General features: G+C 45.4%; 2 protein-coding genes across 2 annotated transcripts; both read right to left on the reverse strand.

Moving 5' to 3' along the window:
* Nucleotides 1-19,440: 19,440 nt before the first annotated feature.
* LOC143386489 (palmitoyltransferase ZDHHC19-like) lies at nt 19,441-22,259 on the reverse strand. The gene is made up of 5 exons (XM_077107996.1): nt 22,129-22,259; nt 21,659-21,780; nt 20,973-21,112; nt 20,044-20,216; nt 19,441-19,594 (listed from the first exon to the last, which is right to left on the reverse strand). Exons 1-5 carry the CDS (start codon nt 22,257-22,259, stop codon nt 19,441-19,443), a joined length of 720 nt encoding a protein of 239 aa, XP_076964111.1.
* A 17-nt stretch (nt 22,260-22,276) lies between these two features.
* Nucleotides 22,277-47,719, reverse strand: LOC143386905 (palmitoyltransferase ZDHHC19-like). Its single transcript, XM_077107997.1, has 6 exons — nt 47,589-47,719; nt 47,119-47,240; nt 46,433-46,572; nt 45,503-45,675; nt 44,945-45,052; nt 22,277-22,322 (listed from the first exon to the last, which is right to left on the reverse strand). The coding sequence occupies exons 1-6, from the start codon at nt 47,717-47,719 to the stop codon at nt 22,277-22,279; spliced, it is 720 nt and encodes a 239-aa protein (XP_076964112.1).
* Nucleotides 47,720-71,795: the final 24,076 nt, after the last annotated feature.

The raw sequence follows: 71,795 nt of genomic DNA on the forward strand, positions 1-71,795 counted from the left end.
GTACTAGAATCATAACTACCAGGTCTATTGAGCTTTGGAGCAGACCATGCTAGCCTTAGGGTTTCTCTTTTTGTTTTGTATTTTTCATTAGATATATATGACAGCACCATGCATTTTAATTCATTGTACACAACTGCAGCACAAATTTACATTTCTATGGTTGTACCTGATGTAGCGTTCACACCATATGTGCATTCATACATGTACCTAGGGTAATGATGTCCATCTCATTCCACCATCTTTCCTACCCCCATGCCCCCTCCTCACCTCTGCCTCCCCTTTGCCCCATCAAAGTTCCTCCATTTTTCCTTATCAGAGAGAACATTCAGCCTTTGGATTTTTGGGATTGGCTTACTTGATTTAGCATGATATTCTCTAACTCCATTCATTACATGTCGTAATTTTATTCTCTTTTAATGCTGAGTAATATTCCATTAGGTATATATACCACAGTTTCTCTATCCATTCATCTATTGACGGGCATCCAGGCTGTTTCCACAGTTTAGCAATTGTGAATTGAGCTGCTATACACATTGATGTGACTGTGTCCCTGTAATATGCTGATTTTAAGTCATTTAGGTATAGACCTAAGAGAGGGATAGCTGGGTCAAATGGTGGTTCTATTCCAAGTTTTCTAAGGAATCTCCATACTGCTTTCCAGATTGGGTTGCACCAATTTGCAGTCCCACCAGCAGTGTATGAGTGTACCTTTTCCCCTTCTACATCAGCATATATCGTGGTCTGTCTTCAGCACACAGGGCACTTTGTGGCACAACCACTGTTCTATGTGGTTTACATGAATTAACCCACAATTCCTTGTTTTACAGATAGGGAAATTGAGTGACCAGGTGCTAAGTGCTACCCAAGGTCTCCCTGCTGGACAGTTGTAGAGCTGTGATTTGGACTTATGAGGTCTGGCTCCAGAGTCCTTGCCACCAACCACCAAGCAAGTGACTCCAGGAGGAGTTGCAGTCAGGGGGCTGTGTAGAAAGGGAATGAAGTTGGAGCATGGTATCAGTGCCTGAGATGGGTGGTGGCAATAATGGAAAGGAGCCCTGATTGGTGAATCCCAGAGGGCAGACCACATTTAGGTCCCTTGAGAATAGTGATCCTGGACATGGAGGTCCATTGTGAAAAGAGCCACCATTCTCCAGAACAGAAACCTACTCTCCAAGTACAAGGATTTCACCAGAGCCTTGTCCCTCAAGGGGGAAGGCGTTTCTCCTACTCCAGGCTCTTATCTCCTGCAAGGTGCTAGTGGTGGTGGAAAAGTAGGAAACACCAGTGAAAGTCACACCCCAGCAATACAGGCTCACTCAACACCATGATCTAATCATAGACCACAGAATCCTTCCTTCCTCTCTACTGTGCCACTATACCAAAAAGCCTCCGCACAACTTTAGAGAATTAGAGATGAAAGAGTTGAAGACACAAATTCTTTCTGGCAAGAAATGAAAATAAGCACATTATAGGAATCTGAAAGTTTCTGGCCTCTTTGGCAACAGAAAACACTAAACATGACTGAACTTCTAGACAGATGAGCACAAAATCTCACCAAATAAATGGCCTATTTACCTCAGTTCCTATTATTCAGTACACTGTCTAGCTTTCAGTCAAAAATAAGGGGTCCTTGAAGAGGCTAATATCAAGGCAAAAAGGATGCAATGATGATTTCTTTTTACTTTTTATTAAGTTGCTAAGGCTAGCCTTCAACTTGTGATAGTCTTGTCTCAGCCTCCTGAATTTAGGCATGTGCCACTGTCCTGGCACAGAACTTTTTAAAATAAAATCAACCCCACAGCATTGTCATCTGATAATATTAAAAAGGTAACAAAAACTATATGAAAAAAATGTTTCCCCCAAATATATATATATATATATATATATATATATATATATATATATATATATATATATATATATATATATATATATTTAGTTGTAGTTGGACCAAATGTCTTTATTTATTTTTATGTGGTAGTGAGGATCAAACCCAGTGCCTCACATGTGTGATTCGGGTGCTCTACCACTGAGCTACAGTCCCAGCCTTTCAGTTATCATTTCTAGTTGGAGGCACTTTTTGACAGAATAATATTATCTCATTTTCTGGGTGGGGGGGTACTGGGGATTGAACTCATGACACTTGACCACTGAGCCCATATCCCCAGACCTATTTGGTATTTTATTTTAGAGACAGGGTCTCACTGAGTTGCTTAGCACCTTGATTTTACTGAGGCTGGCTTTGAATCTGAGATCCTCCTGTCTTAGCCTCCCAAGCTGCAGGGATTACAGGCAGGCGCCACTGTACCCAGCCCAATATTATCTTCTTTTAGTATGATCCAACCCAGTTGTTTTCTTGAATGTTTTAAAATAAATCTGTTCTCATCATCTGATACAATGCTCATGTACTCATCAAAACCAATGATACAGCTCTTATCATTATATTCATTTGCTCATAGAACCACCCCTGAAATTGGCACCTATTTTGCAAGCATCTGAAGAAGAGGGTGATGGGCTGCACCATTGCCTTCTGTGCTTTTGGCCCGACCATACCCGTGGTGGAATCTCTGACAGACCACTCTCACTGCATGCTACTACCTCAGAAAGCCACTTGTGAGTAAATATATTTCTGCAGAATCTCTTAACGACGGCTACATAAAAATCTATAACAAATTATTATAATTTATATTATAATTTATTTAATTCTCTGTAGTAATTTCAAGCTTTACACGTTACCTTTACACTGTGGTGACCTTCCTTCTATCTAACAAACATCTTTGTGTACCGAACCACTTGTTTCTTTAAAGGATTTGGGAGATCCCTGTGCTGTGGATCAAACCCAGAGCCTCACATGAGCTAGGCAATTGCTCCATCACTGAATGACACCGTTGGACCAGAATGGAGAGATTTTACTGGGAAATTTTATTCAAGCTCTGATAGTACCTAATGAAATGTTGCTTTTTGACAAAATAATGGGTTTCTAGAAAATGATTATTTGTACCCACCAGATACACTTATGATGCCAGCCATCTGATTTACAGATTTTCTCTGGGGTTGTTGATAAGAAAATACATTGCTTTTTTTTCCCCCAAGTAAAAAATTGCAATCTATTTATTTATTTTTATTAGTAAAATTTTACATAATACTGGGATTCATTATACCATTTCCTTGCATGCACATAATTTGATCAGTCTCATGTTCCAGCTAACATATTCTTTTTTTTTTTGTACTGGGAATTGGACCCAGGGGTGCTTAGCCACTGAGCAACATCCCCAGCATGTTTTTGTATTTTATTTAGAGATAGAGTCTCACTGAGTTTCTTAAGGCCTCACTAAGTTGCTAAGGCTGGCTTTGAACCCACAGTTCTCCTGCCTCATCCTCCAAAGCCACTTGGATCACAGGTGCCACCACACCTGTCTAACATATTCTTTTGGAGTGAGGGGAGGTGGTATCTTGAACTTTTCTTTTGTTTTAAATGCTGGGAATTGAACCCAGGGCCTCATGCAAGCAACCAATTTATCACTGAGGTACATCCCCAGCCCTTGAGCATTATTTTTAATAGGTCTATCTTTTGGACACGACCTAATGGCTGGGTATCATGAGAAATCCAGTATTTTATGTGTCTGGAACTTTAAGTATATTTTCACTCAAAATTCCTGTAGGACAGGAGTTTCGCAGAGTAATGAACTGGCTCTGGTCATATTCAACAAGATGAGACAACCAGCAAATATGGGAAAGACCTAAGATTGAAATTCAGATTTATAGTACACCAGGATTCAATATCTGGGTTATGTGGCTTCTCTGCAAGAGGAAGAAGAAAGTTTTTTTTTTTTTTTTTTTTTTTTTTTTTAATACCAAGTATTTTGAGCCAGGTATAGTGGCACGTGCCTGTAATCCTAGCAGCCGGGGAGACTGAGACAGGAGAACGAGAGTTCAAAGCCAGCCTCAGCAAAAGCAAGGCACTAAACAACTCAGTGAGATCCTGTCTCTAAATAAAAACACAAAATAGGGCTGGGGATGTGGCTCAGTGGTTGAATGCCCTTGGGTTCAATCCCCGGTACTAAAAAATAAATAAATATTTTATTGTATGTTGCTGCCAGTGTATATAAAATAATTACCATTGTGAAATAGAAATTCATGAAAATTCAAAGAGGTAGATGTTGAGGATTGACAAAAGTAGAAGATTGTATTTTGGTACATGTGTTACAGGGAAATTTTTTGTACAGGCTTCAAATTAAGCTCTCTTGAATATTCACTGGTTCTTGAGCAGTGGGTTTGGGAAACCTCAGAAAGATGACTACAAAAAGGAATAGACTTTCTGGGGTCTGAAGGAACTTGTACATGAAGATACTCCAGTCAGTAGGGGATCATGGTGAGCATTCTGCAGACAAAATTTTTTCAAGTCAGCAACTGCCTGGGAAACCTTCATGTGGTTGAGTCCGGCCTCCAGCCAGAGCTGATGAACCACCTTCTTCATAGTGTCAACGCTGGAGGAACAAGACATGGTGCATTCGAGGGCCAGGTGACTCTTCTGTCAGAGAGTCCACAGGTCACCGTCAGCTGGGCCAGATGACTGGGCAGCGTGCAGCAGAGAAGATTCTTTTTTTGAGGGGGTCTGTGGATTGAACTCAGGGCACTTGACCGCAGAGTCACATTCCCAGCCCTTTTTTGTATTTTCTTTAGACACAGGGTCTCACGAGTTGCTTAGCACCTCGCCATTGCTGAGGCTGGCTTTGAACTCACGATCCTCCTGTCTCAGACTCCCGAGCCACTGGGATTACTGGCTGTGCACCACTGCGATTGGCTAGAAAAGAGATTCTTATAGAAAAAGAGATGAATAATTGCCAGGAATTAAGGGCTGATTCTTTTTTTTTTTTTAATTGTTCTATTCTACATGACAGTAGAATGCATTTTGACACAACATGTATAAATAGAGTATTACTTCTCATTCACCTGGTTAAGGGCTGATTCTTTATCTGAAAACCCAGAAAGAGAAGCATGTCTCTTGGGAGCATGCAAGCAGTCATTCCAGTGTAGCTGAAGTCTGGGAAAGCCCAAGACTAACTTCATGGAGACCCCATACTTCTGACACAGAAGGCAAAAGATAACCCAGTATCTTTGATAAGGGCCTAAGAGTAAATGGGAAGTCTCAACTGGTTCTAAGGATGAGTCACTGTCTATGGGGACACATTCCCCACTGAGCTAACAGAAGGAAACTCAGTTCCTTGTATCTAAATAGCATGTTTTAAGTTTCCATTTTCTTGTGAATTCAATGAACAAATATTTGTTCAGCTCCTATGTTAGCCTGGGAACTCCATGAAATACTTATTTTCTGTACCCCATTGTCCAGGTTCTTGTAGCTGTCTGGCCAGCTACATGAGGACTGTGATGGTCACTTTTTTCTTCTTCTGAAACTACACCCTTATATTTCCTCCTTTACCAGTAACCGCCGCCCCCCCCCACCCAGCCCATCTCCCTTTTAGTATCAATGTGAATGACATTTGTCTTTCTTCACAGTGCAATATCTAATTCCCCTCTTCTATTACCACCATATTCTTTTTTGAAATTTTTCTTATTGTGTGAAGGCTTTATTGGAACAATTCTTAGTATGTGTCTTCCATTGCAGCCTCCCATCTTGGGAGTTGAAGACCCTTCTTTTATCTCCTTTGGGTTAATTATTTCAAACAGGTAATTTAGACCATTGAAGTCCCAGGAATTTGAATCCTGGATCAGAAGGGATGCTGGAGGTGGGGCTAATGGCAATTCTAGGGACAGATTATTCATGAACCTGTGGATTTGTGCCAGCTCCCTGGAACTGCCTTGATTCTGCAATCTGCCACAATCCAGATAACTGCCTTAATTCTATGAACTCCTGATACCCTTCCAGGAATTTCTCTATTTGCTTTGTATAACTAGAGTTGGTCCCTGTTCTATGCAAATCACAGCTGGAACTGATGCAGTAAAGCTTAAATTCATTCAACTGAATATGCAATAAATTTTATTGAACACCTATCCTGTCCCAGTCAGTCTCAGTGTCTGCCAAAGTGATTATCCAAACTGATTTGTGGTAATATGTCCAAGGAAAAGATTGGAATTCAGTTTGTTGATCAGCTTTGTGTCACTGACAAAATACTTAAGATATACAACTAGAAAAGAGAAAATATTTATATTTGGGTTATAGTTTCAGAGGTTTCATTCTATGATTAGCTGATTCTGTTGCTTTTAGGCCTATAGTGAGGCAGAACATCACTGAGGGAGCATGTGGTAGACCAAAGCTATTGACCTCGTGGTGCCTAGGAAGCAAAGGAGAATTTGCTTTTATAACAAAGCCTCTAACTCAAAACCCAGTAAACTCTGAACCATAAATGAATGAATGCATTGTTGAAGTCAGAGTCCTTGTGATTTAATCTGTTCTCAAAGACCCCCATCTTTGAACACTGCTGCATTGGGGACCAACTCTTCAACACTTGAGCTTTAGGGGTCATCTAAGAATACCCAGAATTAGCAGAATTAAACCCTAAGCTGATATTTCTTTTTTTAAAAAAAAATGTTTATTTCTTAGTTTTAGGTGGACACAATATCTTCATTTTACACTTATGTGGTGCTGAAGATGGAACCCAGTGCCTTCTGCATGCTAGGCGAGCACTTTACCACTGAGCCACAACCCCAGCCCTCTAAGCTGATATTTCTTGAGAAACATCCCCACATTTCTATGTCAAGCTAGTTACTAGAAATCTTCAACAGCTGCAAATCATCAAAGAGAGACATTTCTCCCCTGCCAGATAACTTAAATTACCCTTTGATAGAGGCTATAACTAGGCAATTTATACCAAATAGAGTAGGAGGAAACCCAGGTTATTGGCCAAGGTATTTCAAGCCAAGTGAGTCTTATAGCATCTCTCAACTATTATCAGTAATGTGAGTAATGACAGATTAGCTATAAAGATACTTTGCAAACACAGAGGAGCCTGGCAATTGAAGTTCTAGAAATGGATAGTTTTCTTTGATATTCAGAAGTTGTCAGACTACCTGGTTTTTGTTTGAAACTTACTAAGAATTCATTACATATAGGATATTCCTAATTCCTCAAAATTCCCCAGCAACCGCCTCCAAATCCCACCCAGTTTCTTTCTTTCTTTTTTTAAAGAGAGAGAGAGAGAGAGAGAGAGAGAGAGAGAGAGAGAGAATTTTTTGATATTTATTTTATAGTTTTTTTTTTTGAGCGGACAAAACATCTTTAATTTGTATGTGGTGCTGAGGATCGAACCCAGGGCACCGAGCATGCCAGGTGAGCACGCTACTACTTGAGCCACATCCACAGCCCCTCTTCCTTTCTTTCTTTTTTTTAAGTTGTTGATGGAGACAATATTTTTGTTTATGAATTTATTTTTTAATGTGGTGCTGAGGATCAAATCCAGTGCCTCACACGGGTGAGGCAAGCGCTCTACCACTGAGCTTCAGCCCCAGGCCCCCACCCAGTTTCTTAAACAAAAATTCTTGCTATGGTCTGAATGTTTGTATTCCTACTTCCAACCCTCAAATTCATACGTTGAATTTCTAAGCCTCCAAGGGGATGGCATCAGGAAGTGGGACCTATGGGAGATGATGAAGTCATGAGGGCAGAGCCCTATATTCCTGTATACAGTGCATGCCTATTGCCAGAGATTACTATCTTTAAAAATGGGATAGTGTTCTTCAAAATAAGCCAAGGACGCTTATCTGCCCCTTTCAGTAAGTGAGGACACAGCAGGAAGTTATTTATGAATCAGGAAAGCTGGTACCATGACCTTACATTTTCCAGTCCCCAGAACTGTGAGGATTAATTTGTTATTTTTTATTTTAGCATCCCAGGAATACTAAGGTAGTTCATAAACAAATAAGTAGACTCTTTGCTCTGAGAATGATGAAACAGAACCCATGTGGGGAACAAACTCTTATCTAGTTATGTTTGTTTATACTAAACAAAATAGTAGGGGAGATATAGGTATTCACTGTTTTAAGTGTAACCAGAAATGGTGGTGGTTGTTTTTTTTTTTTTCCTTGGTTGTTTGGACACCATGGATTGAGCCCAAGGGCACTTAATCATTGAGTATATCATACATCCCCAGCCTTTTTTTTTATTTTTCATTTTGAGACAGGGCCTTGCTAAATTGCTGAGGTGGCTTTGAACTTGTTATCTTCCTGTCTCAGCCTACTGAACTGCTGGGATTACTGGTATGCACCTTCATACCCAATCCCAGGATTGTATGAAATGTGTGTTAAGTCACATAGACAAAGAAAGTACTGTCATGAAGGAAGAAGGGACTTATACTACTGATCCCTACAAACAGAAGGCACTGCAGGCTGTGAATGGGGAGCACACAGGGAAATACCAGGTCAGTCAGAAAACAAGGTCAGAGCCTTTATTGTGGTTTTTAAGGGAAGGACTGGGTAAAGGAGCATAAGTTTTGAATTGTTTGGTTTGGCTAACTCCAACAGGCTGCAGCGTTTAGGAATGTCTCCTGCAATCTGGTACCTGGCCCTGGGGCAATTAGGTAAAGGGAACATTAAGAGCTTGCTAAAAGAAGAGGTTAGAAGTATAGCCCCCACCCCCAGTGGTTGGTATGCATATAAGAGGTGTGCCTTAGGCAGTTGTTTACTGTCTTTAGGAAATGGATAACCCCAAAGAAGCAGTCCCTTATTTAAAAACTACAACAATAACAACAAAAAGCAGAATATAAAGGTATGATTAATACATTCACAGACAGTCCTACTTGTTTTGGCACTTTTCATCTTTTTTACTAACTCTTTAAGTGTCCATCTCCCTTTCTAGGTCTGTGAACAATGAGCACGGGGTCACATCTTTCTCTTGTCACTGGTGGGTATTCAGCATATGCCTCTAAATTAATGAGCCAGTGTGTGTGTTTAGGCAAAATTGAGGGTAGGTATAGTCAGCCAAAAGAAAACAAGCAATCAAATAATAAAAACTGTGAGTCAGCTAGGCAAGAGAGTCAGCTTCTGTCCTGCTGCCCACTTTGGCTCTTCAGATACCACTGGGGCAAAAAGAAAGCCTCCCCCCACCCCTTTTGCAGCCTTCCCCCCATACCTGTATTCTCTCCAAAACTGCAAGAAAGGGAGTAGGTACGAATGAATAGGGAGACAGCCAGAGCTATCTTCTCAGTATTCCCTCCCCAAACCCCAAACCTGCACTCCTTTCTCGGCCCTTTCCCCATTTGCTTGGTCCTATGAAATTCTAGCTTGGTCTCTGTGTTTTCTTTAGACAAAAGAGACAAGCTTGAGGACAGGCAAGCAGTGGGAGTCACTGTGTTAAAATCTTGACAGGCTCTTGGCTCATGTCCTTGTAAAATGAGGGAAATACATAAACTCAGGGAAAACTGAGCTTACAATTGTGCAGCTCCACCCTGTCTCCACCTCAGTCCTGTCCCTGACTATGGCCCTTCTACATATGTTGGACCTCCAACTCAAGGAGGGGCTTCTCACTCTTGAGACAGATGGCATTCTCCCTTAAATGTGTATCTACTTTCTAAATAAACCTTTGTCTCTGCCTTTGCCAGACTCATGCTGAAATTCTTTGCTGCCCTTCTTGGAAGAGATCTCTTCTCCATGACAGTCAGTTACTGAATTAGGCATGGTCCTGGCCACCCGCCTCCCATAGATGGCATGCCAATCACTGAACCTGTCACAGGAGAAGATATTTCTCTGAAGAATGGTCTGAGAAGTTTCCAGAGAAAGGGAGAACTTGACTCAGGGCCAGCAGCGTTCTTGCAGACATGACAGAAAAGAATTTTACCATGCACCAGTCAAAGGCAGAGACAGAGTTTTATTTGTGAAGTCGATACATATTCAAGGAAGAATGGGGGCTTATCTTAAGAGAGAGACCCCTTTGGGGAAAAGCAGGCTATCTCCAGAGAGACAGACAGCAACCTGTTGGTATGGGGTGTTAGTATTTGCAGAGGGAGGATAGCTAGGGTCTGGTCTAGAGGTGGAGGCAGGGTAGAGCTACACAATTTTACACCCTCCTTTGCACATTGCCCTCAAAGTTGCAAGTGTTGGAGGGAGCCTTTCACATTTAGCGGTTTATGGCGCTGCTTTTGACACTTAGTATGTCTCTCTGTCTTCCCAAATTACTATCTCAAAATGACCAGTTTTGCAAACGAGAAAAGGTTTATTTAGGAGGCAGCCAAGCCAGAAGACAGATCAAGTCTCAGATCTCTCCCCCATAAGGTTTAGGGATATTTATGATAACGAAGCAGGGAGGTCGAAGGTACGGGGAGAGGTGATTGGAAGTAAGGAAAATTGAAGTAATCAGTGGTCTGTACACGTGGAATCAAATTTCATTGTCTTCATAGGACACATATTCAGAAAGTGTTGTTGGTGGGGACAAAAGGACAGTGCAAGTAATAAATAATGGGTCAGATCAGAAAGATGGAGGCTGGTTTGAAAGGAAAAGTAATAAAATGTTAATACCTCTAGAGCACTTCCCCTTTTCCACCTGTTGCCAAGGTTACCAGCCTCCAGGGATTATTCCTCCCTGCAGGGAGTTGTAGGGGCTGTTAATGAATGCCTCCTAGGCTGCTCCCTTCTTGCCAGGACCCCTGATCCACTTCCTTCTGGCCCTTGGATCACTCCATCTTTTAGGTCAAGTAAGCAGGTTGTGAGGAAGTGAAGGCATGAGAACAAAGGAATTCTAAAGTGTGTAAAAGGGGCAGGACACCCCCACTTCCTCAGACAACCAGCTCCTCTGCCCCAGGGGTCCTAGCCTTGCCTCACCCTCAGCCACTTGCAGGCCTTCTTGGGTGGGGCCCTCAGGGCAGAGCAGGACAGGGCTGAGCCAGAGGCAGCAGGAGCACTATGGGCACAGTGCAGGGTTGGAGAGGGGTTCAAACTGGCCGCCTTTTCAGTAGACAGCCCTGTGCTGAACTTCACTGCCAGCTCTAAGTTTGCCTAGAGAGTGGGGCCCTGTGGTCACTGTCCAAGCCCTTCCCCTGCTGGAATGGCCCTGGAAGCAGGAATGAGAGTGGTCCCCTGGGAACCAGAGAAAGCCATCAGGCTGATGCCACCAGGTTATCTTGGGCAAACTCTTCCCTCTGCAGGACCTAAGAGCCCCATCTGCAAAACTGGAGGTGGCAGACAGCTGGATGAGGTATCCCGGAGTCCCTACCCTCCCTAAAGACTTAAGAGTCTGTGACCCTCAGTGTGATATCTATGATTACCTTGAGGACTCCAAGTTTTAGCAAAGGGAAGACAGATTCTCCTGTGGCACATTAGTTGGCGGCAGAGCTGGGTGACTAGGTTGAGTCTCATCCTATATGCCCTGACTTCCCAAGAGGCCCATGAGGAAAGGTCTGGAGATGCTAGGCTCTCCATCCCAGGTTCTGAGAAACTGATGTGACTCCATTTTTGAGAAATCAGCTTCTACCTCAAGGCCTGTCCAGAGGGAGGGGGCATGACTCTTGTCCTTGGAAAAACCCACAGAAGGTTCTTAGGCACATACCCACCCTGCTGAGTTGTTTAACAAAAGGGATCTGTGGTGCTAGGTGACCCTGACTCAGTTAAGCTAGGTGAGGACCCATAGCAACCCCCTAGCAACCACCAATCAGCAGGAGACAGGAAAAATATCTGAAATGTCAGGTGACCTCCCAGTAGTTTCCGTGATGTATAACATGATTAGGCAACCCTGCAGTTTGGCATAGAGACTCTTGCAACCCTTCCGGGCCTAAACCAATCAGTTCAAATATATCCATCATTTGAATTCACCAACTACCCTTACCCAACGTGTTCCGGCCAGTGAATGTGCTCATCAATGTTAAGAATTGTTGTTTGATTTTCGCGCGGTATAAAATGATTTTCTGTGTGATGTTGTGATGCATAGTGTATCCCCCCAAAACCTATAAATTCTCACTAACTAAGGGTTGGGACTCACTACTCAGGACCGCTGAATTGCAAACGGTTGAGAGTCCAGGCGCGAGCCTGCAATAAAGACTCTTGTGTAATTGCATCAGATTCGGCTCCTGGAGGTCTATTGGGGTCCCACGAATCTGGCATTACGGTTCTAGGAGCTTGTGGGCACCTGGTAGCCCTGCAGGCGTGGGGGCCATTTCTTGGCTCTGGCCCAGGGATGGCAGAGTTTCCTGGGTAGGTGGACAGTGGGCCCCATAACTGGTCCCCTATAACACCCCTTGCCTTATCCATGGGCCAAGGATTGGGTGGGGCATGTCTGAGAATCAAGGGCACATTCAGCAGAAATGAGAAGGGGGCAAAAAGGGAAGGGGGTGCAGCCCAGTTGGGTCCTCTCAACTTGGCAAGGAGGCACAAGACTGGCCCAAGGCTTAGGGTAGAGGGTATGGTGGAGGACGTCAAAGGAAGGAATGTTCTATGTCCCACTTAATGCTCAAGAAGCAATGAGCCTGATCCAAGGGTCTTTCTTAAGGAAATCCTAGGAATCCTAGGCTGGGGGCAGGGGGCGGACACACCTAAAATCTTCATCCCAGAGCAGGAAGTCTTTGCCTTTGGAAAGGCCATGTCCTCTTTTGAGAATCTGAGGGAAATTACATCCTTTTCTAGTGGGGAAACTGAGGACCAGATTGTCAAGGAGATGTGTCACATCTAGCTTAGGACTTAAAAGGCCCTTGCCTGAGACTGAGTGAGGCCCTGTATACCTGAAGGCAGGGAGCCAATGAGTGCAGACCTGAACCAGGCAGGATGGCAGGGGGATAGGCAGGATGGCAGGGGGACAGCCAGCGGGGCTGGAGGAGGCAGCATGAACTCCTCAGAGACTGGGGCCTGGCCTTCTGGGCCCCGCTTGGAGCTGGACTCCCTCCAGCACTCCCCCACCCAGGCAGTTCCATGATGCACATCCAGGACTTGGCCCAGGCTCCTGGACCACCTCTCTCCTCCCTCACTCAGATCCAGTTTATTGGGAGGGCTGTCCTTTGGGAATGAGCTTGGGAGCCTCTGGCTTCCCCACTCGGCCTTTCCCCCTGTTGGTCAGCAGGGTTGAGACATCCCTACTGCACACACAGATTCACAGGCACTAAAACCTGGGCACAGGGACTCCTCCCCTCTTTCTCTGCCATGTGCCCATGAACTTGGGCTTCCCAGACAGAGGAAGTGAGCAGGAATAAGATTTGAGAAAAGCCTTAAGCCCCAAAAGGACTTGAGCCCAGGGAGATAGATATTGGGACAGGGAAAGGGGATGAGAAGTGTTGGAGTTCAAGCCAGGGCAGGGGGGTGGGGCTGGGCCTGGGCTTCCCAGGAGAGGTTGAGGAGGGAAGGAAGAGGGAAGAGCAGTCTTGTCGTGGGACTTTGTGGTCTGGAGACTTGGAGACACATCCTGCATCATAGGTCACCCACCTCCTAAAGTTGGTCAGAAAGGATAAGGGGCTGGGCGAACACACCCCCGAGGATGAACTCATACCAAACATGTGCATACTCTCTCTCTCTCTCTCTCTCTCTCTCTCTCTCTCTCTCTCTCTCTCACACACACACACACACACACACACACACACACACACACCCTAGGGACATGCATCTGACCCCTTGGGTGACATCCTTTTGCCTCCACCTTTATCACACAAGATGGTTTCACCCAGATACAAGTATGGAAAGAAGCAGTATAGTTTGTCTGTCCTGATGCTTCATGTGGCAAGATGATATGGGGTCCTTGATACAAATTCAGAGAGCCCCACAACCACTAATAGTACTCTGGAAATTCTGACATGGTTGGGTCGCCCAACTAGTGGAGAAAATAACCATAAATCATTCCAGCTGCATCCATTGCTTGCCTGCTGTGCACTAGATGAAACACCTCACCTCCTCCTCCAACAACCTACTACGAAAGTGATATTATGCCCAGTCCCAAGATCACACTCTGGAGACTAACAGACACACGGTTTGATGTGCCCCCTGCCCAACACTCTGGGGCCTGCAGACTCAAAATTCCTGAGCCTACCCCAGGGACAGGACCAGAACCAGCACCTGATGCACCCCAGGGGGAAGGGACCAGGGTGGGACACAGTTGCAGGAGAGATGCAGGATGAATGCCCCCACCCTCCCACATCTGGGGAGGAGGCGCCCAGGAGGGGGCTCCAGACTGACTCAGGCTGGCTCACCTCCCACTAGAGGGCTGGGCCAGACTTGGTTTTCAAATTCCTGGGCAGCTGGCACCCCCTGTAGTCAGACAGGGATGCTGCAGGACAGGGCTTGCTCCATCCCTAGTGCTAGCTGGGGGTTTTCTCTCCTCCCATCTCCAGCCCTTGCCAGGAAGCCAGCCAGGTCAGTCACTGTGATTATTACTGTTGCCACATTTTAAGGATGAGAGAAATGACAAGTGTCTTGCTCAAGGTCAATGAGCTAGACAATGTTGGCTCCCTAGCTTGGGTTCTCAGAGAGCAAGGATCTTTCCCTTCCAAGAGGGCTTTGTTCCAACCCCTCAGAGCCTCCCTACATCCCCAGGAAACACCGCTTCTCTAAACCTAGAACAAACAGACAGAGCAGCCATAGGAAGAAGTAAAAACTATTTACAAATGTACAACAGGAATGGAAGTCTTAGCACTCCCAATAGGGGAGTGATTGAGGGCTCAGCTACGAGAGGCCTCCACATGGAGGCTCAAAAGATGAAGTTCAGATGTCCTGGTATCCAGCAGTGTGAATGGGTGAGTGAGAGGCTCGTGGATGGGAGGCCAAGTCTTCTCTGTGGGCTTTTTGCTGCGGCATCGGGCTGATGGAAATCTAAACACATAAGTCAATACATGGGTGTTCTTTCTAGCTTCTACCCTGCAGTTCACAGTCATGGCTATGGGCCCCAGGAGACAGGACAAAGGAGAGGGCTGGTACCCCAAGTAATGCAAGGGCCCTTGGTGGGCACCCTGGGTTTTCTAAACTACTGCACTCCTAATGCTCCACTTCATATATTTCACATGGGATTTCAAGTACAAATTTCCATAAAAAAAAAAAGAGCCAGGCACAGTGGCACATGACTATAATTCTAGTGGCCTTGAAGGCTGAGGCAGGAGGATCACAAGTTCAAAGCCAGCCTCAGCAAAAGTGAGGCACTAAGTAACTTAGTGAGAACCTGTCTCTAAATAAAATACAAAATAGGGCTGGGGATGTGGCTCAGGGGTCGAGTGCCCTGAGTTCAATTCCCTGTCCCCCTCCCCCCCAAAAAAGAATCTCCTTTAAAACATAAATTACTAGTCTCAGTCCTCATTAATAACTGAGGAAACTGAGGCCTAGAAAGGTAAGGGACTGGCCAAGGCAAACTAGCAAATTAGTGGTGCACTCTTTTCTCTTTGTCTATTCAGCAACACCTGGGAGTACTCTGAAACCTGGAACCCGCACACTCAGGTTCATATTTCCGTTCCTTAAGCTCCATGTGCTTCAGCTTCAGGGCCAGCCCAACCTCAGGAGCCTCCCCCAACACATGTGTGACCCACAGACATCCTTCTCCCAATGCACACCCACTATTCCTCACCTCCTGTAAAGCTGCAGCCTCGCCACTCCCTGGGGGGCCCTGCCCATGTGTTGGAGATGTGGGCCCAGGGAGCTCTGTGGGACGGTGTTGACGGGAATATTGTGGCGAGAACCGTGTGTGCACTGGGTCCCCTTGCTCAGGGTCCCTCTCCGTGCCTTCCACCTGCTGCATCCAAGTAGCTGCAGACATGTACCTGGGGCGTGATAGACCAAATGCAGGGAGTCACTACCCACCTTGGCCTGGTCCCCCTGACCACCCTCACCCTCAGCTTGGAAAGCACAGAGCCCAGGGTTCCCAGCCAGGAGTCTCATCCAGGCTGCATTTCCCCTCTACTCCATTTCTTAGGGCAAGAACCTAGAAGGGCAATGAATAGGGACGTTCCCAGAGGCTCCCAGAGTGCCCTGGAGAAAACCCCAAAGGAAAGGACAATGGGTGACAGGGCCTGGGAGCTGGGGTCAGGGACCAAAGAAGAAAACCCAGCTTTATCTCACCCCACTCCCACCAGCCCCAGAGATCCACCACTTGAGCCTTCAGTTTACCAACTCACTTGGGTCCCACTGGCATACAAATGGTCAAATACCAGTTGTTGGCACAGCCCTGGTCGAAGGGGTTGTTGTTCCGGAGTGATTTGCCCTGGAGGGAGATGGGGATGGGAAGAGGAGCTCAGAATCAGCAGGACTGGGCAAGGCCATCTCCCAGTGACTCCTCCTAAGTCAGTCAGCTTAGCCAGGGCTCAGCCCAGGCCTGGAGCAAGATTCTAAGGGCAGGGGAGCCCAAGAGTGACCCAGGGCCTCCTGCCTTCCTATGCTCCTAGGAAGAGTGACCTCCCTTGACCCACTTGTGAGCAGCTCCCCGCAGACAGTGCTGACACTGCACTCCTTTCTCCTGCCTTCTCAGGGCTCCTCATCATCCTGTGCCTCCCTGTGCAAGATCCTTGTTCTGTCTCCATTGGCCACACCTGTCCTCTTACCTCATCCTTCCACACACCCCCCTTTTTAAAAAAAATATTTTTTAGTTGTTGATAGACCTTATTATTATTTTTTTTTAATTTGTATGGGTTGCTGAGGATCAAACTCAGTGCCTCACACATGCTAGGCAAGTTCTCTGCCACTGAGCTACAACCCCAGCCCCTTTCAGATACCTTTTAAACTCTTCCTTGTGCTGCTCAATTGCTCCAAAGACAATGTCACCACCCCACTCCCACTTCATTTCCCCACCTCTCATTTTTTTTTTTCTAAAATTATGCCTTAACTGAATTTCACTATCTGGGAGGACAGGGGCAGTGGGGAGGCCCCATCATAGTTTCCTAGTCAAAAATCACATGGCCCAGGAAAATCTGGGCTGAAGGCCTTCAGTACACAAAGCAGTAAAGGTCAAGCTCAAAGTAAAGGCAGACCACAGGGCTGATGAATAAGGGCCAAGCACAGAGTCTCAGGTGGGAGGAATACCAGATATGGCAGTGGTGGGCTGGGGACTAAAAGGATGGGAGGTGATGAGCAGGTAGGCTCCTCTGTTCACTGTCTCGGGGTCTGCAGCGTCCCCTCCCCGACTGATGCTGCCCACCAGTCTTACTGAAAGAGCCTTTAGTCAAGAGATTGCCATACTAAAGGAATCCCAGGGCAGAGACGCCCACCCCTATCATTCCTATTCAACACTAAAAAGAAAAAGCAATAAAGATACACAGATTGGAAAGAAGGTAATGAAACTGTTCTTCACAGATGACAATTTTCTATGTAGAATGTACAACAGCCACAAAATGCTGAGGGAGAACTCAGTGGTTGAGCACCCCGGATTCAACCCCTAGTCCTAGAAAAACAACACTAAGGACTCCTGCTCTTGGGAAGATGCTATGAAGAAAATGGAATGACAAGTCACAGATTGCAAGAAGAGATGTGCAAAACCTAGATCTGAATCTGATGTAGAAAACTATTAAAACTCAATAAGAAAACAACCGTTTTTTCAAATGGGCAAAAGATTGGAGGAAACGCTTTTGGGGGGAGTGGGTACCACGGATTGAATATAGGGACACTCAACCACTGAGCCACATCTCCAGTCCATTTTTTTTTTGTATTTTATTAGAGACAGGGTCTCACAGAGTTGCTTAGTTCCTCGCTTTGCTGAGGCTGGCTTTGAACTCGGAATCCTCCTGTCTCAGCCTCCCAAGCTGCTGGGATTACAGGTGTGCGCCACTGTGCCCTGCCAGGAGTAAACATTTTACCAAAGACCCACTGAAGGCCAAACAGACATGAAAATAGGCTCAACATCATTACTCATTAGGAAAACACAACCTGGAACCTTAATGAAATACTACGACTCATTTAATAAGACAGGTTTGATTAAAAGACAAAACAAAATAACAAAGGACAGTGTGAGGGGCTGGGGTTGTGGCTCAGTGGTACAATGCTTGCCTAGTGTGTGTGAGGCACTGAATTCGATTCTTAGCACTGCATATAAATAAATAAAAGGTCAACTGATACCTAAAATATATTTGAAAAAAAAAAGTGTGAAATGTTGGTGAGGATGTGAAGCAACTGGAATTCCCAACATTGCTGGTAGAATTTAGAAACCTTACAGTTGTTTTGGAAGACAAATTTGGCAATTTCCTACAAAGTTCCACACGTGTTTACCTTATGACTCAGCAATGCCACCCTTAAGAATTTATTCAACAAAAATGAAAACTTATGTTCACATGCCTGTGCATCAATGTTTGGGGCAGCTTTATTTATAACTACCCCAAACTAGCTAGGCATAGTGGCCCACACCTATAATCCCAGAGGCTTGGGAGCCTGAAGCAAGAGGATGGCAAGTTCAAAGTCAGCCTCAGCAACTTAGTGATGCGCTAAGCAACTTAGTGAGACCCTGTCTCAAAATTAAAAAAAAAAAAAATTTAAACATAATTTGAGGGGTGCTAGGAATGTGCCTCAGTGATTAAACACCCCCCGGTTCAATTTCTAGTATGAAACAAACAAAAGAAAACAAACAAAAATACTGGCAAAAACTAGATATAATGTAAAAAATCCTTCGTTTGATGAATGTATAAACAATCTATAGGGCATCCATACGCTTCTACACAGCAATAAAAGAAATAAAATACTGATATGAGCGACAACATGGATGAATCTCAAATACATTGTCCTAAATAAATAAAGCCAGAGAAAAGAAGGCAATGACTCCATTTACATGTGATCCTGGAAAAAAAGAAAAACCAGAAGGACATAGGGAGAGAGACTGACAACAACAGGTGAATGAAAGGATATTCTGGAGTAAAGAAACTGCCTAAACTTGATCATGCTGGAGAATGCAGGACAGTATCCAGTTGTCAAAATCCCGTATCCTAGACTAAAAGGGTGAATTTTGCAGTTTTAATTTATTCCTCAATAAATGAGTTTTTGTTGTTTTTTTTTTTTTTTTTTAAATCCCACCATGGCTCCCAGGTTTCCACTTCATCAAAACTAAATTTCACGCTCAACTTTTAGGGGCTTTTTAATCTTGACTCCTCCTTATAAATTATCTGGCACCTTGGGTTTGATTTAGAATCGTTCCTTCCTCATTTCCTTAACATCCTACATTCGGGTTTCTCTGCCTTTTTGCAAAGGTGTGCCTCTCACAGACAACACCCTCCTGTCTTCCACCTTTGCAAAATCACACCTAGGACAGGAAGAGTGGCACGTCCTCCTCTACAATGCTGGCCTCGCCAAACTCAGTTTCTTGCAGGCTGCTACACCACTCAGGACCGACCCCCGTCTTAAGCGTTTCCCTAGGTGTCTGCTGGTGTTATTCTGATCACAGGGTTCTTATCAACACAAGCGCAGGATGCACCCATCCCTCAAATAACAGGCTCTCCATGCAATACACCCACGAGGAAGAATGACCACTGAGCTCCAGGGGGAGGAAAGATCTGAGCTGCATCTTAAGGGGTGGGTCTGGAAGGACTCATGAGGCACCATCAGGACCAAGGGCAGTGAAGATCAGCCGAAAGTGCCGGATTCCCAAAGATGCAAGATGCCTCCGCACCATCTGGTATTGCAGTACTCGCTTACCTTGCTCACCGACACAGCCTGTATCATCAGGAGCAGAATGACAGGCAGCAGGAGTACCAAGACGGGTACAGCTACTGCGATGCTGTGCATACACAATCTAAGAAGAACAGACAAACTCTTCTCTCCTGGCCCCGCCCAACGACCGACAGCCCTCATTAGCCCCGCCCTGGCTGGCCCCGCCCACCCACTTTTTCCTCCCTGGACTGGACAATTAATCCAGCATACCCAAGAGAAACCTCACCCCACCATGCTGGCCTCCCACTTGACCCTTTTCAACCTTCATTACCCCACTTCTTGGCCTCCCTAGATTCTTAACTCATACTCCATCCTACCACGCCCATCTCCCTGACCCCACTCGCCTTCAATCTGTCCTTCATAGGTCCTCCCAAGTAGCTTCTCCCTTTAGCCCTGCCCACAACATCAGCCCTCCCTCGGTTAACCCCACCTCTTGGCTGTCCTGCCCCTTGGCTGTCCGTCCCTCCCCACAACCCATTCTCTTCCCAGTGTGGGCCCTTGGGACTGGGTGGATACGCCATGGCTGAGTCCAGCGACAAGGGCATGTGTCTTGTACGAATGAGAAAAAGCACACTGGTAGCCAGAAGAACAACCAGATAAAGGCACAGGGACACCAGCAGCAGCACAAATACGCGGAAATTTCTTTGACCTACACAATTGTTTACCCACAGGCAGTGGTGGTCAAAGTCCTAGGGGAGAGAAGGCAGACCTTGAGGGTCTATTTGGCTTAGCCCAATACCCCCAAATCTTGAGGCCCCCCTCAACCCAGCCCCTAGACCTCCTGCTCTTGGCCCTGCACGTGAGCTCCCATCTCCAGGGTGAAACCAGCACGTCCATGGATAGAGCACAGTTAGGACGCCATGGCTCATCAGGTCATTTGTCATGAGTGAGGTCTCTAGAGACAAGACCTGCCTGGTGTCACTTTGAGCAGGATACAGAAAAGCTGTGAAGCTGTATTTTTTCAGATACTGGGTAAGGATGAGAAGAATTTCTAGCCCAGCCAGCCTTCTGTACTTGGAAACCCGTGCAAGGTGTGCACATGAGAGAAGAGCACTCGGAACCCAGGAAACCCTCAATTGGACACCCAGAGGTGGACAGGCAACAATACCCAGAACAGGGCAGCAGCCGGCCTAAAGTTATGGGTATCTATATCAGCAAGCTAGTGGGACAGTCACTGCCTTTCCTCCCTTTGACTCCACCAGGCTCAGCACAGATGGTGCCCTTTGCATGTCAGCACCTGTGCAAGCAAGGCCAGCGTCTCAGGACAAGTGCAGAACTGGAGGCAATAACATATATAAGTGACCAAGAGTGGCTGAGAGCCACTTGTAGCAGTGTGGGAAGATGATCTCATACCCACCCCTGGACCACATATGATGTGAGGTTCCTGGTCCTGGCCAGGTGCCCTGGGATGGGTTGGTGAGTGGACAGGAAGGAGGAGTACTTACCTCCACACAGATATTACAGAAGGGACAGTGGTGGGTCCGGGGTGGACGATGGAAAGAACACTTCGAGCACCACTGCAGGCGAAAGGCCATGTTGTTCACTCGTGCTATGTATTGAATGTTGGGGTCCTCTTCTAAGGAGCCTGGCAGGGGAAGAGATTTGGGCAGTGGCAGGAGGCCCTTCCACCACTCTACTGCTTGGGGCCACCCCATAGCATCATTGGGCAACAAGAAGGGTGGGGAGGAGGAGGGCAGGGGAATCCCGGTCCCTGTTGAGCAAGCTGACCACTCAGATGGGCGGCAGTCAGAGAGAAAGGGCTGTCCAGCCACAGGAGCTCTATACAGAGCTCTCCCCTTTTGGAATAGTGATCAGTGCTTGAAGTCGTGTGTAAAATGGGAAGGAGGAGGAGTGAACTGCGTGGTTTGGAAGGGCCTGCTGGCCTCTCTTGCCAGCCTGCCCAGTCCTTCCTTCGAAAGCAGCTGGAACACCTCCAGGATTCTGTTTTTTCGCACTTCAGTGGCTTGGGAAATGAAGTTCCAGGGCCCAAGTAATGATGACATGGAGGGAAGGGCTCCTGAGGCCACGGGGGCAGGGGGTGGGGTTGAGGGGGGTTAGCATGTTTGAAATCACCCCTATAGGCATCAGCCCTTGGGATACCACCTCCTTCTCCAGGGGTCTGAGGCCTTACCTTTGTGTAAAATGCCTGGGTCTGAACCGTTGAGGAAAATGAGGTTGCAGATGGACAGTATAAAGAATAGGCCCGAAACCACGGCAAATTCCCACTGCCCATTCTGAGCCAACCACCGGCACCTGAAACCAGAGCCAGACTCAGTCCTAGTCTGGGGAAACCCAGAGCTCCCCACAAGGCCTAGTTCACCTGAGGTAGGACTCACTCGCCTTAAGGACTGATCTAAATATCCAGGTTAGAGACAGACCATGGAGACTCCACAAAATGTCACCAGCATTACCAGTCTCTCATAGTTCCCTAAATGCGTCAGGCACTCCAGACCTCTGTGCTTTCACACTGGGTTCCCTCTAACTCTATATCCTCCTTCCCCTGCTGACCCTCTCTCTCCACTTCCCTCCCTGCCTCTGTACTGTCCTTGTCTATTTTCTCTTCTGTATCTAAGACACTGACACCTTCCATGGGAGACTCACGGAAAGGCGAAGAAGATTCCACTTATTGTAATAAGAAGCATTGCATTAAAAGCTGGAAACAGGCTTGGTTTCAGCCATGAGGATTCGATCGGAGTTTCATTTGGGGGCGTGATACTCTGTGAAGAGGCCATGGCTAGAACACCAAGTCTCACAGACTGAAGCCACCAACGAACTCTTCTGGGTTGGCACCCAGACTGCCATGACAACAGAAGTGACATCACAGAGGTTCTGGAATGGGGGCTCTGGCTGCTTCCAGTGACTTGTGAGATCAACCTTCCCCAACCCCCACATACGCACATGTTGTAGACTGGGACATCCTGCTCTTATGATGGTAGCTTTGTTGGAGCTTGTGATGATATGATGTGGTTTGTCCCAAAGGTTCAAAGGCTGGAGGGTTGGTCCTCAGTGATGAGGTGGTAGAACCTGAAAGAGGTGGGCCTAGTGGGAGGTAACTCAGTCACTCTGCAAGATGCCCTCTCAAGGGAGTAATGGACTTCTCATGGGCCCCCATTTGCTCCTGTAAGAGGGAGTTGTTATCAAAAGAGCCAGATTGGTCCCTCCCTGTTTTCTGACACACAATCTGGTGAACACCCTCACCAGAGATCACTTGCAGGAGCTGCCAAATCTTGGATACTGAGTTAAATAAAACTTACCTCCTTATAAATTATCTGTTCTCGGGTATTTTGTTAGAGCAACAGAAAGCAGGCTAATACAGAGGCCATAAATTATGTGAAGATGGCATGGGGAGAAGTTTGGTGATGGTCATCCCCCTTTCAGGCCCAGTGCTAATTGGAGTCAACAGTGCTCATTGCTCATCCTAGCTCCACTTCTTCCTTTTTGTTGTAACAGAGCTCCAGTTTGGGGAAGGAGGTAGAAATCTACCAATTAAATATCTTCCCAGTTTACTCACTTCCATGGTGGGATTTATGATGTAATTCTCTCTCAAAAATAAAATGAGCTGGGGATGTGACTCAATGGTTAAACAATCCTAGGTTCAATCCCTGATGATGATGATAATAACAATACTAATAATAATTTGTACATATTTATGGCATATAACATAATTTGAAAAATGTTACATTGAAGAACGTCTGAGTCAAGCTTTTTAACATATACATTACTTCATATTCTTATTTGTGGTGAGAACCCTTAAAATCTACTCTTTGAGTCATTTTTTAGTGTAGATAACATTATCAACTGTACTCATTCTGTTGTATGTTATTATTAACTGTAGTCATTATATTGCACAATAGATCCCTTAAACTCATCCCTCTCATCTAAGTGTAATTTGTTCTCCTGGGACCAGCATCTTCCCCCACCACAGCCCAGCCACTCCTGGCCCCTGGCAGTCACCATTCTGCTCTCTGTTTCTATGAGTTCAACTTTTATAGATTCCACATGTAGGTGAGATCATGTGATTGTTGCCCTGTGCGTGGCTATTTCCGCCAATAAAACGTCCTTTGGCCTCATTCATTTGTCATTAATGACAGAATTTCCTTATAGTTTTTTCAAAGACTAAAGAGTATCCCCTTATATTTCTAAACCACATTTTCTGTATCCATTCATGCACCGATTGGCTGGACCATAGGGTAGTTTTTTGTTTTTTGTTTTTGTTTTTTTTGGTGCTGGGGATTGAACCCAGGGCCTTGTCCATGCAAGGCAAGCACTCTCCCAACTGAGCTCTATTTTTAAGTTTTAAAGAAACTTCCCATACTAATTTCCATAATGACTGTACTAATTTACATTCCCCCAAACATAGTACAAGAATTCTAGTTTCTCCACATCCTGACCAGTACTTAAAATCTTTTGTCTTTCTTTTTCTTTTATTTATGATGGGGGTTGAACCCAGGGGGACTTTAACCCTGATAGCCATCTGGAGACCTTTTTACTTTTTATTTTGAGATCAGGTCTCACTGAGTTGCTGAGGTTTACCTTGAATTTATAATCCTCCTGCCTCAGCCTCCTGAGTTCCTGAGATTAAGGCATGTGCCACTGGTTCTTTTGTCTTTTTGATAATAACCATTCTAATAGGTGCGAGAGGGTATCCCATTATGATTTTAATTGCATTTCTCTAGTGATTACTAATGTTGAATATTTTTTTTTTTTTCAGATTTCTCTTGGTCAGTTGTGTTTCTACTGAGAATGAAGTGATGTTTGGGTCACAGTCTACCACCAAGTTTTATGTCAATTTCTGTTGTAGCACAAGAAAAAGGGATGACATTCATTGAGTCATGGAAAAAGGTTAGCAGTGGTACTAGAATCATAACTACCAGGTCTATTGAGCTTTGGAGCAGACCATGTTAGCCTTAGGGTTTCTCTTTTTGTTTTGTATTTTTCATTAGATATATATGACAGCACCATGCATTTTAATTCATTGTACACAACTGCAGCACAAATTTACATTTCCATGGTTGTACCTGATGTAGCGTTCACACCATATGTGCATTCATACATGTACCTAGGGTAATGATGTCCATCTCATTCCACCATCTTTCCTACCCCCATGCCCCCTCCTCACCTCTGCCTCCCCTTTGCCCCATCAAAGTTCCTCCATTTTTCCTTATCAGAGAGAACATTCAGCCTTTGGATTTTTGGGATTGGCTTACTTGAGTTAGCATGATATTCTCTAACTCCATTCATTACATGTCGTAATTTTATTCTCTTTTAATGCTGAGTAATATTCCATTAGGTATATATACCACAGTTTCTCTATCCATTCATCTATTGACGGGCATCCAGGCTGTTTCCACAGTTTAGCAATTGTGAATTGAGCTGCTATAAACATTGATGTGACTGTGTCGATGTAATATGCTGATTTTAAGTCATTTAGGTATAGACCTAAGAGAGGGATAGCTGGGTCAAATGGTGGTTCTATTCCAAGTTTTCTAAGGAATCTCCATACTGCTTTCCAGATTGGGTTGCACCAATTTGCAGTCCCACCAGCAGTGTATGAGTGTACCTTTTCCCCTTCTACATCAGCATATATCGTGGTCTGTCTTCAGCACACAGGGCACTTTGTGGCACAACCTCTGTTCTATGTGGTTTACATGAATTAACCCACAATTCCTTGTTTTACAGATAGGGAAATTGAGTGACCAGGTGCTAAGTGCTACCCAAGGTCTCCCTGCTGGACAGTTGTAGAGCTGTGATTTGGACTTATGAGGTCTGGCTCCAGAGTCCTTGCCACCAACCACCAAGCAAGTGACTCCAGGAGGAGTTGCAGTCAGGGGGCTGAGTAGAAAGGGAATGAAGTTGGAGCATGGGATCAGTGCCTGAGATGGGTGATGCCAATAATGGAAAGGAGCCCTGATTGGTGAATCCCAGAGGGCAGACCACATTTAGGTCCCTTGAGAATAGTGATCCTGGACATGGAGGTAACCATTGTGAAAAGAGCAACCATTCTCCAGAACAGAAACCTACTCTCCAAGTACAAGGATTTCACCAGAGCCTGTCCCTCAAGGGGGAAGGCGTTTCTCCTACTCCAGGCTCTTATCTCCTGCAAGGTGCTAGTGGTGGTGGAAAAGTAGGAAACACCAGTGAAAGTCACACCCCAGCAATACAGGCTCACTCAACACCATGATCTAATCATAGACCACAGAATCCTTCCTTCCTCTCTACTGTGCCACTATACCAAAAAGCCTCCGCACAACTTTAGAGAATTAGAGATGAAAGAGTTGAAGACACAAATTCTTTCTGGGCAAGAAATGAAAATAAGCACATTATAGGAATCTGAAAGTTTCTGGCCTCTTTGGCAACAGAAAACACTAAACATGACTGAACTTCTAGACAGATGAGCACAAAATCTCACCAAATAAATGGCCTATTTACCTCAGTTCCTATTATTCAGTACACTGTCTAGCTTTCAATCAAAAATAATTATAAGGTATACATACTAAAAAGCAAGAAGAAAGGACATAAAGCAAGCATTCGAATGAGACCCTCAAATGATGAGGCTGTGGGAATTATCAGACAGGGATTTGAAACAACTATGATTGAGATCCTAAGGGTTATAGAGGGTTAGAGCTGAACAAGAATATTCAAGAAAAGATAGATAATGTAAGCTGATGATGGAAATGGTAAACAAGAAAAAAAAGGAAAGACTGGAGATAAAATGACTAAGATGAATGCTTAACAACTTTGATGGGCTCACTAGTACCCTGGACATGACTGGGGAGAATATTAGTGAACTTGCAGATAGGTCAGAAGAAATTTCTCAGGCAAAATTGCAAAGAGAAAAGAAAAATTGAAACAGAAAATTTAAGAACAACGGGGCAATTGCAAAAGATAAACACACGTGCAGTTGGAATAGGAGGAGGAGAAGCAAAATAGAACAGAGTTGAGGAAAGACTTCGAGTAATAATGACAGAAAACTTTTATGAAGTAATAGATACAGGGAGTTCTGAGAACATCAAACAAGGCAAATACCCAAAATCTACACCTACCATCTTTCAAATTGCTGAAAATCAAAGCCAAAGAGATGGTATTTAAAGAAATCATCTTACTCATACAGGAGCCAAGATAAGAATCTTAGTGGACTTCTCCTAAAATGTGCTAGAGAAAGAGAGTTGAGTGAAACTTTGAAGTGTTGAAAGGAAAACCCACCAGCCTATAATCCTCTACCCAGTGTATCATGGTTTGATATTGTGTGTCCTCCAAAAGCTCATGTGGGAGACATGCCTTCAATATACATTTTAAATTGTTTTTCTGGACACAGTTTTGTTCCTGTATCTTCTTAACAGATATCCTTGAGAAAAAGTTTTTTGAAAAATCTAGTCTCAGCCAGTCATTGCAGGACATGTCTCCTCATCCCCACTACGCAAAAGGCTGAGGCAGGAAGATGGCAAATTTGATGCCAGCTTGGGCAACTCAGGTGGACCCTGTCTAAAATCAAGGGGGATTGGCTGGGTATGGTGCTCGTTAGTAGAGCATTTGCCTAGCATGTGAAAGCCCCTATTTCAATCCCCTGTACCAAAAAATGGGGTCCTTGAAGAGGCTAATATCAAGGCAAAAAGGATGCAATGATCATTTCTTTTTACTTTTTATTAAGTTGCTAAGGCTAGCCTTCAACTTGTGATAGTCTTGTCTCAGCCTCCTGAATTTAGGCATGTGCCACTGTCCTGGCCCAGAACTTTTTAAAATAAAATCAACCCCACAGCATTGTCATCTGATAATATCAAAAAGGTAACAAAAACTATATGAAAAAAATGTTTCCCCCAAATATATGTGTATATATATATATATATATATATATATATATATATATATATATATATATATATTTAGTTGTAGTTGGACCAAATGTCTTTATTTATTTTTATGTGGTACTGAGGATCAAACCCAGTGCCTCACATGTGTGATTCGGGTGCTCTACCACTGAGCTACAGTCCCAGCCTTTCAGTTATCATTTCTAGTTGGAGGCACTTTGTGACAGAATAATATTATCTCTTTTTCTGGGTGGGGGGGTACTGGGGATTGAACTCATGACACTTGACCACTGAGCCCATATTCCCAGACCTATTTGGTATTTTATTTTAGAGACAGGGTCTCACTGAGTTGCTTAGCACCTTGATTTTACTGAGGCTGGCTTTGAATCTGAGATCCTCCTGTCTTAGCCTCCCAAGCTGCAGGGATTACAGGCAGGCGCCACTGTACCCAGCCCAATATTATCTTCTTTTAGTATGATCCAACCCAGTTGTTTTCTTGAATGTTTTAAAATAAATCTGTTCTCATCATCTGATACAATGCTCATGTACTCATCAAAACCAATGATACAGCTCTTATCATTATATTCATTTGCTCATAGAACCACCCCTGAAATTGGCACCTATTTTGCAAGCATCTGAAGAAGAGGGTGATGGGCTGCACCATTGCCTTCTGTGCTTTTGGCCCGACCATACCCGTGGTGGAATCTCTGACAGACCACTCTCACTGCATGCTACTACCTCAGAAAGCCACTTGTGAGTAAATATATTTCTGCAGAATCTCTTAACGACGGCTACATAAAAATCTATAACAAATTATTATAATTTATATTATAATTTATTTAATTCTCTGTAGTAATTTCAAGCTTTACACGTTACCTTTACACTGTGGTGACCTTCCTTCTATCTAACAAACATCTTTGTGTACCGAACCACTTGTTTCTTTAAAGGATTTGGGAGATCCCTGTGCTGTGGATCAAACCCAGAGCCTCACATGAGCTAGGCAATTGCTCCATCAGTGAATGACACCGTTGGACCAGAATGGAGAGATTTTACTGGGAAATTTTATTCAAGCTCTGATAGTACCTAATGAAATCTTGCTTTTTGACAAAATAATGGGTTTCTAGAAAATGATTATTTGTACCCACCAGATACACTTATGATTCCAGCCATCTGATTGACAGATTTACTCTGGGGTTGTTGATAAGAAAATACATTGCTTTTTCTCCCCCAAGTAAAAAATTGCAATCTATTTATTTATTTTTATTAGTAAAATTTTACATAATACTGGGATTCATTATACCATTTCCTTGCATGCACATAATTTGATCAGTCTCATGTTCCAGCTAACATATTCTTTTTTTTTTTTTTTTTGTACTGGGAATTGGACCCAGGGGTGCTTAGCCACTGAGCAACATCCCCAGCATGTTTTTGTATTTTATTTAGAGATAGAGTCTCACTGAGTTTCTTAAGGCCTCACTAAGTTGCTAAGGCTGGCTTTGAACCCACAGTTCTCCTGCCTCATCCTCCAAAGCCACTTGGATCACAGGTGCCACCACACCTGTCTAACATATTCTTTTGGAGTGAGGGGAGGTGGTATCTTGAACTTTTCTTTTGTTTTAAATGCTGGGAATTGAACCCAGGGCCTCATGCAAGCAACCAATTTATCACTGAGGTACATCCCCAGCCCTTGAGCATTATTTTTAATAGGTCTATCTTTTGGACACGACCTAATGGCTGGGTATCATGAGAAATCCAGTATTTTATGTGTCTGGAACTTTAAGTATATTTTCACTCAAAATTCCTGTAGGACAGGAGTTTTGCAGAGTAATGAACTGGCTCTGGTCATATTCAACAAGATGAGACAACCAGCAAATATGGGAAAGACCTAAGATTGAAATTCAGATTTATAGTACACCAGGATTCAATATCTGGGTTATGTGGCTTCTCTGCAAGAGGAAGAAGAAAGTTTTTTTTTTCTTTTAATACCAAGTATTTTGAGCCAGGTGTAGTGGCACGTGCCTGTAATCCTAGCAGCCGGGGAGACTGAGACAGGAGAAGGAGAGTTCAAAGCCAGCCTCAGCAAAAGCAAGGCACTAAACAACTCAGTTAGATCCTGTCTCTAAATAAAAACACAAAATAGGGCTGGGGATGTGGCTCAGTGGTTGAATGCCCTTGGGTTCAATCCCCGGTACTAAAAAATAAATAAATATTTTATTGTATGTTGCTGCCAGTGTATATAAAATAATTACCATTGTGAAATAGAAATTCATGAAAATTCAGAGAGGTAGATGTTAAGGATTGACAAAAGTAGAAGATTGTATTTTGGTACATGTGTTACAGGGAAATTTTTTGTACAGGCTTCAAATTAAGCTCTCTTGAATATTCACTGGTTCTTGAGCAGTGGGTTTGGGAAACCTCAGAAAGATGACTACAAAAAGGAATAGACTTTCTGGGGTCTGAAGGAACTTGTACATGAAGATACTCCAGTCAGTAGGGGATCATGGTGAGCATTCTGCAGACAAAATTTTTTCAAGTCAGCAACTGCCTGGGAAACCTTCATGTGGTTGAGTCCGGCCTCCAGCCAGAGCTGCTGAACCACCTTCTTCATAGTGTCAACGCTGGAGGAACAAGACATGGTGCATTCGAGGGCCAGGTGACTCTTCTGTCAGAGAGTCCACAGGTCACCGTCAGCTGGGCCAGATGACTGGGCAGCGTGTAGCAGAGAAGATTCTTTTTTTGAGGGGGTCTGTGGATTGAACTCAGGGCACTTGACCGCAGAGTCACATTCCCAGCCCTTTTTTGTATTTTCTTTAGACACAGGGTCTCACGAGTTGCTTAGCACCTCGCCATTGCTGAGGCTGGCTTTGAACTCACGATCCTCCTGTCTCAGACTCCCGAGCCACTGGGATTACTGGCTGTGCACCACTGCGATTGGCTAGAAAAGAGATTCTTATAGAAAAAGAGATGAATAATTGCCAGGAATTAAGGGCTGATTCTTTTTTTTTTTTAATTGTTCTATTCTACATGACAGTAGAATGCATTTTGACACAACATGTATAAATAGAGTATTACTTCTCATTCACCTGGTTAAGGGCTGATTCTTTATCTGCAAACCCAGAAAGAGAAGCATGTTTCTTGGGAGCATGCAAGCAGTCATTCCAGTGTAGCTGAAGTCTGGGAAAGCCCAAGACTAACTTCATGGAGACCCCATACTTCTGACACAGAAGGCAAAAGATAACCCAGTATCTTTGATAAGGGCCTAAGAGTAAATGGGAAGTCTCAACTGGTTCTAAGGATGAGTCACTGTCTATGGGGACACATTCCCCACTGAGCTAACAGAAGGAAACTCAGTTCCTTGTATCTAAATAGCATGTTTTAGGTTTCCATTTTGTTGTGAATTCAATGAACAAATATTTGTTCAACTCCTATGTTAGCCTGGGAACTCCTTGAAATACTTATTTTCTGTAGCCCATTGTCCAGGTTCTTGTAGCTGTCTGGCCAGCTACATGAGGACTGTGATGGTCACTTTTTTCTTCTTCTGAAACTACACCCTTATATTTCCTCCTTTACCAGTAACCGCCGCCCCCCCCACCCAGCTCATCTCCCTTTTAGTATCAATGTGAATGCCATTTGTCTTTCTTCACAGTGCAATATCTAATTCCCCTCTTCTATTACCACCATATTCTTTTTTGAAATTTTTCTGATTGTGTGAAGGCTTTATTGGAACAATTCTTAGTATGTGTCTTCCATTGCAGCCTCCCATCTTGGGAGTTGAAGACCCTTCTTTTATCTCCTTTGGGTTAATTATTTCAAACAGGTAATTTAGACCATTGAAGTCCCAGGAATTTGAATCCTGGATCAGAAGGGATGCTGGAGGTGGGGCTAATGGCAATTCTAGGGACAGATTATTCATGAACCTGTGGATTTGTGCCAGCTCCCTGGAACTGCCTTGATTCTGCAATCTGCCACAATCCAGATAACTGCCTTAATTCTATGAACTCCTGATACCCTTCCAGGAATTTCTCTATTTGCTTTGTATAACTAGAGTTGGTCCCTGTTCTATGCAAATCACAGCTGGAACTGATGCAGTAAAGCTTCCATTCATTCAACTGAATATGCAATAAATTTTATTGAACACCTATCCTGCCCCAGTCAGTCTCAGTGTCTGCCAAAGTGATTATCCAAACTGATTTGTGGTAATATGTCCAAGGAAAAGATTGGAATTCAGTTTGTTGATCAGCTTTGTGTCACTGACAAAATACTTAAGATATACAACTAGAAAAGAGAAAATATTTATATTTGGGTTATAGTTTCAGAGGTTTCATTCTATGATTAGCTGATTCTGTTGCTTTTAGGCCTATAGTGAGGCAGAACATCACTGAGGGAGCATGTGGTAGACCAAAGCTATTGACCTCGTGGTGCCTAGGAAGCAAAGGAAAATTTGCTTTTGTAACAAAGCCTCTCACTCAAAACCCAGTAAACTCTGAACCATAAATGAATGAATGCATTGTTGAAGTCAGAGTCCTTGTGATTTAATCTGTTCTCAAAGACCCCCCATCTTTGAACACTGCTGCTTTGGGGACCAACTCTTCAACACTTGAGCTTTAGGGGTCATCTAAGAATACCCAGAATTAGCAGAATTAAACCCTAAGCTGATATTTCTTTTTTTAAAAAAAAATGTTTACTTCTTAGTTTTAGGTGGACACAATATCTTCATTTTACACTTATGTGGTGCTGAAGATGGAACCCAGTGCCTTCTGCATGCTAGGCGAGCACTTTACCACTGAGCCACAACCCCAGCCCTCTAAGCTGATATTTCCTGAGAAACATCCCCACATTTCTATGTCAAGCTAGTTACTAGAAATCTTCAACAGCTGCAAATCATCAAAGAGAGACATTTCTCCCCTGCCAGATAACTTAAATTACCCTTTGATAGAGGCTATAACTAGGCAATTTATACCAAATAGAGTAGGAGGAAACCCAGGTTATTGGCCAAGGTATTTCGAGCCAAGTGAGTCTTATAGCATCTCTCAACTATTATCAGTAATGTGAGTAATGACAGATTAGCTATAAAGATACTTTGCAAACACAGAGGAGCCTGGCAATTGAAGTTCTAGAAATGGATAGTTTTCTTTGATATTCAGAAGTTGTCAGACTACCTGGTTTTTGTTTGAAACTTACTAAGAATTCATTACATATAGGATATTCCTAATTCCTCAAAATTCCCCAGCAACCGCCTCCAAATCCCACCCAGTTTCTTTCTTTCTTTTTTTAAAGAGAGAGAGAGAGAGAGAATTTTTTGATATTTATTTTATAAGTTTTTTTTGAGCGGAAACAACATCTTTAATTTGTATGTGGTGCTGAGGATCGAACCCAGGGCACCGAGCATGCCAGGTGAGCACGCTACCACTTGAGCCACATCCACAGCCCCTCTTTCTTTCTTTCTTTTTTTTTAGTTGTTGATGGAGACAATATTTTTGTTTATGAATTTATTTTTTAATGTGGTGCTGAGGATCAAATCCAGTGCCTCACACGGGTGAGGCAAGCACTCTACCACTGAGCTTCAGCCCCAGGCCCCCACCCAGTTTCTTAAACAAAAATTCTTGCTATGGTCTGAATGTTTGTATTTCTACTTCCAACCCCCAAATTCATATGTTGAATTTCTAAGCCTCCAAGTGGATGGCATCAGGAAGTGGGACCTCTGGGAGATGATGAAGTCATGAGGGCAGAGCCCTATATTCCTGTATACAGTGCATGCCTATTGCCAGAGATTACTATCTTTAAAAATGGGATAGTGTTCTTCAAAATAAGCCAAGGACGCTTATCTGCCCCTTTCAGTAAGTGAGGACACAGCAGGAAGTTATTTATGAATCAGGAAAGCTGGTACCATGACCTTACATTTTCCAGTCCCCAGAACTGTGAGGAATAAATTTGTTATTTTTTATTTTAGCATCCCAGGAATACTAAGGTAGTTCATAAACAAATAAGTAGACTCTTTGCTCTGAGAATGATGAAACAGAACCCATGTGGGGAACAAACTCTTATCTAGTTATGTTTGTTTATACTAAACAAAATAGTAGGGGAGATATAGGTATTCACTGTTTTAAGTGTAACCAGAAATGGTGGTGGTTGTTTTTTTTTCTTTTTTTTCCTTGGTTGTTTGGACACCATGGATTGAGCCCAAGGGCACTTAATCATTGAGTATATCATACATCCCCAGCCTTTTTTTTTATTTTTCATTTTGAGACAGGGCCTTGCTAAATTGCTGAGGTGGCTTTGAACTTGTTATCTTCCTGTCTCAGCCTACTGAACTGCTGGGATTACTGGTATGCACCATCATACTCAATCCCAGGATTGTTTGAAATGTGTGTTAAGTCACATAGACAAAGAAAGTACTGTCATGAAGGAAGAAGGGACTTATACTACTAATACCTACAAACAGAAGGCACTGCAGGCTGTGAATGGGGAGCACACAGGGAAATACCAGGTCAGTCAGAAAACAAGGTCAGAGCCTTTATTGTGGTTTTTAAGGGAAGGACTGGGTAAAGGAGCACAAGTTTTGAATTGTTTGGTTTGGCTAACTCCAATAGGCTGCAGCATTTAGGAATGTCTCTTGCAATCTGGTACCTGGCCCTGGGGCAATTAGGTAAAGGGAACATTAAGAGCTTGCTAAAAGAAGAGGTTAGAAGTATAGCCCCCACCCCCAGTGGTTGGTATGCATATAAGAGGTGTGCCTTAGGCAGTTTTTTACTGTCTTTAGGAAATGGATAACCCCAAAGAAGCAGTACCTTATTTAAAAACTACAACAATAACAACAAAAAGCAGAATATAAAGGTATGATTAATACATTCACAGACAGTCCTACTTGTTTTGGCACTTTTCATCTTTTTTACTAACTCTTTAAGTGTCCATCTCCCTTTCTAGGTCTGTGAACAATGAGCACGGGGTCACATCTTTCTCTTGTCACTGGTGGGTATTCAGCATATGCCTCTAAATTAATGAGCCAGTGTGTGTGTTTAGGCAAAAGTGAGGGTAGGTATAGTCAGCCAAAAGAAAACAAGCAATCAAATAATAAAAACTGTGAGTCAGCTAGGCAAGAGAGTCAGCTTCTGTCCTGCTGCCCACTTTGGCTCTTCAGATACCACTGTGGCAAAAAGAAAGCCTCCCCCCACCCCTTTTGCAGCCTTCCCCCCATACCTGTATTCTCTCCAAAACTGCAAGAAAGGGAGTAGGTACGAATGAATAGGGAGACAGCCAGAGCTATCTTCTCAGTATTCCCTCCCCAAACCCCAAACCTGCACTCCTTTCTCGGCCCTTTCCCCATTTGCTTGGTCCTATGAAATTCTAGCTTGGTCTCTGTGTTTTCTTTAGACAAAAGAGACAAGCTTGAGGACAGGCAAGCAGTGGGAGTCACTGTGTTAAAATCTTGACAGGCTCTTGGCTCATGTCCTTGTAAAATGAGGGAAATACATAAACTCAGGGAAAACTGAGCTTACAATTGTGCAGCTCCACCCTGTCTCCACCTCAGTCCTGTCCCTGACTATGGCCCTTCTACATATGTTGGACCTCCAACTCAAGGAGGGGCTTCTCACTCTTGAGACAGATGGCATTCTCCCTTAAATGTGTATCTACTTTCTAAATAAACCTTTGTCTCTGCCTTTGCCAGACTCATGCTGAAATTCTTTGCTGCCCTTCTTGGAAGAGATCTCTTCTCCATGACAGTCAGTTACTGAATTAGGCATGGTCCTGGCCACCCGCCTCCCATAGATGGCATGCCAATCACTGAACCTGTCACAGGAGAAGATATTTCTCTGAAGAATGGTCTGAGAAGTTTCCAGAGAAAGGGAGAACTTGACTCAGGGCCAGCAGCGTTCTTGCAGACATGACAGAAAAGAATTTTACCATGCACCAGTCAAAGGCAGAGACAGAGTTTTATTTGTGAAGTCGATACATATTCAAGGAAGAATGGGGGCTTATCTTAAGAGAGAGACCCCTTTGGGGAAAAGCAGGCTATCTCCAGAGAGACAGACAGCAACCTGTTGGTATGGGGTGTTAGTATTTGCAGAGGGAGGATAGCTAGGGTCTGGTCTAGAGGTGGAGGCAGGGTAGAGCTACACAATTTTACACCCTCCTTTGCACATTGCCCTCAAAGTTGCAAGTGTTGGAGGGAGCCTTTCACATTTAGCGGTTTATGGCGCTGCTTTTGACACTTAGTATGTCTCTCTGTCTTCCCAAATTACTATCTCAAAATGACCAGTTTTGCAAACGAGAAAAGGTTTATTTAGGAGGCAGCCAAGCCAGAAGACAGATCAAGTCTCAGATCTCTCCCCCATAAGGTTTAGGGATATTTATGATAACGAAGCAGGGAGGTCGAAGGTACGGGGAGAGGTGATTGGAAGTAAGGAAAATTGAAGTAATCAGTGGTCTGTACACGTGGAATCAAATTTCATTGTCTTCATAGGACACATATTCAGAAAGTGTTGTTGGTGGGGACAAAAGGACAGTGCAAGTAATAAATAATGGGTCAGATCAGAAAGATGGAGGCTGGTTTGAAAGGAAAAGTAATAAAATGTTAATACCTCTAGAGCACTTCCCCTTTTCCACCTGTTGCCAAGGTTACCAGCCTCCAGGGATTATTCCTCCCTGCAGGGAGTTGTAGGGGCTGTTAATGAATGCCTCCTAGGCTGCTCCCTTCTTGCCAGGAACCCTGATCCACTTCCTTCTGGCCCTTGGATCACTCCATCTTTTAGGTCAAGTAAGCAGGTTGTGAGGAAGTGAAGGCATGAGAACAAAGGAATTCTAAAGTGTGTAAAAGGGGCAGGACACCCCCACTTCCTCAGACAACCAGCTCCTCTGCCCCAGGGGTCCTAGCCTTGCCTCACCCTCAGCCACTTGCAGGCCTTCTTGGGTGGGGCCCTCAGGGCAGAGCAGGACAGGGCTGAGCCAGAGGCAGCAGGAGCACTATGGGCACAGTGCAGGGTTGGAGAGGGGTTCAAACTGGCCGCCTTTTCAGTAGACAGCCCTGTGCTGAACTTCACTGCCAGCTCTAAGTTTGCCTAGAGAGTGGGGCCCTGTGGTCACTGTCCAAGCCCTTCCCCTGCTGGAATGGCCCTGGAAGCAGGAATGAGAGTGGTCCCCTGGGAACCAGAGAAAGCCATCAGGCTGATGCCACCAGGTTATCTTGGGCAAACTCTTCCCTCTGCAGGACCTAAGAGCCCCATCTGCAAAACTGGAGGTGGCAGACAGCTGGATGAGGTATCCCGGAGTCCCTACCCTCCCTAAAGACTTAAGAGTCTGTGATCCTCAGTGTGATATCTATGATTACCTTGAGGACTCCAAGTTTTAGCAAAGGGAAGACAGATTCTCCTGTGGCACATTAGTTGGCGGCAGAGCTGGGTGACTAGGTTGAGTCTCATCCTATATGCCCTGACTTCCCAAGAGGCCCATGAGGAAAGGTCTGGAGATGCTAGGCTCTCCATCCCAGGTTCTGAGAAACTGATGTGACTCCATTTTTGAGAAATCAGCTTCTACCTCAAGGCCTGTCCAGAGGGAGGGGGCATGACTCTTGTCCTTGGAAAAACCCACAGAAGGTTCTTAGGCACATACCCACCCTGCTGAGTTGTTTAACAAAAGGGATCTGTGGTGCTAGGTGACCCTGACTCAGTTAAGCTAGGTGAGGACCCATAGCAACCCCCTAGCAACCACCAATCAGCAGGAGACAGGAAAAATATCTGAAATGTCAGGTGACCTCCCAGTAGTTTCCGTGATGTATAACATGATTAGGCAACCCTGCAGTTTGGCATAGAGACTCTTGCAACCCTTCCGGGCCTAAACCAATCAGTTCAAATATATCCATCATTTGAATTCACCCACTACCCTTACCCAACGTGTTCCGGCCAGTGAATGTGCTCATCAATGTTAAGAATTGTTGTTTGATTTTCGCGCGGTATAAAATGATTTTCTGTGTGATGTTGTGATGCATAGTGTATCCCCCCAAAACCTATAAATTCTCACTAACTAAGGGTTGGGACTCACTACTCAGGACCGCTGAATTGCAAACGGTTGAGAGTCCAGGCGCGAGCCTGCAATAAAGACTCTTGTGTAATTGCATCAGATTCGGCTCCTGGAGGTCTATTGGGGTCCCACGAATCTGGCATTACGGTTCTAGGAGCTTGTGGGCACCTGGTAGCCCTGCAGGCGTGGGGGCCATTTCTTGGCTCTGGCCCAGGGATGGCAGAGTTTCCTGGGTAGGTGGACAGTGGGCCCCATAACTGGTCCCCTATAACACCCCTTGTCTTATCCATGGGCCAACGATTGGGTGGGGCATGTCTGAGAATCAAGGGCACATTCAGCAGAAATGAGAAGGGGGCAAAAAGGGAAGGGGGTGCAGCCCAGTTGGGTCCTCTCAACTTGGCAAGGAGGCACAAGACTGGCCCAAGGCTTAGGGTAGAGGGTATGGTGGAGGACGTCAAAGGAAGGAATGTTCTATGTCCCACTTAATGCTCAAGAAGCAATGAGCCTGATCCAAGGGTCTTTCTTAAGGAAATCCTAGGAATCCTAGGCTGGGGGCAGGGGGCGGACACACCTAAAATCTTCATCCCAGAGCAGGAAGTCTTTGCCTTTGGAAAGGCCATGTCCTCTTTTGAGAATCTGAGGGAAATTACATCCTTTTCTAGTGGGGAAACTGAGGACCAGATTGTCAAGGAGATGTGTCACATCTAGCTTAGGACTTAAAAGGCCCTTGCCTGAGACTGAGTGAGGCCCTGTATACCTGAAGGCAGGGAGCCAATGAGTGCAGACCTGAACCAGGCAGGATGGCAGGGGGATAGGCAGGATGGCAGGGGGACAGCCAGCGGGGCTGGAGGAGGCAGCATGAACTCCTCAGAGACTGGGGCCTGGCCTTCTGGGCCCCGCTTGGAGCTGGACTCCCTCCAGCACTCCCCCACCCAGGCAGTTCCATGATGCACATCCAGGACTTGGCCCAGGCTCCTGGACCACCTCTCTCCTCCCTCACTCAGATCCAGTTTATTGGGAGGGCTGTCCTTTGGGAATGAGCTTGGGAGCCTCTGGCTTCCCCACTCGGCCTTTCCCCCTGTTGGTCAGCAGGGTTGAGACATCCCTACTGCACACACAGATTCACAGGCACTAAAACCTGGGCACAGGGACTCCTCCCCTCTTTCTCTGCCATGTGCCCATGAACTTGGGCTTCCCAGACAGAGGAAGTGAGCAGGAATAAGATTTGAGAAAAGCCTTAAGCCCCAAAAGGACTTGAGCCCAGGGAGATAGATATTGGGACAGGGAAAGGGGATGAGAAGTGTTGGAGTTCAAGCCAGGGCAGGGGGGTGGGGCTGGGCCTGGGCTTCCCAGGAGAGGTTGAGGAGGGAAGGAAGAGGGAAGAGCAGTCTTGTCGTGGGACTTTGTGGTCTGGAGACTTGGAGACACATCCTGCATCATAGGTCACCCACCTCCTAAAGTTGGTCAGAAAGGATAAGGGGCTGGGCGAACACACCCCCGAGGATGAACTCATACCAAACATGTGCATACTCTCTCTCTCTCTCTCTCTCTCTCTCTCTCTCTCTCTCTCTCTCTCTCTCTCACACACACACACACACACACACACACACACACACACACACCCTAGGGACATGCATCTGACCCCTTGGGTGACATCCTTTTGCCTCCACCTTTATCACACAAGATGGTTTCACCCAGATACAAGTATGGAAAGAAGCAGTATAGTTTGTCTGTCCTGATGCTTCATGTGGCAAGATGATATGGGGTCCTTGATACAAATTCAGAGAGCCCCACAACCACTAATAGTACTCTGGAAATTCTGACATGGTTGGGTCGCCCAACTAGTGGAGAAAATAACCATAAATCATTCCAGCTGCATCCATTGCTTGCCTGCTGTGCACTAGATGAAACACCTCACCTCCTCCTCCAACAACCTACTACGAAAGTGATATTATGCCCAGTCCCAAGATCACACTCTGGAGACTAACAGACACACGGTTTGATGTGCCCCCTGCCCAACACTCTGGGGCCTGCAGACTCAAAATTCCTGAGCCTACCCCAGGGACAGGACCAGAACCAGCACCTGATGCACCCCAGGGGGAAGGGACCAGGGTGGGACACAGTTGCAGGAGAGATGCAGGATGAATGCCCCCACCCTCCCACATCTGGGGAGGAGGCGCCCAGGAGGGGGCTCCAGACTGACTCAGGCTGGCTCACCTCCCACTAGAGGGCTGGGCCAGACTTGGTTTTCAAATTCCTGGGCAGCTGGCACCCCCTGTAGTCAGACAGGGATGCTGCAGGACAGGGCTTGCTCCATCCCTAGTGCTAGCTGGGGGTTTTCTCTCCTCCCATCTCCAGCCCTTGCCAGGAAGCCAGCCAGGTCAGTCACTGTGATTATTACTGTTGCCACATTTTAAGGATGAGAGAAATGACAAGTGTCTTGCTCAAGGTCAATGAGCTAGACAATGTTGGTTCCCTAGCTTGGGTTCTCAGAGAGCAAGGATCTTTCCCTTCCAAGAGGGCTTTGTTCCAACCCCTCAGAGCCTCCCTACATCCCCAGGAAACACCGCTTCTCTAAACCTAGAACAAACAGACAGAGCAGCCATAGGAAGAAGTAAAAACTATTTACAAATGTACAACAGGAATGGAAGTCTTAGCACTCCCAATAGGGGAGTGATTGAGGGCTCAGCTACGAGAGGCCTCCACATGGAGGCTCAAAAGATGAAGTTCAGATGTCCTGGTATCCAGCAGTTTGAATGGGTGAGTGAGAGGCTCGTGGATGGGAGGCCAAGTCTTCTCTGTGGGCTTTTTGCTGCGGCATCGGGCTGATGGAAATCTAAACACATAAGTCAATACATGGGTGTTCTTTCTAGCTTCTACCCTGCAGTTCACAGTCATGGCTCTGGGCCCCAGGAGACAGGACAAAGGAGAGGGCTTTTACCCCAAGTAATGCAAGGGCCCTTGGTGGGCACCATGGGTTATCTACCCTACTGCACTCCTAATGCTCCACTTCATATATTTCACATGGGATTTCAAGTACAAATTTCCATAAAAAAAAAAATAAATAAAGAGCCAGGCACAGTGGCACATGACTATAATTCTAGTGGCCTGGGAGGCTGAGGCAGGAGGATCACAAGTTCAAAGCCAGCCTCAGCAAAAGTGAGGCACTAAGTAACTTAGTGAGATCCTGTCTCTAAATAAAATACAAAATAGGGCTGGGGATGTGGCTCAGGGGTCGAGTGCCCTGAGTTCAATTCCCTGTCCCCCTCCCCCCCAAAAAAGAATCTCCTTTAAAACATAAATTACTAGTCTCAGTCCTCATTAATAACTGAGGAAACTGAGGCCTAGAAAGGTAAGGGACTGGCCAAGGCCAACTAGCAAATTAGTGGTGCAGTCTTTTCTCTTTGTCTATTCAGCAACACCTGGGAGTACTCTGAAACCTGGAACCCGCACACTCAGGTTCATATTTCCGTTCCTTAAGCTCCATGTGCTTCAGCTTCAGGGCCAGCCCAACCTCAGGAGCCTCCCCCAACACATGTGTGACCCACAGACATCCTTCTCCCAATGCACACCCACTATTCCTCACCTCCTGTAAAGCTGCAGCCTCGCCACTCCCTGGGGGGCCCTGCCCATGTGTTGGAGATGTGGGCCCAGGGAGCTCTGTGGGACGGTGTTGACGGGAATATTGTGGCGAGAACCGTGTGTGCACTGGGTCCCCTTGCTCAGGGTCCCACTCTGTGCCTTCCGCCTGCTGCATCCAAGTAGCTGCAGACATGTACCTGGGGCGTGATAGACCAAATGCAGGGAGTCACTACCCACCTTGGCCTGGTCCCCCTGACCACCCTCACCCTCAGCTTGGAAAGCACAGAGCCCAGGGTTCCCAGCCAGGAGTCTCATCCAGGCTGCATTTCCCCTCTACTCCATTTCTTAGGGCAAGAACCTAGAAGGGCAATGAATAGGGACGTTCCCAGAGGCTCCCAGAGTGCCCTGGGGAAAACCCCAAAGGAAAGGACAATGGGTGACAGGGCCTGGGAGCTGGGGTCAGGGACCAAAGAAGAAAACCCAGCTTTATCTCACCCCACTCCCACCAGCCCCAGAGATCCACCACTTGAGCCTTCAGTTTACCAACTCACTTGGGTCCCACTGGCATACAAATGGTCAAATACCAGTTGTTGGCACAGCCCTGGTCGAAGGGGTTGTTGTTCCGGAGTGATTTGCCCTGGAGGGAGATGGGGATGGGAAGAGGAGCTCAGAATCAGCAGGACTGGGCAAGGCCATCTCACAGTGACTCCTCCTAAGTCAGTCAGCTTAGCCAGGGCTCATCCCAGGCCTGGAGCAAGATTCTAAGGGCAGGGGAGCCCAAGAGTGACCCAGGGCCTCCTGCCTTCCTATGCTCCTAGGAAGAGTGACCTCCCTTGACCCACTTGTGAGCAGCTCTCCGCAGACAGTGCTGACACTGCACTCCTTTCTCCTGCCTTCTCAGGGCTCCTCATCATCCTGTGCCTCCCTGTGCAAGATCCTTGTTCTGTCTCCATTGGCCACACCTGTCCTCTTACCTCATCCTTCCACACAACCCCCTTTTTAAAAAAAATATTTTTTAGTTGTTGATAGACCTTATTATTTTTTTTTTAATTTGTATGGGGTGCTGAGGATCAAACTCAGTGCCTCACACATGCTAGGCAAGTTCTCTGCCACTGAGCTACAACCCCAGCCCCTTTCAGATACCTTTTAAACTCTTCCTTGTGCTGCTCAATTGCTCCAAAGACAATGTCACCACCCCACTCCCACTTCATTTCCCCACCTCTCATTTTTTTTTTTCTAAAATTATGCCTTAACTGAATTTCACTATCTGGGAGGACAGGGGCAGTGGGGAGGCCCCATCATAGTTTCCTAGTCAAAAATCACATGGCCCAGGAAAATCTGGGCTGAAGGCCTTCAGTACACAAAGCAGTAAAGGTCAAGCTCAAAGTAAAGGCAGACCACAGGGCTGATGAATAAGGGCCAAGCACAGAGTCTCAGGTGGGAGGAGGACCAGATATGGCAGTGGTGGGCTGGGGACTAAAAGGATGGGAGGTGATGAGCAGGTAGGCTCCTCTGTCTGTTCACTGTCTCGGGGTCTGCAGCATCCCCTCCCCCACTGATGCTGCCCACCAGTCTTACTGAAAGAGCCTTTAGTCAAGAGATTGCCATACTAAAGGAATCCCAGGGCAGAGATGCCCACCCCTATCATTCCTATTCAACACTAAAAAGAAAAAGCAATAAAGATACACAGATTGCAAAGAAGGTAATGAAACTGTTCTTCACAGATGACAATTTTCTATGTAGAATGTACAACAGCCACAAAATGCTGAGGGAGAACTCAGTGGTTGAGCACCCCGGATTCAACCCCTAGTCCTAGAAAAACAACACTAAGGACTCCTGCTCTTGGGAAGATGGTATGAAGAAAATGGATTGACAAGTCACAGATTGCAAGAAGAGATGTGCAAAACCTAGATCTGAATCTGATGTAGAAAACTATTAAAACTCAATAAGAAAACAACCGTTTTTTCAAATGGGCAAAAGATTGGAGGAAACGCTTTTGGGGGGAGTGGGTACCACGGATTGAATATAGGGACACTCAACCACTGAGCCACATCCCCAGTCCATTTTTTTTTTTTTATTTTATTAGAGACAGGGTCTCACAGAGTTGCTTAGTTCCTCGCTTTGCTGAGGCTGGCTTTGAACTCGGAATCCTCCTGTCTCAGCCTCCCAAGCTGCTGGGATTACAGGTGTGCGCCACTGTGCCCTGCCAGGAGTAAACATTTTACCAAAGACCCACTGAAGGCCAAACAGACATGAAAATAGGCTCAACACCATTACTCATTAGGAAAACACAACCTGGAACCTTAATGAAATACTACGACTCATTTAATAAGACAGGTTTGATTAAAAGACAAAACAAAATAACAAAGGACAGTGTGAGGGGCTGGGGTTGTGGCTCAGTGGTACAATGCTTGCCTAGTGTGTGTGAGGCACTGAATTCGATTCTTAGCACTGCATATAAATAAATAAAAGGTCAACTGATACCTAAAATATATTTGAAAAAAAAAAGTGTGAAATGTTGGTGAGGATGTGAAGCAACTGGAATTCCCAACATTGCTGGTAGAATTTAGAAACCTTACAGTTGTTTTGGAAGACAAATTTGGCAATTTCCTACAAAGTTCCACACGTGTTTACCTTATGACTCAGCAATGCCACCCTTAAGAATTTATTCAACAAAAATGAAAACTTATGTTCACATGCCTGTGCATCAATGTTTGGGGCAGCTTTATTTATAACTACCCCAAACTAGCTAGGCATAGTGGCCCACACCTATAATCCCAGAGGCTTGGGAGCCTGAAGCAAGAGGATGGCAAGTTCAAAGTCAGCCTCAGCAACTTAGTGATGCGCTAAGCAACTTAGTGAGACCCTGTCTCAAAATTAAAAAAAAAAAAATTTAAACATAATTTGAGGGGTGCTAGGAATGTGCCTCAGTGATTAAACACCCCCCGGTTCAATTTCTAGTATGAAACAAACAAAACAAAACAAACAAAAATACTGGCAAAAACTAGATATAATGTAAAAAATCCTTCGTTTGATGAATGTATAAACAATCTATAGGGCATCCATATGCTTCTACACAGCAATAAAAGAAATAAAATACTGATATGAGCGACAACATGGATGAATCTCAAATACATTGTCCTAAATAAATAAAGCCAGAGAAAAGAAGGCAATGACTCCATTTACATGTGACCCTGGAAAAAAAGAAAAACCAGAAGGACATAGGGAGAGAGACTGACAACAACAGGTGAATGAAAGGATATTCTGGAGTAAAGAAACTGCCTAAACTTGATCATGCTGGAGAATGCAGGACAGTATCCAGTTGTCAAAATCCCGTATCCTAGACTAAAAGGGTGAATTTTGCAGTTTTAATTTATTCCTCAATAAATGAGTTTTTGTTGTTTTTTTTTTTTTTAAATCCCACCATGGCTCCCAGGTTTCCACTTCATCAAAACTAAATTTCACGCTCAACTTTTAGGGGCTTTTTAATCTTGACTCCTCCTTATAAATTATCTGGCACCTTGGGTTTGATTTAGAATCGTTCCTTCCTCATTTCCTTAACATCCTACATTCGGGTTTCTCTGCCTTTTTGCAAAGGTGTGCCTCTCACAGACAACACCCTCCTGTCTTCCACCTTTGCAAAATCACACCTAGGACAGGAAGAGTGGCACGTCCTCCTCTACAATGCTGGCCTCGCCAAACTCAGTTTCTTGCAGGCTGCTACACCACTCAGGACTGACCCCCGTCTCAAGCGTTTCCCTAGGTGTCTGCTGGTGTTATTCTGATCACAGGGTTCTTATCAACACAAGCGCAGGATGCACCCATCCCTCAAATAACAGGCTCTCCATGCAATGCACCCACGAGGAAGAATGACCACTGAGCTCCAGGGGGAGGAAAGATCTGAGCTGCATCTTAAGGGGTGGGTCTGGAAGGACTCATGAGGCACCATCAGGACCAAGGGCAGTGAAGATCAGCCGAAAGTGCCGGATTCCCAAAGATGCAAGATGCCTCCGCACCGTCTGGTATTGCAGTACTCGCTTACCTTGCTCACCGACACAGCCTGTATCATCAGGAGCAGAATGACAGGCAGCAGGAGTACCAAGACGGGTACAGCTACTGCGATGCTGTGCATACACAAGCTAAGAAGAACAGACAAACTCTTCTCTCCTGGCCCCGCCCAACGACCCACAGCCCTCATTAGCCCCGCCCTGGCTGGCCCCGCCCACCCACTTTTTCCTCCCTGGACTGGACAATTAATCCAGCACACCCAAGAGAAACCTCACCCCACCATGCTGGCCTCCCACTTGACCCTTTTCAACCTTCATTACCCCACTTCTTGGCCTCCCTAGATTCTTAACTCCATAGTCCATCCTACCACGCCCATCTCCCTGACCCCACTCGCCTTCAATCTGTCCTTCATAGGTCCTCCCAAGTAGCTTCTCCCTTTAGCCCTGCCCACAACATCAGCCCTCCCTCGGTTAACCCCACCTCTTGGCTGTCCTGCCCCTTGGCTGTCCGTCCCTCCCCACAACCCATTCTCTTCCCAGTGTGGGCCCTTGGGACTGGGTGGATACGCCATGGCTGAGTCCAGCGACAAGGGCATATGTCTTGTACGAATGAGAAAAAGCACACTGGTAGCCAGAAGAACAACCAGATAAAGGCACAGGGACACCAGCAGCAGCACGAATACGCGGAAATTTCTTTGACCTACACAATTGTTTACCCACAGGCAGTGGTGGTCAAAGTCCTAGGGGAGAGAAGGCAGACCTTGAGGGTCTATTTGGCTTAGCCCAATACCCCCAAATCTTGAGGCCCCCCCTCAACCCAGCCCCTAGACCTCCTGCTCTTGGCCCTGCACGTGAGCTCCCATCTCCAGGGTGAAACCAGCACGCCCATGGATAGAGCACAGTTAGGACGCCATGGCTCATCAGGTCATTTGTCATGAGTGAGGTCTCTAGAGACAAGACCTGCCTGGTGTCACTTTGAGCAGGATACAGAAAAGCTGTGAAGCTGTATTTTTTCAGATACTGGGTAAGGATGAGAAGAATTTCTAGCCCAGCCAGCCTTCTGTATTGGAAACCCGTGCAAGGTGTGCACATGAGAGAAGAGCACTCGGAACCCAGGAAACCCTCAATTGGACACCCAGAGGTGGACAGGCAACAATACCCAGTACAGGGCAGCAGCCAGCCTAAAGTTATGGGTATCTAGTATCAGCAAGCTAGTGGGACAGTCACTGCCTTTCCTCCCCTTGACTCCACCAGGCTCAGCACAGATGGTGCCCTTTGCATGTCAGCACCTGTGCAAGCAAGGCCAGCGTCTCAGGACAAGTGCAGAACTGGAGGCAATAACATATATAAGTGACCAAGAGTGGCTGAGAGCCACTTGTAGCAGTGTGGGAAGATGATCTCATACCCACCCCTGGACCACATATGATGTGAGGTTCCTGGTCCTGGCCAGGTGCCCTGGGATGGGTTGGTGAGTGGACAGGAAGGAGGAGTACTTACCTCCACACAGATATTACAGAAGGGACAGTGGTGGGTCCGGGGTGGACGATGGAAAGAACACTTCGAGCACCACTGCAGGCGAAAGGCCGTGTTGTTCACTCGTGCTATGTATTGAATGTTGGGGTCCTCTTCTAAGGAGCCTGGCAGGGGAAGAGATTTGGGCAGTGGCAGGAGGCCCTTCCACCACTCTACTGCTTGGGGCCGCCCCATAGCATCATTGGGCAACAAGAAGGGTGGGGAGGAGGAGGGCAGGGGAATCCCGGTCCCTGTTGAGCAAGCTGACCACTCAGATGGGCGGCAGTCAGAGAGAAAGGGCTGTCCAGCCACAGGAGCTCTATACAGAGCTCTCCCCTTTTGGAATAGTGATCAGTGCTTGAAGTCGTGTGTAAAATGGGAAGGCGGAGGAGTGAACTGCGTGGTTTGGAAGGGCCTGCTGGCCTCTCTTGCCAGCCTGCCCAGTCCTTCCTTCGAAAGCAGCTGGAACACCTCCAGGATTCTGTTTTTTCGCACTTCAGTGGCTTGGGAAATGAAGTGCCAGGGCCCAAGTAATGATGACATGGAGGGAAGGGCTCCTGAGGCCACGGGGGCAGGGGGTGGGGTTGAGGGGGGTTAGCATGTTTGAAATCACCCCTATAGGCATCAGCCCTTGGGATACCACCTCCTTCTCCAGGGGTCTGAGGCCTTACCTTTGTGCAAAATGCCTGGGTCTGACCCGTTGAGGAAAATGAGGCTGCAGAAGGACAGTATAAAGAATAGGCCCGAAACCACGGCAAATTCCCACTGCCCATTCTGAGCCAACCACCGGCACCTGAAACCAGAGCCAGACTCAGTCCTAGTCTGGGGAAACCCAGAGCTCCCCACAAGGCCTAGTTCACCTGAGGTAGGACTCACTCGCCTTAAGGACTGATCTAAATATCCAGGTTAGAGACAGACCATGGAGACTCCACAAAATGTCACCAGCATTACCAGTCTCTCATAGTTCCCTAAATGCGTCAGGCACTCCAGACCTCTGTGCTTTCACATTGGGTTCCCTCTAACTCTATATCCTCCTTCCCCTGCTGACCCTCTCTCTCCACTTCCCTCCCTGCCTCTGTACTGTCCTTGTCTATTTTCTCTTCTGTGTCTAAGACACTGACACCTTCAATGGGAGACTCACGGAAAGGCGAAGAAGATTCCACTTATTGTAATAAGAAGCATTGCATTAAAAGCTGGAAACAGGCTTGGTTTCAGCCATGAGGATTCGATCGGAGGTTCATTTGGGGGCGTGATACTCTGTGAAGAGGCCATGGCTAGACCACCAAGCCTCACAGACTGAAGCCACCAACGAACTCTTCTGGGTTGGCACCCAGACTGCCATGACAACAGAAGTGACATCACAGAGGTTCTGGAATGGGGGCTCTGGCTGCTTCCAGTGACTTGTGAGATCCACCTTCCCCAACCCCCACATACGCACATGTTGTAGACTGGGACATCCTGCTCTGATGATGGTAGCTTTGTTGGAGCTTGTGATGATATGATGTGGTTTGTCCCAAAGGTTCAAAGGCTGGAGGGTTGGTCCTCAGTGATGAGGTGGTAGAACCTGAAAGAGGTGGGCCTAGTGGGAGGTAACTCAGTCACTCTGCAAGATGCCCTCTCAAGGGAGTAATGGACTTCTCATGGGCCCCCATTTGCTCCTGTAAGAGGGAGTTGTTATCAAAAGAGCCAGATTGGTCCCTCCCTGTTTTCTGACACACAATCTGGTGAACACCCTCACCAGAGATCACTTGCAGGAGCTGCCAAATCTTGGATACTGAGTTAAATAAAACTTACCTCCTTATAAATTATCTGTTCTCGGGTATTTTGTTAGAGCAACAGAAAGCAGGCTAATACAGAGGCCATAAATTATGTGAAGATGGCATGGGGAGAAGTTTGGTGATGGTCATCCCCCTTTCAGGCCCAGTGCTAATTGGAGTCAACAGTGCTCATTGCTCATCCTAGCTCCACTTCTTCCTTTTTGTTGTAACAGAGCTCCAGTTTGGGGAAGGAGGTAGAAATCTACCAATTAAATATCTTCCCAGTTTACTCACTTCCATGGTGGGATTTATGATGTAATTCTCTCTCAAAAATAAAATGAGCTGGGGATGTGACTCAATGGTTAAACAATCCTAGGTTCAATCCCTGATGATGATGATAATAACAATACTAATAATAATTTGTACATATTTATGGCATATAACATAATTTGAAAAATGTTACATTGAAGAACGTCTGAGTCAAGTTTTTTAACATATACATTACTTCATATTCTTATTTGTGGTGAGGACCCTTAAAATCTACTCTTTGAGTCATTTTTTAGTGTAGATAACATTATCAACTGTACTCATTCTGTTGTATGTTATTATTAACTGTAGTCATTATATTGCACAATAGATCCCTTAAACTCATCCCTCTCATCTAAGTGTAATTTGTTCTCCTGGGACCAGCATCTTCCCCCACCACAGCCCAGCCACTCCTGGGCCCCTGGCAGTCACCATTCTGCTCTCTGTTTCTATGAGTTCAACTTTTATAGATTCCACATGTAGGTGAGATCATGTGATTGTTGCCCTGTGCGTGGCTATTTCCGCCAATAAAACGTCCTTTGGCCTCATTCATTTGTCATAAATGACAGAATTTCCTTATAGTTTTTTTAAAGACTAAAGAGTATCCCCTTATATTTCTAAACCACATTTTCTGTATCCATTCATGCACCGATTGGCTGGACCATAGGGTAGTTTTTTGTTTTTTGTTTTTGTTTTTTTTGGTGCTGGGGATTGAACCCAGGGCCTTGTCCATGCAAGGCAAGCACTCTCCCAACTGAGCTCTATTTTTAAGTTTTAAAGAAACTTCCCATACTAATTTCCATAATGACTGTACTAATTTACATTCCCCCAAACATAGTACAAGAATTCTAGTTTCTCCACATCCTGACCAGTACTTAAAATCTTTTGTCTTTCTTTTTCTTTTATTTATGATGGGGGTTGAACCCAGGGGGACTTTAACCCTGATAGCCATCTGGAGACCTTTTTACTTTTTATTTTGAGATCAGGTCTCACTGAGTTGCTGAGGTTTACCTTGAATTTATAATCCTCCTGCCTCAGCCTCCTGAGTTCCTGAGATTAAGGCATGTGCCACTGGTTCTTTTGTCTTTTTGATAATAACCATTCTAATAGGTGGAAGAGGGTATCCCATTATGATTTTAATTGCATTTCTCTAGTGATTAGTAATGTTGAATATTTTTTTTTTCAGATTTCTCTTGGTCAGTTGTGTTTCTACTGAGAATGAAGTGATGTTTGGGTCACAGTCTACCACCAAGTTTTATGTCAATTTCTGTTGTAGCACAAGAAAAAGGGATGACATGCATTGGGTCATGGAAAAAGGTTAGCAGTGGTACTAGAATCATAACTACCAGGTCTATTGAGCTTTGGAGCAGACCATGCTAGCCTTAGGGTTTCTCTTTTTGTTTTGTATTTTTCATTAGATATATATGACAGCACCATGCATTTTAATTCATTGTACACAACTGCAGCACAAATTTACATTTCTATGGTTGTACCTGATGTAGCGTTCACACCATATGTGCATTCATACATGTACCTAGGGTAATGATGTCCATCTCATTCCACCATCTTTCCTACCCCCATGCCCCCTCCTCACCTCTGCCTCCCCTTTGCCCCATCAAAGTTCCTCCATTTTTCCTTATCAGAGAGAACATTCAGCCTTTGGATTTTTGGGATTGGCTTACTTGATTTAGCATGATATTCTCTAACTCCATTCATTACATGTCGTAATTTTATTCTCTTTTAATGCTGAGTAATATTCCATTAGGTATATATACCACAGTTTCTCTATCCATTCATCTATTGACGGGCATCCAGGCTGTTTCCACAGTTTAGCAATTGTGAATTGAGCTGCTATACACATTGATGTGACTGTGTCCCTGTAATATGCTGATTTTAAGTCATTTAGGTATAGACCTAAGAGAGGGATAGCTGGGTCAAATGGTGGTTCTATTCCAAGTTTTCTAAGGAATCTCCATACTGCTTTCCAGATTGGGTTGCACCAATTTGCAGTCCCACCAGCAGTGTATGAGTGTACCTTTTCCCCTTCGACATCAGCATATATCGTGGTCTGTCTTCAGCACACAGGGCACTTTGTGGCACACCACTGTTCTATGTGGTTTACATGAATTAAACCACAATTCCTTGTTTTACAGATAGGGAAATTGAGTGACCAGGTGCTAAGTGCTACCCAAGGTCTCCCTGCTGGACAGTTGTAGAGCTGTGATTTGGACTTATGAGGCCTGGCTCCAGAGTCCTTGCCACCAACCACCAAGCAAGTGACTCCAGGAGGAGTTGCAGTCAGGGGGCTGAGTAGAAAGGGAATGAAGTTGGAGCATTGGATCAGTGCCTGAGATGGGTGCTGCCAATAATGGAAAGGAGCCCTGATTGGTGAATCCCAGAGGGCACACCACATTTAGGTCCCTTGAGAATAGTGATCCTGGACATGGAGGTAACCATTGTGAAAAGAGCCACCATTCTCCAGAACAGAAACCTACTCTCCAAGTACAAGGATTTCACCAGAGCCTTGTCCCTCAAGGGGGAAGGCGTTTCTCCTACTCCAGGCTCTTATCTCCTGCAAGGTGCTAGTGGTGGTGGAAAAGTAGGAAACACCAGTGAAAGTCACACCCCAGCAATACAGGCTCACTCAACACCATGATCTAATCATAGACCACAGAATCCTTCCTTCCTCTCTACTGTGCCACTATACCAAAAAGACTCCGCACAACTTTAGAGAATTAGAGATGAAAGAGTTGAAGACACAAATTCTTTCTGGCAAGAAATGAAAATAAGCACATTATAGGAATCTGAAAGTTTCTGGCCTCTTTGGCAACAGAAAACACTAAACATGACTGAACTTCTAGACAGATGAGCACAAAATCTCACCAAATAAATGGCCTATTTACCTCAGTTCCTATTATTCAGTACACTGTCTAGCTTTCAATCAAAAATAATTATAAGGTATACATACTAAAAAGCAAGAAGAATGACATAAAGCAAGCATTCGAATGAGACCCTCAAATGATGAGGCTGTGGGAATTATCAGACAGGGATTTGAAACAACTATGATTGAGATCCTAAGGGTTATAGAGGGTTAGAGCTGAACAAGAATATTCAAGAAAAGATAGATAATGTAAGCTGATGATGGAAATGGTAAACAAGAAAAAAAAGGAAAGACTGGAGATAAAATGACTAAGATGAATGCTTAACACCTTTGATGGGCTCACTAGTACCCTGGACATGACTGGGGAGAATATTAGTGAACTTGCAGATAGGTCAGAAGAAATTTCTCAGGCAAAATTGCAAAGAGAAAAGAAAAATTGAAACAGAAAATTTAAGAACAACGGGGCAATTGCAAAAGATAAACACACGTGCAGTTGGAATAGGAGGAGGAGAAGCAAAATAGAACAGAGTTGAGGAAAGACTTCGAGTAATAATGACAGAAAACTTTTATGAAGTAATAGATACAGGGAGTTCTGAGAACATCAAACAAGGCAAATACCCAAAATCTACACCTACCATCTTTCAAATTGCTGAAAATCAAAGCCAAAGAGATGGTATTTAAAGAAATCATCTTACTCATACAGGAGCCAAGATAAGAATCTTAGTGGACTTCTCCTAAAATGTGCTAAAGAAAGAGAGTTGAGTGAAATTTTGAAGTGTTGAAAGGAAAACCCACCAGCCTATAATCCTCTACCCAGTGTATCATGGTTTGATATTGTGTGTCCTCCAAAAGCTCATGTGGGAGACATGCCTTCAATATACATTTTAAATTGTTTTTCTGGACACAGTTTTGTTCCTGTATCTTCTTATGAGATATCCTTGAGAAAAAGTTTTTTGAAAAATCTAGTCTCAGCCAGTCATTGCAGGACATGTCTCCTCATCCCCACTACGCAAAAGGCTGAGGCAGGAAGATGGCAAATTTGATGCCAGCTTGGGCAACTCAGGTGGACCCTGTCTAAAATCAAGGGGGATTGGCTGGGTATGGTGCTCGTTAGTAGAGCACTTGCCTAGCATGTGAAAGCCCCTATTTCAATCCCCTGTACCAAAAAATGGGGTCCTTGAAGAGGCTAATATCAAGGCAAAAAGGATGCAATGATCATTTCTTTTTACTTTTTATTAAGTTGCTAAGGCTAGCCTTCAACTTGTGATAGTCTTGTCTCAGCCTCCTGAATTTAGGCATGTGCCACTGTTCTGGCCCAGAATTTTTAAAATAAAATCAACCCCACAGCATTGTCATCTGATAATATCAAAAAGGTAACAAAAAGTATATGAAAAAAATGTTTCCCCCAAATATATGTATATATTTGGGGGAAATATATATTTAGTATATATAATATATATATTTAGTTGTAGTTGGACACAATGTCTTTATTTATTTTTATGTGGTACTGAGGATCAAACCCAGTGCCTCACATGTGTGATTCGGGTGCTCTACCACTGAGCTACAGTCCCAGCCTTTCAGTTATCATTTCTAGTTGGAGGCACTTTGTGACAGAATAATATTATCTCTTTTTCTGGGTGGGGGGGTACTGGGGATTGAACTCATGACACTTGACCACTGAGCCCATATCCCCAGACCTATTTGGTATTTTATTTTAGAGACAGGGTCTCACTGAATTGCTTAGCACCTTGATTTTACTGAGGCTGGCTTTGAATCTGAGATCCTCCTGTCTTAGCCTCCCAAGCTGCAGGGATTACAGGCAGGCGCCACTGTACCCAGCCCAATATTATCTTCTTTTAGTATGATCCAACCCAGTTGTTTTCTTGACTGTTTTAAAATAAATCTGTTCTCATCATCTGATACAATGCTCATGTACTCATCAAAACCAATGATACAGCTCTTATCATTATATTCATTTGCTCATAGAACCACCCCTGAAATTGGCACCTATTTTGCAAGCATCTGAAGAAGAGGGTGATGGGCTGCACCATTGCCTTCTGTGCTTTTGGCCCGACCATACCCGTGGTGGAATCTCTGACAGACCACTCTCACTGCATGCTACTACCTCAGAAAGCCACTTGTGAGTAAATATATTTCTGCAGAATCTCTTAACGACGGCTACATAAAAATCTATAACAAATTATTATAATTTATATTATAATTTATTTAATTCTCTGTAGTAATTTCAAGCTTTACACGTTACCTTTACACTGTGGTGACCTTCCTTCTATCTAATAAACATCTTTGTGTACCGAACCACTTGTTTCTTTAAAGGATTTGGGAGATCCCTGTGCTGTGGATCAAACCCAGAGCCTCACATGAGCTAGGCAATTGCTCCATCACTGAATGACACCGTTGGACCAGAATGGAGAGATTTTACTGGGAAATTTTATACAAGCTCTGATAGTACCTAATGAAATGTTGCTTTTTGACAAAATAATGGGTTTCTAGAAAATGATTATTTGTACCCACCAGATACACTTATGATGCCAGCCATCTGATTGACAGATTTACTCTGGGGTTGTTGATAAGAAAATACATTGCTTTTTTTCCCCCAAGTAAAAAATTGCAATCTATTTATTTATTTTTATTAGTAAAATTTTACATAATACTGGGATTCATTATACCATATCCTTGCATGCACATAATTTGATCAGTCTCATGTTCCAGCTAACATATTCTTTTTTTTTTTTTGGTACTGGGAATTGAACCCAGGGGTGCTTAGCCACTGAGCAACATCCCCAGCATGTTTTTGTATTTTATTTAGAGATAGAGTCTCACTGAGTTTCTTAAGGCCTCACTAAGTTGCTAAGGCTGGCTTTGAACCCACAGTTCTCCTGCCTCATCCTCCAAAGCCACTGGGATCACAGGTGCCACCACACCTGTCTAACATATTCTTTTGGAGTGAGGGGAGGTGGTATCTTGAAATTTTCTTTTGTTTTAAATGCTGGGAATTGAACCCAGGGCCTCATGCAAGCAACCAATTTATCACTGAGGTACATCCCCAGCCCTTGAGCATTATTTTTAATAGGTCTATCTTTTGGACACGACCTAATGGCTGGGTATCATGAGAAATCCAGTATTTTATGTGTCTGGAACTTTAAGTATATTTTCACTCAAAATTCCTGTAGGACAGGTGTTTCGCAGAGTAATGAACTGGCTCTGGTCATATTCAACAAGATGAGACAACCAGCAAATATGGGAAAGACCTAAGATTGAAATTCAGATTTATAGTACACCAGGATTCAATATCTGGGTTATGTGGCTTCTCTGCAAGAGGAAGAAGAAAGTTTTTTTTTTCTTTTAATAACAAGTATTTTGAGCCAGGTGTAGTGGCACGTGCCTGTAATCCTAGCAGCAAGGGAGACTGAGACAGGAGAACGAGAGTTCAAAGCCAGCCTCAGCAAAAGCAAGGCACTAAACAACTCAGTGAGATCCTGTCTCTAAATAAAAACACAAAATAGGGCTGGGGATGTGGCTCAGTGGTTGAATGCCCTTGGGTTCAATCCCCGGTACTAAAAAATAAATAAATATTTTATTGTATGTTGCTGCCAGTGTATATAAAATAATTACCATTGTGAAATAGAAATTCATGAAAATTCAGAGAGGTAGATGTTAAGGATTGACAAAAGTAGAAGATTGTATTTTGGTACATGTGTTACAGGGAAATTTTTTGTACAGGCTTCAAATTAAGCTCTCTTGAATATTCACTGGTTCTTGAGCAGTGGGTTTGGGAAACCTCAGAAAGATGACTACAAAAAGGAATAGACTTTCTGGGGTCTGAAGGAACTTGTACATGAAGATACTCCAGTCAGTAGGGGATCATGGTGAGCATTCTGCAGACAAAATTTTTTCAAGTCAGCAACTGCCTGGGAAACCTTCATGTGGTTGAGTCCGGCCTCCAGCCAGAGCTGCTGAACCACCTTCTTCATAGTGTCAACGCTGGAGGAACAAGACATGGTGCATTCGAGGGCCAGGTGACTCTTCTGTCAGAGAGTCCACAGGTCACCGTCAGCTGGGCCAGATGACTGGGCAGCGTGCAGCAGAGAAGATTCTTTTTTTGAGGGGGTCTGTGGATTGAACTCAGGGCACTTGACCGCAGAGTCACATTCCCAGCCCTTTTTTGTATTTTCTTTAGACACAGGGTCTCACGAGTTGCTTAGCACCTCGCCATTGCTGAGGCTGGCTTTGAACTCACGATCCTCCTGTCTCAGACTCCCGAGCCACTGGGATTACTGGCTGTGCACCACTGTGATTGGCTAGAAAAGAGATTCTTATAGAAAAAGAGATGAATAATTGCCCGGAATTAAGGGCTGATTCTTTTTTTTTTTTTAATTGTTCTATTCTACATGACAGTAGAATGCATTTTGACACAACATGTATAAATAGAGTATTACTTCTCATTCACCTGGTTAAGGGCTGATTCTTTATCTGAAAACCCAGAAAGAGAAGCATGTCTCTTGGGAGCATGCAAGCAGTCATTCCAGTGTAGCTGAAGTCTGGGAAAGCCCAAGACTAACTTCATGGAGACCCCGTACTTCTGACACAGAAGGCAAAAGATAACCCAGTATCTTTGATAAGGGCCTAAGAGTAAATGGGAAGTCTCAACTGGTTCTAAGGATGAGTCACTGTCTATGGGGACACATTCCCCACTGAGCTAACAGAAGGAAACTCAGTTCCTTGTATCTAAATAGCATGTTTTAGGTTTCCATTTTCTTGTGAATTCAATGAACAAATATTTGTTCAGCTCCTATGTTAGCCTGGGAACTCCATGAAATACTTATTTTCTGTACCCCATTGTCCAGGTTCTTGTAGCAGTCTGGCCAGCTACATGAGGACTATGATGGTCACTTTTTTATTCTTCTGAAACTACACCCTTATATTTCCTCCTTTACCAGTAACCGCCGCCCCCCCCCACCCAGCCCATCTCCCTTTTAGTATCAATGTGAATGACATTTGTCTTTCTTCACAGTGCAATATCTAATTCCCCTCTTCTATTACCACCATATTCTTTTTTGAAATTTTTCTTATTGTGTGAAGGCTTTATTGGAACAATTCTTAGTATGTGTCTTCCATTGCAGCCTCCCATCTTGGGAGTTGAAGACCCTTCTTTTATCTCCTTTGGGTTAATTATTTCAAACAGGTAATTTAGACCATTGAAGTCCCAGGAATTTGAATCCTGGATCAGAAGGGATGCTGGAGGTGGGGCTAATGGCAATTCTAGGGACAGATTATTCATGAACCTGTGGATTTGTGCCAGCTCCCTGGAACTGCCTTGATTCTGCAATCTGCCACAATCCAGATAACTGCCTTAATTCTATGAACTCCTGATACCCTTCCAGGAATTTCTCTATTTGCTTTGTATAACTAGAGTTGGTCCCTGTTCTATGCAACTGATGCAGTAAAGCTTCCATTCATTCAACTGAATATGCAATAAATTTTATTGAACACCTATCCTGCCCCAGTCAGTCTCAGTGTCTGCCAAAGTGATTATCCAAACTGATTTGTGGTAATATGTCCAAGGAAAAGATTGGAATTCAGTTTGTTGATCAGCTTTGTGTCACTGACAAAATACTTAAGATATACAACTAGAAAAGAGAAAATATTTATATTTGGGTTATAGTTTCAGAGGTTTCATTCTATGATTAGCTGATTCTGTTGCTTTTAGGCCTATAGTGAGGCAGAACATCACTGAGGGAGCATGTGGTAGACCAAAGCTATTGACCTCGTGGTGCCTAGGAAGCAAAGGAGAATTTGCTTTTATAACAAAGCCTCTCACTCAAAACCCAGTAAACTCTGAACCATAAATGAATGAATGCATTGTTGAAGTCAGAGTCCTTGTGATTTAATCTGTTCTCAAAGACCCCCATCTTTGAACACTGCTGCATTGGGGACCAACTCTTCAACACTTGAGCTTTAGGGGTCATCTAAGAATACCCAGAATTAGCAGAATTAAACCCTAAGCTGATATTTCTTTTTTTTAAAAAAAAAATGTTTATTTCTTAGTTTTAGGTGGACACAATATCTTCATTTTACACTTATGTGGTGCTGAAGATGGAACCCAGTGCCTTCTGCATGCTAGGCGAGCACTTTACCACTGAGCCACAACCCCAGCCCTCTAAGCTGATATTTCTTGAGAAACATCCCCACATTTCTATGTCAAGCTAGTTACTAGAAATCTTCAACAGCTGCAAATCATCAAAGAGAGACATTTCTCCCCTGCCAGATAACTTAAATTACCCTTTGATAGAGGCTATAACTAGGCAATTTATACCAAATAGAGTAGGAGGAAACCCAGGTTATTGGCCAAGGTATTACAAGCCAAGTGAGTCTTATAGCATCTCTCAACTATTATCAGTAATGTGAGTAATGACAGATTAGCTATAAAGATACTTTGCAAACACAGAGGAGCCTGGCAATTGAAGTTCTAGAAATGGATAGTTTTCTTTGATATTCAGAAGTTGTCAGACTACCTGGTTTTTGTTTGAAACTTACTAAGAATTCATTACATATAGGATATTCCTAATTCCTCAAAATTCCCCAGCAACCGCCTCCAAATCCCACCCAGTTTCTTTCTTTCTTTTTTTAAAGAGAGAGAGAGAGAGAGAGAGAGAGAGAGAGAGAGAGAGAGAGAGAATTTTTTGATATTTATTTTATAAGTTTTTTTTTGAGCAGAAACAACATCTTTAATTTGTATGTGGTGCTGAGGATCGAACCCAGGGCACCGAGCATGCCAGGTGAGCACGCTCCCACTTGAGCCACATCCACAGCCCCTCTTTCTTTCTTTCTTTTTTTTTAGTTGTTGATTGAGACAATATTTTTGTTTATGAATTTATTTTTTAATGTGGTGCTGAGGATCAAATCCAGTGCCTCACACGGGTGAGGCAAGCACTCTACCACTGAGCTTCAGCCCCAGGCCCCCACCCAGTTTCTTAAACAAAAATTCTTGCTATGGTCTGAATGTTTGTATTCCTACTTCCAACCCCCAAATTCATATGTTGAATTTCTAAGGCTCCAAGGGGATGGCATCAGGAAGTGGGACCTATGGGAGATGATGAAGTCATGAGGGCAGAGCCCTATATTCCTGTATACAGTGCATGCCTATTGCCAGAGATTACTATCTTTAAAAATGGGATAGTGTTCTTCAAAATAAGCCAAGGACGCTTATCTGCCCCTTTCAGTAAGTGAGGACACAGCAGGAAGTTATTTATGAATCAGGAAAGCTGGTACCATGACCTTACATTTTCCAGTCCCCAGAACTGTGAGGAATAAATTTGTTATTTTTTATTTTAGCATCCCAGGAATACTAAGGTAGTTCATAAACAAATAAGTAGACTCTTTGCTCTGAGAATGATGAAACAGAACCCATGTGGGGAACAAACTCTTATCTAGTTATGTTTGTTTATACTAAACAAAATAGTAGGGGAGATATAGGTATTCACTGTTTTAAGTGTAACCAGAAATGGTGGTGGTTGTTTTTTTTCTTTTTTTTCCTTGGTTGTTTGGACACCATGGATTGAGCCCAAGGGCACTTAATCATTGAGTAAATCATACATCCCCAGCCTTTTTTTTTATTTTTTATTTTGAGACAGGGCCTTGCTAAATTGCTGAGGTGGCTTTGAACTTGTTATCTTCCTGTCTCAGCCTACTGAACTGCTGGGATTACTGGTATGCACCATCATACCCAATCCCAGGATTGTTTGAAATGTGTGTTAAATCACATAGACAAAGAAAGTACTGTCATGAAGGAAGAAGGGACTTATACTACTAATACCTACAAACAGAAGGCACTGCAGGCTGTGAATGGGGAGCACACAGGGAAATACCAGGTCAGTCAGAAAACAAGGTCAGAGCCTTTATTGTGGTTTTTAAGGGAAGGACTGGGTAAAGGAGCATAAGTTTTGAATTGTTTGGTTTGGCTAACTCCAATAGGCTGCAGCATTTAGGAATGTCTCTTGCAATCTGGTACCTGGCCCTGGGGCAATTAGGTAAAGGGAACATTAAGAGCTTGCTAAAAGAAGAGGTTAGAAGTATAGCCCCCACCCCCAGTGGTTGGTATGCATATAAGAGATGTGCCTTAGGCAGTTTTTTACTGTCTTTAGGAAATGGATAACCCCAAAGAAGCAGTCCCTTATTTAAAAACTACAACAATAACAACAAAAAGCAGAATATAAAGGTATGATTAATACATTCACAGACAGTCCTACTTGTTTTGGCAGTTTTCATCTTTTTTACTAACTCTTTAAGTGTCCATCTCCCTTTCTAGGTCTGTGAACAATGAGCACGGGGTCACATCTTACTCTTGTCACTGGTGGGTGTTCAGCATATGCCTCTAAATTAATGAGCCAGTGTGTGTGTTTAGGCAAAATTGAGGGTAGGTATAGTCAGCCAAAAGAAAACAAGCAATCAAATAATAAAAACTGTTAGTCAGCTAGGCAAGAGAGTCAGCTTCTGTCCTGCTGCCCACTTTGGCTCTTCAGATACCACTGGGGCAAAAAGGAAGCCTCCCCCCACCCCTTTTGCAGCCTTCCCCCCATACCTGTATTCTCTCCAAAACTGCAAGAAAGGGAGTAGGTACGAATGAATAGGGAGACAGCCAGAGCTATCTTCTCAGTATTCCCTCCCCAAACCCCAAACCTGCACTCCTTTCTCGGCCCTTTCCCCATTTGCTTGGTCCTATGAAATTCTAGCTTGGTCTCTGTGTTTTCTTTAGACAAAAGAGACAAGCTTGAGGACAGGCAAGCAGTGGGAGTCACTGTGTTAAAATCTTGACAGGCTCTTGGCTCATGTCCTTGTAAAATGAGGGAAATACATAAACTCAGGGAAAACTGAGCTTACAATTGTGCAGCTCCACCCTGTCTCCACCTCAGTCCTGTCCCTGACTATGGCCCTTCTACATATGTTGGACCTCCAACTCAAGGAGGGGCTTCTCACTCTTGAGACAGATGGCATTCTCCCTTAAATGTGTATCTACTTTCTAAATAAACCTTTGTCTCTGCCTTTGCCAGACTCATGCTGAAATTCTTTGCTGCCCTTCTTGGAAGAGATCTCTTCTCCATGACAGTCAGTTACTGAATTAGGCATGGTCCTGGCCACCCGCCTCCCATAGATGGCATGCCAATCACTGAACCTGTCACAGGAGAAGATATTTCTCTGAAGAATGGTCTGAGAAGTTTCCAGAGAAAGGGAGAACTTGACTCAGGGCCAGCAGGGTTCTTGCAGACATGACAGAAAAGAATTTTACCATGCACCAGTCAAAGGCAGAGACAGAGGGTTATTTGTGAAGTCGATACATATTCAAGGAAGAATGGGGGCTTATCTTAAGAGAGAGACCCCTTTGGGGAAAAGCAGGCTATCTCCAGAGAGACAGACAGCAACCTGTTGGTATGGGGTGTTAGTATTTGCAGAGGGAGGATAGCTAGGGGCTGGTCTAGAGGTGGAGGCAGGGTAGAGCTACACAATTTTACACCCTCCTTTGCACATTGCCCTCAAAGTTGCAAGTGTTGGAGGGAGCCTTGCACATTTAGCGGTTTATGGCGCTGCTTTTGACACTTAGTATGTCTCTCTGTCTTCCCAAATTACTATCTCAAAATGACCAGTTTTGCAAACGAGAAAAGGTTTATTTAGGAGGCAGCCAAGCCAGAAGACAGATCAAGTCTCAGATCTCTCCCCCATAAGGTTTAGGGATATTTATGATAACGAAGCAGGGAGGTCCAAGGTACGGGGAGAGGTGATTGGAAGTAAGGAAAATTGAAGTAATCAGTGGTCTGTACACGTGGAATCAAATTTCATTGTCTTCATAGGACACATATTCAGAAAGTGTTGTTGGTGGGGACAAAAGGACAGTGCAAGTAATAAATAATGGGTCAGATCAGAAAGATGGAGGCTGGTTTGAAAGGAAAAGTAATAAAATGTTAATACCTCTAGAGCACTTCCCCTTTTCCACCTGTTGCCAAGGTTACCAGCCTCCAGGGATTATTCCTCCCTGCAGGGAGTTGTAGGGGCTGTTAATGAATGCCTCCTAGGCTGCTCCCTTCTTGCCAGGACCCCTGATCCACTTCCTTCTGGCCCTTGGATCACTCCATCTTTTAGGTCAAGTAAGCAGGTTGTGAGGAAGTGAAGGCATGAGAACAAAGGAATTCTAAAGTGTGTAAAAGGGGCAGGACACCCCCACTTCCTCAGACAACCAGCTCCTCTGCCCCAGGGGTCCTAGCCTTGCCTCACCCTCAGCCACTTGCAGGCCTTCTTGGGTGGGGCCCTCAGGGCAGAGCAGGACAGGGCTGAGCCAGAGGCAGCAGGAGCACTATGGGCACAGTGCAGGGTTGGAGAGGGGTTCAAACTGGCCGCCTTTTCAGTAGACAGCCCTGTGCTGAACTTCACTGCCAGCTCTAAGTTTGCCTAGAGAGTGGGGCCCTGTGGTCACTGTCCAAGCCATTCCCCTGCTGGAATGGCCCTGGAAGCAGGAATGAGAGTGGTCCCTTGGGAACCAGAGAAAGCCATCAGGCTGATGCCACCAGGTTATCTTGGGCAAACTCTTCCCTCTGCAGGACCTAAGAGCCCCATCTGCAAAACTGGGGGTGGCAGACAGCTGGATGAGGTATCCCGGAGTCCCTACCCTCCCTAAAGACTTAAGAGTCTGTGACCCTCAGTGTGATATCTATGATTACCTTGAGGACTCCAAGTTTTAGCAAAGGTAAGACAGATTCTCCTGTGGCACATTAGTTGGTGGCAGAGCTGGGTGACTAGGTTGAGTCTCATCCTATATGCCCTGACTTCCCAAGAGGCCCATGAGGAAAGGTGTGGAGATGCTAGGCTCTCCATCCCAGGTTCTGAGAAACTGATGTGACTCCATTTTTGAGAAATCAGCTTCTACCTCAAGGCCTGTCCAGAGGGAGGGGGCATGACTCTTGTCCTTGGAAAAACCCACAGAAGGTTCTTAGGCACATACCCACCCTGCTGAGTTGTTTAACAAAAGGGATCTGTGGTGCTAGGTGACCCTGACTCAGTTAAGCTAGGTGAGGACCCATAGCAACCCCCTAGCAACCACCAATCAGCAGGAGACAGGAAAAATATCTGAAATGTCAGGTGACCTCCCAGTAGTTTCCGTGATGTATAACATGATTAGGCAACCCTGCAGTTTGGCATAGAGACTCTTGCAACCCTTCCGGGCCTAAACCAATCAGTTCAAATATATCCATCATTTGAATTCACCCACTACCCTTTCCCAACGTGTTCCGGCCAGTGAATGTGCTCATCAATGTTAAGAATTGTTGTTTGATTTTCCCGCGGTATAAAATGATTTTCTGTGTGATGTTGTGATGCATAGTGTATCCCCCCAAAACCTATAAATTCTCACTAACTAAGGGTTGGGACTCACTACTCAGGACCGCTGTATTGCAAACGGTTGAGAGTCCAGGCGCGAGCCTGCAATAAAGACTCTTGTGTAATTGCATCAGATTCGGCTCCTGGAGGTCTATTGGGGTCCCACGAATCTGGCATTACGGTTCTAGGAGCTTGTGGGCACCTGGTAGCCCTGCAGGCGTGGGGGCCATTTCTTGGCTCTGGCCCAGGGATGGCAGAGTTTCCTGGGTAGGTGGACAGTGGGCCCCATAACTGGTCCCCTATAGCACCCCTTGCCTTATCCATGGGCCAAGGATTGGGTGGGGCATGTCTGAGAATCAAGGGCACATTCAGCAGAAATGAGAAGTGGGCAAAAAGGGAAGGCGGTGCAGCCCAGTTGGGTCCTCTCAACTTGGCAAGGAGTCACAAGACTGGCCCAAGGCTTAGGGTAGAGGGTATGGTGGAGGACGTCAAAGGAAGGAATGTTCTATGTCCCACTTAATGCTCAAGAAGCAATGAGCCTGATCCAAGGGTCTTTCTTAAGGAAATCCTAGGAATCCTAGGCTGGGGGCAGGGGGCGGACACACCTAAAATCTTCATCCCAGAGCAGGAAGTCTTTGCCTTTGGAAAGGCCATGTCCTCTTTTGAGAATCTGAGGGAAATTACATCCTTTTCTAGTGGGGAAACTGAGGACCAGATTGTCAAGGAGATGTGTCACATCTAGCTTAGGACTTAAAAGGCCCTTGCCTGAGACTGAGTGAGGCCCTGTATACCTGAAGGCAGGGAGCCAATGAGTGCAGACCTGAACCAGGCAGGATGGCAGGGGGAATGGCAGGATGGCAGGGGGACAGCCAGCGGGGCTGGAGGAGGCAGCATGAACTCCTCAGAGACTGGGGCCTGGCCTTCTGGGCCCCGCTTGGAGCTGGACTCCCTCCAGCACTCCCCCACCCAGGCAGTTCCATGATGCACATCCAGCCCTTGGCCCAGGCTCCTGGACCACCTCTCTCCTCCCTCACTCAGATCCAGTTTATTGGGAGGGCTGTCCTTTGGGAATGAGCTTGGGAGCCTCTGGCTTCCCCACTCGGCCTTTCCCCCTGTTGGTCAGCAGGGTTGAGCCATCCCTACTGCACACACAGATTCACAGGCACTAAAACCTGGGCACAGGGACTCCTCCCCTCTTTCTCTGCCATGTGCCCATGAACTTGGGCTTCCCAGACAGAGGAAGTGAGCAGGAATAAGATTTGAGAAAAGCCTTAAGCCCCAAAAGGACTTGAGCCCAGGGAGATAGATATTGGGACAGGGAAAGGGGATGAGAAGTGTTGGAGTTCAAGCCATGGCAGGGGGGTGGGGCTGGGCCTGGGCTTCCCAGGAGAAGTTGAGGAGGAAAGGAAGAGGGAAGAGCAGTCTTGTCGTGGGACTTTGTGGTCTGGAGACTTGGAGACACATCCTGCATCATAGGTCACCCACCTCCTAAAGTTGGTCAGAAAGGATAAGGGGCTGGGCGAACACACCCCTGAGGATGAACTCATACCAAACATGTGCATACTCTCTCTCTCTCTCTCTCTCTCACACACACACACACACACACACACACACACACACCCTAGGGACATGCATCTGACCCCTTGGGTGACATCCTTTTGCCTCCACCTTTATCACACAAGATGGTTTCACCCAGATACAAGTATGGAAAGAAGCAGTATAGTTTGTCTGTCCTGATGCTTCATGTGGCAAGATGATATGGGGTCCTTGATACAAATTCAGAGAGCCCCACAACCACTAATAGTACTCTGGAAATTCTGACATGGTTGGGTCGCCCAACTAGTGGAGAAAATAACCATAAATCATTCCAGCTGCATCCATTGCTTGCCTGCTGTGCACTAGATGAAACACCTCACCTCCTCCTCCAACAACCTACTACGAAGGTGATATTATTCCCAGTCCCAAGATCACACTCTGGAGACTAACAGACACACGGTTTGATGTGCCCCCTGCCCAACACTCTGGGGCCTGCAGACTCAAAATTCCTGAGTCTACCCCAGGGACAGGACCAGAACCAGCACCTGATGCACCCCAGGAGGAAGGGACCAGGGTGGGACACAGTTGCAGGAGAGATGCAGGATGAATGCCCCCACCCTCCCACATCTGGGGAGGAGGCGCCCAGGAGGGGGCTCCAGACTGACTCAGGCTGGCTCACCTCCCACTAGAGGGCTGGGCCAGACTTGGTTTTCAAATTCCTGGGCAGCTGGCACCCCCTGTAGTCAGACAGGGATGCTGCAGGACAGGGCTTGCTCCATCCCTAGTGCTAGCTGGGGGTTTTCTCTCCTCCCATCTCCAGCCCTTGCCAGGAAGCCAGCCAGGTCAGTCACTGTGATTATTACTGTTGCCACATTTTAAGGATGAGAGAAATGACAAGTGTCTTGCTCAAGGTCAATGAGCTAGACAATGTTGGTTCCCTAGCTTGGGTTCTCAGAGAGCAAGGATCTTTCCCTTCCAAGAGGGCTTTGTTCCAACCCCTCAGAGCCTCCCTACATCCCCAGGAAACACCGCTTCTCGAAACCTAGAACAAACAGACAGAGCAGCCATAGGAAGAAGTAAAAACTATTTACAAATGTACAACAGGAATGGAAGTCTTAGCACTCCCAATAGGGGAGTGATTGAGGGCTCAGCTACGAGAGGCCTCAACATGGAGGCTCAAAAGATGAAGTTCAGATGTCCTGGTATCCAGCAGTGTGAATGGGTGAGTGAGAGGCTCGTGGATGGGAGGCCAAGTCTTCTCTGTGGGCTTTTTGCTGCGGCATCGGGCTGATGGAAATCTAAACACATAAGTCAATACATGGGTGTTCTTTCTAGCTTCTACCCTGCAGTTCACAGTCATGGCTCTGGGCCCCAGGAGACAGGACAAAGGAGAGGGCTGGTACCCCAAGTAATGCAAGGGCCCTTGGTGGGCACCATGGGTTATCTACCCTACTGCACTCCTAATGCACCACTTCATATATTTCACATGGGATTTCAAGTACAAATTTCCATAAAAAAAAAATAAATAAAGAGCCAGGCACAGTGGCACATGACTATAATTCTAGTGGCCTGGGAGGCTGAGGCAGGAGGATCACAAGTTCAAAGCCAGCCTCAGCAAAAGTGAGGCACTAAGTAACTTAGTGAGATCCTGTCTCTAAATAAAATACAAAATAGGGCTGGGGATGTGGCTCAGGGGTCGAGTGCCCTGAGTTCAATTCCCTGTCCCCCTCCCCCCCAAAAAAGAATCTCCTTTAAAACATAAATTACTAGTCTCAGTCCTCATTAATAACTGAGGAAACTGAGGCCTAGAAAGGTAAGGGACTGGCCAAGGCCAACTAGCAAATTAGTGGTGCAGTCTTTTCTCTTTGTCTATTCAGCAACACCTGGGAGTACTCTGAAACCTGGAACCCGCACACTCAGGTTCATATTTCCGTTCCTTAAGCTCCATGTGCTTCAGCTTCAGGGCCAGCCCAACCTCAGGAGCCTCCCCCAACACATGTGTGACCCACAGACATCCTTCTCCCAATGCACACCCACTATTCCTCACCTCCTGTAAAGCTGCAGCCTCGCCACTCCCTGGGGGGCCCTGCCCATGTGTTGGAGATGTGGGCCCAGGGAGCTCTGTGGGACGGTGTTGACGGGAATATTGTGGCGAGAACCGTGTGTGCACTGGGTCCCCTTGCTCAGGGTCCCACTCCGTGCCTTCCGCCTGCTGCATCCAAGTAGCTGCAGACATGTACCTGGGGCGTGATAGACCAAATGCAGGGAGTCACTACCCACCTTGGCCTGGTCCCCCTGACCACCCTCACCCTCAGCTTGGAAAGCACAGAGCCCAGGGTTCCCAGCCAGGAGTCTCATCCAGGCTGCATTTCCCCTCTACTCCATTTCTTAGGGCAAGAACCTAGAAGGGCAATGAATAGGGACGTTCCCAGAGGCTCCCAGAGTGCCCTGGGGAAAACCCCAAAGGAAAGGACAATGGGTGACAGGGCCTGGGAGCTGGGGTCAGGGACCAAAGAAGAAAACCCAGCTTTATCTCACCCCACTCCCACCAGCCCCAGAGATCCACCACTTGAGCCTTCAGTTTACCAACTCACTTGGGTCCCACTGGCATACAAATGGTCAAATACCAGTTGTTGGCACAGCCCTGGTCGAAGGGGTTGTTGTTCCGGAGTGATTTGCCCTGGAGGGAGATGGGGATGGGAAGAGGAGCTCAGAATCAGCAGGACTGGGCAAGGCCATCTCACAGTGACTCCTCCTAAGTCAGTCAGCTTAGCCAGGGCTCAGCCCAGGCCTGGAGCAAGATTCTAAGGGCAGGGGAGCCCAAGAGTGACCCAGGGCCTCCTGCCTTCCTATGCTCCTAGGAAGAGTGACCTCCCTTGACCCACTTGTGAGCAGCTCTCCGCAGACAGTGCTGACACTGCACTCCTTTCTCCTGCCTTCTCAGGGCTCCTCATCATCCTGTGCCTCCCTGTGCAAGATCCTTGTTCTGTCTCCATTGGCCACACCTGTCCTCTTACCTCATCCTTCCACACACCCCCCTTTTTAAAAAAATATTTTTTAGTTGTTGATAGACCTTATTATTTTTTTTTAATTTGTATGGGGTGCTGAGGATCAAACTCAGTGCCTCACACATGCTAGGCAAGTTCTCTGCCACTGAGCTACAACCCCAGCCCCTTTCAGATACCTTTTAAACTCTTCCTTGTGCTGCTCAATTGCTCCAAAGACAATGTCACCACCCCACTCCCACTTCATTTCCCCACCTCTCATTTTTTTTTTTTTTCTAAAATTATGCCTTAACTGAATTTCACTATCTGGGAGGACAGGGGCAGTGGGGAGGCCCCATCATAGTTTCCTAGTCAAAAATCACATGGCCCAGGAAAATCTGGGCTGAAGGCCTTCAGTACACAAAGCAGTAAAGGTCAAGCTCAAAGTAAAGGCAGACCACAGGGCTGATGAATAAGGGCCAAGCACAGAGTCTCAGGTGGGAGGAGGACCAGATATGGCAGTGGTGGGCTGGGGACTAAAAGGATGGGAGGTGATGAGCAGGTAGGCTCCTCTGTCTGTTCACTGTCTCGGGGTCTGCAGCATCCCCTCCCCCACTGATGCTGCCCACCAGTCTTACTGAAAGAGCCTTTAGTCAAGAGATTGCCATACTAAAGGAATCCCAGGGCAGAGATGCCCACCCCTATCATTCCTATTCAACACTAAAAAGAAAAAGCAATAAAGATACACAGATTGCAAAGAAGGTAATGAAACTGTTCTTCACAGATGACAATTTTCTATGTAGAATGTACAACAGCCACAAAATGCTGAGGGAGAACTCAGTGGTTGAGCACCGCGGATTCAACCCCTAGTCCTAGAAAAACAACACTAAGGACTCCTGATCTTGGGAAGATGGTATGAAGAAAATGGATTGACAAGTCACAGATTGCAAGAAGAGATGTGCAAAACCTAGATCTGAATCTGATGTAGAAAACTATTAAAACTCAATAAGAAAACAACCGTTTTTTCAAATGGGCAAAAGATTGGAGGAAACGCTTTTGGGGGGAGTGGGTACCACGGATTGAATATAGGGACACTCAACCACTGAGCCACATCCCCAGTCCATTTTTTTTTTGTATTTTATTAGAGACAGGGTCTCACAGAGTTGCTTAGTTCCTCGCTTTGCTGAGGCTGGCTTTGAACTCGGAATCCTCCTGTCTCAGCCTCCCAAGCTGCTGGGATTACAGGTGTGCGCCACTGTGCCCTGCCAGGAGTAAACATTTTACCAAAGACCCACTGAAGGCCAAACAGACATGAAAATAGGCTCAACACCATTACTCATTAGGAAAACACTACCTGGAACCTTAATGAAATACTACGACTCATTTAATAAGACAGGTTTGATTAAAAGACAAAACAAAATAACAAAGGACAGTGTGAGGGGCTGGGGTTGTGGCTCAGTGGTATAATGCTTGCCTAGTGTGTGTGAGGCACTGAATTCGATTCTTAGCACTGCATATAAATAAATAAAAGGTCAACTGATACCTAAAATATATTTGAAAAAAAAAAGTGTGAAATGTTGGTGAGGATGTGAAGCAACTGGAATTCCCAACATTGCTGGTAGAATTTAGAAACCTTACAGTTGTTTTGGAAGACAAATTTGGCAATTTCCTACAAAGTTCCACACGTGTTTACCTTATGACTCAGCAATGCCACCCTTAAGAATTTATTCAACAAAAATGAAAACTATGTTCACATGCCTGTGCATCAATGTTTGGGGCAGCTTTATTTATAACTACTCCAAACTAGCTAGGCATAGTGGCCCACACCTATAATCCCAGAGGCTTGGGAGCCTGAAGCAAGAGGATGGCAAGTTCAAAGTCAGCCTCAGCAACTTAGTGATGCGCTAAGCAACTTAGTGAGACCCTGTCTCAAAATTAAAAAAAAAAAATTTTAAACATAATTTGAGGGGTGCTAGGAATGTGCCTCAGTGATTAAACACCCCCCGGTTCAATTTCTAGTATGAAACAAACAAAACAAAACAAACAAAAATACTGGCAAAAACTAGATATAATGTAAAAAATCCTTCGTTTGATGAATGTATAAACAATCTATAGGGCATCCATACGCTTCTACACAGCAATAAAAGAAATAAAATACTGATATGAGCGACAACATGGATGAATCTCAAATACATTGTCCTAAATAAATAAAGCCAGAGAAAAGAAGGCAATGACTCCATTTACATGTGACCCTGGAAAAAAAGAAAAACCAGAAGGACATAGGGAGAGAGACTGACAACAACAGGTGAATGAAAGGATATTCTGGAGTAAAGAAACTGCCTAAACTTGATCATGCTGGAGAATGCAGGACAGTATCCAGTTGTCAAAATCCCGTATCCTAGACTAAAAGGGTGAATTTTGCAGTTTTAATTTATTCCTCAATAAATGAGTTTTTGTTGTTTTTTTTTTTTTTAAATCCCACCATGGCTCCCAGGTTTCCACTTCATCAAAACTAAATTTCACGCTCAACTTTTAGGGGCTTTTTAATCTTGACTCCTCCTTATAAATTATCTGGCACCTTGGGTTTGATTTAGAATCGTTCCTTCCTCATTTCCTTAACATCCTACATTCGGGTTTCTCTGCCTTTTTGCAAAGGTGTGCCTCTCACAGACAACACCCTCCTGTCTTCCACCTTTGCAAAATCACACCTAGGACAGGAAGAGTGGCACGTCCTCCTCTACAATGCTGGCCTCGCCAAACTCAGTTTCTTGCAGGCTGCTACACCACTCAGGACCGACCCCCGTCTCAAGCGTTTCCCTAGGTGTCTGCTGGTGTTATTCTGATCACAGGGTTCTTATCAACACAAGCGCAGGATGCACCCATCCCTCAAATAACAGGCTCTCCATGCAATGCACCCACGAGGAAGAATGACCACTGAGCTCCAGGGGGAGGAAAGATCTGAGCTGCATCTTAAGGGGTGGGTCTGGAAGGACTCATGAGGCACCATCAGGACCAAGGGCAGTGAAGATCAGCCGAAAGTGCCGGATTCCCAAAGATGCAAGATGCCTCCGCACCGTCTGGTATTGCAGTACTCGCTTACCTTGCTCACCGACACAGCCTGTATCATCAGGAGCAGAATGACAGGCAGCAGGAGTACCAAGACGGGTACAGCTACTGCGATGCTGTGCATACACAAGCTAAGAAGAACAGACAAACTCTTCTCTCCTGGCCCCGCCCAACGACCGACAGCCCTCATTAGCCCCGCCCTGGCTGGCCCCGCCCACCCACTTTTTCCTCCCTGGACTGGACAATTAATCCAGCACACCCAAGAGAAACCTCACCCCACCATGCTGGCCTCCCACTTGACCCTTTTCAACCTTCATTACCCCACTTCTTGGCCTCCCTAGATTCTTAACTCCATAGTCCATCCTACCACGCCCATCTCCCTGACCCCACTCGCCTTCAATCTGTCCTTCATAGGTCCTCCCAAGTAGCTTCTCCCTTTAGCCCTGCCCACAACATCAGCCCTCCCTCGGTTAACCCCACCTCTTGGCTGTCCTGCCCCTTGGCTGTCCGTCCCTCCCCACAACCCATTCTCTTCCCAGTGTGGGCCCTTGGGACTGGGTGGATACGCCATGGCTGAGTCCAGCGACAAGGGCATGTGTCTTGTACGAATGAGAAAAAGCACACTGGTAGCCAGAAGAACAACCAGATAAAGGCACAGGGACACCAGCAGCAGCACGAATACGCGGAAATTTCTTTGACCTACACAATTGTTTACCCACAGGCAGTGGTGGTCAAAGTCCTAGGGGAGAGAAGGCAGACCTTGAGGGTCTATTTGGCTTAGCCCAATACCCCCAAATCTTGAGGCCCCCCCTCAACCCAGCCCCTAGACCTCCTGCTCTTGGCCCTGCACGTGAGCTCCCATCTCCAGGGTGAAACCAGCACGCCCATGGATAGAGCACAGTTAGGACGCCATGGCTCATCAGGTCATTTGTCATGAGTGAGGTCTCTAGAGACAAGACCTGCCTGGTGTCACTTTGAGCAGGATACAGAAAAGCTGTGAAGCTGTATTTTTTCAGATACTGGGTAAGGATGAGAAGAATTTCTAGCCCAGCCAGCCTTCTGTATTGGAAACCCGTGCAAGGTGTGCACATGAGAGAAGAGCACTCGGAACCCAGGAAACCCTCAATTGGACACCCAGAGGTGGACAGGCAACAATACCCAGAACAGGGCAGCAGCCGGCCTAAAGTTATGGGTATCTAGTATCAGCAAGCTAGTGGGACAGTCACTGCCTTTCCTCCCCTTGACTCCACCAGGCTCAGCACAGATGGTGCCCTTTGCATGTCAGCACCTGTGCAAGCAAGGCCAGCGTCTCAGGACAAGTGCAGAACTGGAGGCAATAATATATATAAGTGACCAAGAGTGGCTGAGAGCCACTTGTAGCAGTGTGGGAAGATGATCTCATACCCACCCCTGGACCACATATGATGTGAGGTTCC

The sequence above is a fragment of the Callospermophilus lateralis genome, unplaced genomic scaffold (assembly GCF_048772815.1).
Source record: "Callospermophilus lateralis isolate mCalLat2 unplaced genomic scaffold, mCalLat2.hap1 Scaffold_1064, whole genome shotgun sequence".
Taxonomy (NCBI): Eukaryota; Metazoa; Chordata; class Mammalia; order Rodentia; family Sciuridae; genus Callospermophilus; species Callospermophilus lateralis.

Bases quoted from the DNA above. Each gene is read 5' to 3' on its own strand.
- LOC143386489 (XM_077107996.1), bottom strand. From the start codon at position 22,259: ATGGCCTCTTCACAGAGTATCACGCCCCCAAATGAAACTCCGATCGAA. The intron at 21,781-22,128 runs GTGAGTCTCCCA...CTCTGGTTTCAG, and splicing joins GGAATCTTCTTCGCCTTTCC to GTGCCGGTGGTTGGCTCAGA. The intron at 19,595-20,043 runs GTATCCACCCAG...GTGTATGCACAG, and splicing joins TCGCTGGACTCAGCCATGGC to CATCGCAGTAGCTGTACCCG.
- LOC143386905 (XM_077107997.1), bottom strand. From the start codon at position 47,719: ATGGCCTCTTCACAGAGTATCACGCCCCCAAATGAACCTCCGATCGAA. The intron at 47,241-47,588 runs GTGAGTCTCCCA...CTCTGGTTTCAG, and splicing joins GGAATCTTCTTCGCCTTTCC to GTGCCGGTGGTTGGCTCAGA. The intron at 46,573-47,118 runs GTAAGGCCTCAG...TTCCCCTGCCAG, and splicing joins CCCAGGCATTTTGCACAAAG to GCTCCTTAGAAGAGGACCCC.